At 46.5% G+C, this 72,089-nt stretch overlaps 1 protein-coding gene across 1 annotated transcript; it reads right to left on the bottom strand.

The window, feature by feature from the left end:
• Nucleotides 1-25,323: 25,323 nt before the first annotated feature.
• LOC144178860 (uncharacterized) lies at nucleotides 25,324-70,522 on the bottom strand. Its single transcript, XM_077706994.1, has 6 exons — nucleotides 70,121-70,522; nucleotides 38,117-38,485; nucleotides 36,037-36,375; nucleotides 31,905-31,925; nucleotides 29,913-30,004; nucleotides 25,324-27,604 (listed from the first exon to the last, which is right to left on the bottom strand). The coding sequence occupies exons 1-5, from the start codon at nucleotides 70,356-70,358 to the stop codon at nucleotides 29,916-29,918; spliced, it is 1,056 nt and encodes a 351-aa protein (XP_077563120.1). The 5' UTR covers nucleotides 70,359-70,522; the 3' UTR covers nucleotides 25,324-27,604; nucleotides 29,913-29,915.
• Between the last annotated feature and the right edge of the window lie 1,567 nt (nucleotides 70,523-72,089).

Raw genomic sequence — 72,089 nt, 5'->3', positions numbered from 1 at the left:
CGGTCGGCGTTACCTCTCTTCTCTTCGAAGTCTTTTCTAAGCGAAACAGCTGCAAAATCATGACATCATGATTGTTAAGGCGATCCTTTTTTGTATTCATTTCATTGTTTACCCGCTTCAATCCTCGTTTTTTTCCTTTCCGCGTGTCGCGGCACGAATCGTATTCGGTTTTGTGTACTCCGTAGCTTCCAGTAGCGACAAAACTTATTAGTACGGTAGTTCACCGCAGATTCTGTAAGGCTTGGTCAGCTTACGCGTCTTTGTTAGTGAGAAATAGAATTCTTTGTTCCTCCTTAGTACGCAGAAGGCATTCCAGCCCCAGGCTGCCCTCGGCCGCGGCGGTGATGAGTTATAAACAGAACAATTATACATGGTTTTATTGATGCCGTGAGGTCAGAGAGCTCTACAAAGATCGTTTTTTTTTTTTGGGGGGGGGGGGGGGGGGGAGGGACTCGCGTTTAATGGGTGTTTATGATCATAAAAGGGGCTACTTTGCGTTAAATTCTACCTTCAATTTTTACGAAACGGGTAATTGTGCGCTACCAACGTATATAAAGCCGAATTTGCGGCAGCCCATGGCATCCCGGACTACGGATGTAAATCACTGGGGATGATCCCTCCAAGAACATCGCAGACCATCCCCTCACTTCCTCACCCACTTGGGGCCAAGGAATGTTTATACCACTAGCATTAGAGAAGCCATTTATATGGAGCCTGTTGTTACAAAAGGAAATTGTGGTCTTGAGGTGAAATTTGTAGATGTCTACGTTCCATGGAACGCGCTGTGAGGTAGACAAAATGGTGGGGTACAAAAAATAGGAGCGCGCGGTGGGAAAGGAAAAGAGCAGCGCCTGAGGAGGGTACGAGAATGCATTTCAAAGCGAAGCGCCCGAGGAGGGTAGGGTGCCGTCACATGGGCAGTGGAAACCGGCTTGAGGAGTGAAGGTACCGACGGGATCAAACAGGAGGGTCCCGGATACGGCGAGCGAACGGAGCGAGCTTCCCAAGGAGCTATTCAGGAGCATGGTCGAGGTCGGATGAGCGCGGCCGCGAAGTTCAACAGCAAGTAAACGGGAGCCCCAAATGGGGCTCCGCATTTTTAGAAAGTTGTACGCATCCTCCTTGAAGTTGGAACCTTGCAACTGCTATGCTTCAGCGTAAATGAACACTTTTCCGAAATTAACGGAAATGAGCAGTCGTATACGCACTTAGCTATAAAAGCAGGAGAATACGCAATAGTGGGTCATACTTGGAAAGGGCGGACGCAAACTGTTCAAATGAAAGTTGGACGCGGGAGCAGATTGTTAAGACTTCGGAGTAAGGCCAGAGTGTTGTAATAATGAATAACGCCGATATTTAGCTGCGCTCACGCACGCACGAGATTCTTGTCAAGGGCTGGTGCTGCGAGGAAGAGGAGCAAAGAGGCGCGGAGAAGCAGCTGCTCATAAAAATGTTTATGAGCACTGAAGGGAGTTGCAAACATTGCAAAAATATCTTACCAGATGAATGTCTAGGATATATCTTACGTGTTCTGAACGTTTCCGGCCTATTAACGTGTTTTTGTCAGCGAGCAAATTGCGTTAAACCGTACTACTTTCCTTGCACCATCTTCCACGCCTATTTCACGATGTCGGCTACCACGATTGACTGTACACCGGGGTTACAGTGGTAAATCCGTGTTAACCCGGTGAAACCTGTTCAATAAAAAGCAAAAATTCGATCATAAACCATAACATAGACAAAAAACTCCCACCTCCCCTCGCGGGAACTGCTGTGTAGATGCGACGCATAGGGGGTTCACGTTGCAGCGTTGGACAGCGGAGGAACGGCGCTGGAACGATGGAGCGAAGCGGCGCAGGCACCGCGTTTTAATAATAGCGCGCATAACGGTGAGGGGACGCGCCGGCGCCAGTGCGTCTGCCGCGGATATGACGCAACACAATCCACTTTAATCCAATCCAATCCAATCCAATCCAATCCAATCCAATCCAAGCCAAGCCAAGCCAAGCCAAGCCAAGCCAAGCCAAGCCAATCCAATCCAATCCAATGCCCCTCGCGAGAGAGTGTTCGCTATCGGAGAGGAGAGGGGGTGAGCGGCGGAGAGCGCAGCTGGCGCGGCGAGGAGAATGGGGGAGGGTCGGACGCCGACGACAACGCCGACGACGCCGGATGCAGGGACAAGGCGAGTGAATGAGATGCAGTCGCATCTAAAAAAATTATCATCTCCTCCGCTCTGCGAAGAAAGCCGAGCAGCGAAAATGTGGCGGGCCTTACCTAAATTTACGCATCGATGTGGTCGTTCAACCAAGCATCGACGCGAGCGACGATATGCGCTGACCGAGGTGCAGTCCAAGGAACGCACGAAACAACAAAACAACGCGCTTGTTTGTAATTTGCGATTGCGCATACTTCCTGCTTAATTAGCCGAGTGAAACGGAAGGACCAGAGATTGATACCAGCGGACACTCATGGGGCTGTCCGTTCCCCGCTCATCAGCAGACAGGAATTCCACAATATTTAAAACCAAAGCATGAGCTACATTATTAAGAAAAGTAGCTAAAATATTGAATAATGTTAGAGTTGTGTTAGTGGATAATTTTCCCAGGCAATGTTTTGCGATCGTTTTGATAAAGCAAGAGTTAGAGCTGTGCTTTGTAACTATACTCCCCCTGTAGTTGAACTTGCGCTGACAGCATACGGGAATTATGCAATGTTTAAATGTTGCTCTAAACTAACTAATTATGAAAGTAACTGAACCACGGCGTAATCATAGTCATCTTTGTGGCCAACTTCAAAATAACGTTTTACCAGAATGGCTGGATTAGATTAGGAGCTACAAGGCATTCACCCGAAGCTGAGAGGCAGTTTTTTTTTTTTTGCGTCGACGCAATGCGTGGACAGACGGACATCGACCCACGTCGAAGGGCACCTATTCACAGCTGCGCTGTAAAGTCAATGTTCTAATATTTGAAACACCAGGAAGCCACGTTACAAACCAATATGTCATCTCTCCTGCAGTTGGTGAGACGGCCGCGAATGGTGTACGCTGTTCGACGGCAAAGCTTTCTATGTCTTACTGATGGCGTATGTCGCGTCGGAAACGCACTGAAGCAAAGCAAACTTTGTGACTATGATGGTGATAATCGTGGCTGGAGAGAAAGAAAAAAAAAACGCTTCCCGTGGTTGGAATCGAACCTGGGTGCCCGGCGTTATAAAGCCGACGTCTATCCGATTGCGCCCTTCCGGCATTTTGTTTTTGTCTTTACTGCATGAAAAACTGCACTTATTACAGCCCTCAAAAGCTATCAGTCATCCAAGAAGATGCACATCACTGCAGCTAAAATAAGCCGTCCGTCAAAACTCTGGCAAGCATACGCAACAGACGCCGCCATTCTGGTGGGTCACTTTGCGCCGCATAAATGCTCGGCACCAACGCAGCCTGCTCCAGAAAAATGGGCTTCGTTGGGCGAGGGGGTTCCGCCTGCCTACCCGTCATGCGGCACTTCCTGAAGCTATACAATCCCATCCAAACAAACATATCATAGGGCACTCCAGTAACATCTCGAAAAGGCAAGAACCGTATTGTATGAGGGGTAATGTCCATGTCCTTTTTAACAGTTCGTTACAAAACGTCCCAGAAAAACACCGCATCCCGACACAAAACAAAACAATGATCAATAGTTTGAGGTTGATTACATAAGGGGCAATTGTCAGACCAAGGAATAGACATTTCGTTTTCACGCAACGATGTTTTCACTGGGAGTGTTGATGCATGCAGCTTAAAGAAAAACGTTTTTGCATTTGGCGGAAGGCACATACGTGTGACACGCTTCAAAACACTGTCCTTATGGTGGTCATTGTAAGGCTGGCCATAAACTGGCACTGGGAACAGTCTCTCTAATAAAGTGTTCGTCAAAGCTTTCCTGGAAAGGGTAAACAGATATTGTAGGGGAAACCTGGCGGTAAGAAAGTGACAGGTGTCGACCACCTCCTTTAAAAAGCCCCATGACGGCTTCTTACTAACCTTACCCGTGGGGACAAGCAAAAAAGATAAAAGAAAACTTATTCGCCGTTGAAAAACGTTTAGCAGAAGTGGATGATGCGTCACTTTATAGAAGGAAAACCGAGACACAAGCTGGTGTACAAACAAATGCGTCAGCCCAGCACCTCTAGACACTAATGGAAGAAACAAATTGTCCCTAAGCATAGGTTTCCATTGAAACCTCCACACAAAAGTAGTAAAAACTCTATGTAGAGCTTGTAGAACTCTATGTAGAACGCGTACAATGAAATACTTGCAGCTGGCATACAAGCTTTGCGACAAGGAAGACATTACAAACCTACGCATGCGGAAACACAAAGAGTTCACGCCCCATACATGACTGCGAGGCTCGCTTTACTTTTTGGAGTGGCAATGACCAATGCGGCTCGGTGTGTCGTATTTGGTGCAAAGGCACCCATAGGTATTGAAGTGCATCCTTACGTCAAGCAATGCCAGCAAATAAGGAGGGTTTCGTACCCCATTCACCAAACAAAAATTCTGTTGTTTTTTTTTCCTTATTCACAGCCACTCCAGACGCTTCAGAAACTGCCTGGTCAGATTAAGCGCTTCCTGAACGTTTTTTTTATCAACACAAAAATTGGCGATGTCATCCGCGTAAGCAATTACCTTAACCTCGCAGGATAATAAGGAAAAACCCCGTACCCTTTGACTCTTCTGAATACTAAGGCACAGAGGTTCGAGGTATATAAGTCAACTAGCAAGGGTGGAAGGGGGTAGCCCTGTCTAACAGACGACTTAATCACAACTGGATTAGACAAAACGCGGTTGACCACCAGTTGTGGTCGAAGCAGTTTGGATTTAGAACGTGGTACATGGACGTGCAAAATTGCGCAGAAGAATTATGCACCCCTCCATCTGACAACGGCATTAGTTGTACGCGACGCTTTCTTACTGAGAAATGAAATGGTGAAGGGTGAAAGTCGAAGCTCAACAAGTCCATGTCCAAACCATCTGCAAGTAAAAGTGCAAATTCAGACGACAGCCAAGGAATCCTTCACGAGGAAGCTTCGCGTTCAACGATCGTCGTTAGATGGAGGGGTCCATGATTTTTTTCCGTTTTGCAACTGAATAGACATAAACCGAGGCTCTACGCTTCTTATTAAAATGGTAATACGAATTAAAAGAGACGAACTACGCAATGCAGCCACAGTTGAGGTTTCTAGAAGTTCACTGAAGTGCCCCTATAATGTCCGGCGCCACGAAGAACCAACAGCACACGACGCAGTGGTTCTGCATGCAGACTCCGGCCATGGGAGAACTTTTTTACGAGGCGAGCCCCGCCAGCACCACAGCGAAAGTGACCCTCCTGATTTACCGATGTATATCGAGCATCTTTTTCTTGTTTAGTTGCTTGTACCATGTCGTCTCGCCCCCCAAAAAGAACCATTGATTCTGCCAGGGCTGGCATTATTTTTTTCTGGAGCACCGGCTGTGCACATAGTTCACGACCCACCTCCCTCTGCGAAATGAGCACTTTCCATCGCCTTTTTCTGTGACCACGATTCAATATCCACGGTTAACACGAAGTTCGTACTGGACAGTGTATTCACAAAGTAAGCAGATGACTTCTTTGTGCTGTAAAGAACAGGTTCTTCCTGCGAAAGCTCCTCGTGCCCTTATTTATTTTACAGTTAGCATGCCCCTCCACTTTGCACAAGGTTTTTCGCAGAACACAATTTCGAAAAATTGCCAACCCCCATCGTCCTCTACATCTCCGGGAATGAGGTTTTGGTTAAAGCTAGTTTAGAGATGGCAACGGCGCAATCTGTTTGTTGGCGTTCAACAAGCTATGTTCAGGAAACGCTAATCCTGAACGTATCCAACCAGCCGTAACACCGTGAGCCACTCCAATTCTCTTTTTTAGGACTTAGTTTGTCAATGCCTCATTGACTTTCATATTGTCACGAAGCCACAGACAACGCAGTTATGTTGAAGGAAAAACGAGTTTACTGCGGCGAACTTGTGCTCCCCCATCAACTCGAAGAATACAAAGGCAGCGAAGCAGCAGTCAACAAAGTGACGTGCGCAGGCGCGTGTCGGTGAGTCAAATAGCGCGGAGGCTGCCCTGGCGGCGCGACTGTTTCTCGAAACCGCGAATTGCAACGAGAACACTGGAACTCAAAATTATTCTAGGCTAGTGATGTCAGGGCCAAATACAAGTATTCAAACGCAATGCTGTTCACAATTCAAACACATGGTTCGCGGTAATATTGCTCTTGTTAAGTGGTTATTTGAACCTCCAACATGATTTATCAAAGCGCTATATGCAGTCCCACTGCCCTTTCCCTAATCAAAATCTATGTATAAAAGAGCGCCAAGAAAATATATACAAACACACCAACAATGAAATTAGCTTATTTTTTTTGTTTTTGATGAACCGGTTCCTGTTACCGAGGGTTCAGTCTGGTATTTTTGCACGTTAAACTTAGTCTAACTTGTGCAAACATTGACAGAGGACGATAGCTAGAGTGCAAGACTGAACGGGTGCGACATGTTAGGAGTTTTTACAACCACTACTTTGACTCGTGCGAACGACTTTACCTGTGGAGTCATCGATAGTTAGAATAGAAATCTACACAGGCGTAAACATATAGAATACTTCCATTGATAATTGAATTTTTATGATGTATAAACGAAAGAGCAGCCCGGCTGCTATCTTTTGGACAAAAAGCAAAAGAGCAAGCAAAACCATTTTTGTAACCCATGGGTATCATCAAAACAAAAGTCCGCACAAAAAGCATTAAAATACGACTCCGTTTACCCGGCACACACGTTAAAAGCGTTTGTCAAATTCTCGACGTGACACATATTAGGTTTCTTAAGAAATATTTCTTGAATAATTAATGCATAAATTCATATATATGTATTATCAAAATAAAGAACAAGTAAATGTTCGTGCTTATAATAGCTGTGTAGCAACTCATCTTAGTCAATGGAAAGTTATGAAGTTATGAAATAGGATGACCATTTTTTTGCCATGAAATTGTCATTGCATTTGTCAAGCCGTTGGCACCACATGCTAGCAAGCGCTTAGCAAGCTGTTGCTAAGGCCTTTTCGGAGGGAGGCTAAAAAACACATTCTGAGGCCGATATATAGGAAAGAAAAAGAAAGAAAAGAAGAAAGAAAAACTACCTGCGTCGGCAACCGAAACAATTATCTGCGGGACGTGCTTTGAGCCTAAATGAATGGTTAGAGGTTGACGTTAACGTTAATACACAGAGGGCACGCCTTCGCTTGCAGGTGCGCTTTTTCTAGACCACCAAGCAGTTTTTTTTTCTCCTAACACCCGCAAAACTTGTTACTTATCGTCCCGCGTTCAATGCCCGATCTGTCGCTTGGCAGTAAAGATGGCTTGCTCGCTCTGCTATTTGGGGTGAAAGCCGTCATTGTCTGGATAACGGGGCTCCGCGTTACAGGAAGAAGCAAAACTGGTTGGCAGCGTTATCTATCTACTAATACACCGAATAGGGTTATGCTGACAATAAACCAGCAGCTCGTAATAATGCTGAAAGCCTGTCTTCGACAAAACACCTGCGATGCAGGCAAAAAATTCGAGCTAATCCGCCCTGTGAAGGTGATTGGAAAGCGAAGCATTAAACGACCCCCACAATGATTACCCATGTGGCGTCATTTAAATTCACACACGTTGCTCTTCAATGAATGAAATCAGAGACAAGTTAGATGCACTTAACCACACGCTTTATTAGTTCAAGAAGATATTCTTTGCTAAGGTTAAATCAATGCGTAATCCATAAATTGTGGTTGTTTGAGTTGTATTGGTGAAGCACTCGAGTGTAAACTCTTTACCTAATGTGTGAGACGATCTCACTTCTCCGTCTCTGCCGCCGCCGACGGAGGCGACAAACAAGATCGGCGGCAGAGACGGAGAAGTGAGATTTCATATGTTGGTGTGAGTTTCCTTGAATTTTTATTATCTCCTAGCGCAAGCCCAAGGCGCGCACACGCCGCTACAGATGCAGTGAGAAGAGCGCACAGTGACGCGAGAGGTCGCGTGACGCTATCAGACGGCTTTCCGCGAAAATGCAGGGGGTAAACCCGCAGATGTGCTCGGTAAGTGCACGGTCTGTCTCCCCCGTCTCCACGAGGGCTCGTAACTGAATTGGTAAAGGCAACGAGCTCTCGCTCCGTTTCTCTATTCTGTCCCGGTTCGATTTCCGGCGGTGCCAGTACCTTCTTATATTTTTTCGTGGGAGTTTCCTGTTGACAGCAATGATCCCAAAAGAACCCTGGGGGATAGAGGTCCAAAGCTTCGATTTAAAAAGTACGCAGCCTAAGAGACCCTGCACCACTCCTTTCATCTTTTTTCGCTATCTGAAATGCTTGCAGAACGTAGCCGAACGACACCTCTAGTTCTTAAATTACGGGGTAGCAAAGTACCTCAGCCAAAAATTACTGCTGTGTTCCCATCAGATAACTTAGAAAATTAGTCAATAGGTTTTTAAGCAAAGCTTGAATGTCCTCACTGATGCCGTTGTACGCCAACATGCCCTGTAGAAGAGCTAACTTTCTCTTATGATGATGATGATGATGATGATGATGATGAATGGTCATGGGTGAAGTGAATGATTGAATGAATTTATTTAGAAGGGAGAGGTCCAACGTCTCGTGGGGGGAAAGGGAGGAAGCGGAGGGCAAATAAACCAGCGGAGGGACGGGGTTGAATCACAACGCGTGTGCGCCCCGCACACGGACCACTTGATTTAGGTCACTTTCACTAGACCTGTACGTCCAGCAAATGTCCACAGGGTCATTGAAGTTTCGTTCACGTCGCTCGAAGGGGCTATCCGTTCTTCAAGGGATGTTGCGTGAGGTAGACACCTACGGCGTTTCTCGAAGAGTCCGGCACAGTCCTTAGAAGGTGGTGTATGGTGGGTCGGTCGGCATTGCACAGGGAGCAGGGAAGGGTAGGAGGGGGAACAGGTGTGGAGCCATCTGGTCTTTTTCTGCAGAAACTTGGGAACCAAGTCTATCGGTCACGGACCGATGGACCTGGACCTTTGGACCTTTAACGCAGGAGTGGCCGCTGTGCCGGATCGGGCCTTGTGTAGAAGGACCTGGAGGCCTCGCGGGATGTCCTCGGCCATCGGTGGTTCTGGGGTGAAGCGAAAGAGAAAAAAACCCTTCCCGTGGCCGGTGGCCGGAATAAAACCTTGGTTCCTCGCGTTATGAAGCCGACGTCTATCCGACTGCTCCATTTCGATATCGTCCAAGCGAACGCCAGGCAGCAGGTGCCAATTCACGCTGTACACCCCATACCCAAACGTTAGGCCGACGCAGTGCACACCCGAGAGCTGCTGCGAGTATTCTAGAAAAGTGGTGCGCACCTCCAGAGTAGCAAATACTCTCAGTGTGGGATGGACCAACCAAAGAATCCATCACGAGGAAGCTTCACGTTCAACCATCGCCGTCGTTGGACGTATTGGTGCATGATTTGTTTTCTCTTTCCCGGCCTTGTTGTTCTTCGATGGCTGGAATTACGTCACTAAAAAAGTGTATCGGCTATTGGCGGGCTTTGCTTCAGTTGCAGCAATGAACGCATTCGATAGCCACATTGAAAAGAAAGCCACAAAAGCAAAGCAGGAACAAAGGGCGTATCTTCTGCGACGGGCAAATCCCCCTTGTGGAGATAATTATAGCTTTCGCAATGCTTCTAGACGCGAAGAAAAGAGTGAAAGCGTTTATCGGAGGTGTTGCAGGTTCCCTTTAACGCAAGGAATTCATATGAGATGATATTCGTCAGTTTTGTTTACTACCCCGTGGTGTTGGTTTCGAATGCGAGGCATTCGTTTTGGGCATCACTGATTGTGTGAGTAGCTTACTAGACACAATCAGAACCACCTGTTGTGTCACAGCCTTCTGTGCTCATTTTGTTTTTTGTTTGCTCATTGCTGAATAAGCTTCCGACTGAGATGTTGAGATTACCCAGCAATACAAAAAAAGGAGGTCAGGAACAGACTCCTCCAACTGGAAGGTTGCTGGGCAATATGCGAGTAGCACCACACAAAAAAAAAAGAAACTTGGGAGTTTGAAAGGGCTGACAATCGATTCAACGCAAATATGCTCGACAACTTTATTCAACTTAAATGTTTCCTTTTCTCGAGTGGAACTTGCTCGGTGGGTTAGTATTGTATTCTAAATAAAAGTACAAGACTTCTTCTCCCAACCAAGCATGGACCTTTGTATTTCTAGAATTACGGAACCTCATCCTAGCGATTTTGGGATCGCTCCTTGAAAAAAAAGCTACGTAGTATAAAACTGCCCAATTCCTGAATCCCATAAGGACTTAAAAGGAGTTGCTCCTTTCTTGCCTGACTGGCACTTCACGGGCCTTTTGTCACTAGACAAGACAATAGGGCACGTTGTGGCGAGTGGGTAAATGAATAAAAAGCGTCTTTTAAAATATAAACGCTACAAGTGTTGCTGTTTTGCCATTTTACGCAATCGTGCCATCATCAACAACACATGCCAACTACAAACGTCTATTCGTACACTACTGGAAAGTACACACAAAAGAAAAACGTTGGGCTCCGTAATAGTTACTGCGAGTTTGACATTAAAGGCTGCGTCACACCAAGCCCCGCAGTGCTGCGGTGAAAGTTGAAGAGGGAAAACTTCGAAGAGGCGGTAAGTTTGGCTGGTCTCGCAGGACGCAAAGCAGTACCGTAAATTAAAAAAAAACCCCGCAAAACAAAAGAAAAAAGGCATCGTTTTAGATTGTGGTTTGAATTTAGTTCTAGAAGATATTGGGAGCAATGCTTTGCGCATTGTACATGTATCTATTGAATGAGCGTTTGTCCTCTAACTGCCTCCCTCGCCACCAAGAAATGCAGGCGTTTTCATCCGACCAAACGAAATATTAATACTGGTTCTCGTGTGGCCCACCCAGCAACCAAGCCTGTCCTGCGCTCTGAAGAACGATTCGCTATTACAAGCTTTAACAAACAACCCGTCACTCGGCTGACACGCAACAACGAAGGCCGATACATCAGAGAGCTCTCACAAATAATCGTGCCCTGCAGGGAATACAACCGCAGTGTCACTGATATTTCCGGATCCGATGAAGCGACCTCTGCGTTTAGAAACAAGGTGAGAAGAAAATAACAAGACAGAGAAGAGTGATTAATTACCCTTATTTAGAGTGTTCACCCTCATTAACACTTTTGATTAGGGAGTGTTTCCTCACAAACGATTCACGTGCTGGATTACAGTTACAGTTTCGTTACAGTTACACGATTCGTTACAGTTACACGCGGTGGTACAGGGTAAAAATACCCACATTTTCCCCCCTTGCCTCTTGTTAGTTGTTGCAAGACCCCGACATAGGTATTTAGGACAAGGGCAACTCGCAGCATTGCTGGTACTTCGTAGCTCGTGTTGAATGGTTTCCCTTCGTTAGTCATCGTTTTGCACAGGTATCACCAGTTCAAGTATAATATACCAGCGGGCCATGCTCAACACTTTGGAGTAATAGTATTGCCATCTAAAAAGTGTATAGATCTCCGTGTGTTCGTCCGCACCGAACGGCAAAACGATTTGCAAACGTTGAGCCATTGGTCGGTGAAATGCCAGCCAAGAAAAAATTAGCCTTTTAATACCGCACTAGCTAAAAAAGTAGATGAACATTTGAAGATATCATACACTCGGTACGAAAAGTACAATTAGCGACGAAAATCAGCACCTTCAGATTTACCTTACCAGCTACACGGTATCAAGTAATCCATTACACATGTAAAACGCTTCGCCATTTCACTTGCATACGGCTGATGCATTGTAAAACTTCCTGGCTTTGTTGTAGGGAAATAAAAAGACTTGTTCACCCGAAGTCTAGTACAACTGCCATGGTTTATGATGGCGTGTCGGCCCTTCACGCGGTTAAAGGGACTCATTTAGGCGCGTCGCGCAATAATGCACACCAGATTCATCGTAATGCATTTTCGTTTTTCGTGGGGTATCCACGGCAATGCAGTCACGTCAGAACCATTAATCTTTGAAATCCCAGCATTTCAGCAGACTCTAAACAGTGTGAAACGTCTGCAGCAACCTGATAGATTGGTGTATTGTACTAGTCATCCAAACAGCCATGCGATTTCTCCGGCTAGACACAAATAAAACAGTTCGGCATGGACGGCGCTTATAGCTCACGCGCAATTAGGTGATGGAAATAACCGCTCGTGCATGCATGCGCCGTGGTGCCATCACAAATACTGCCGCTGTAAGGGACCCTGCAATGGCGGAAAATGTTTATTATCCTACGGCAGGAACATGCAGCTTCCGCCCCAGAGGACGTTCTTCCTGGAAAGTTGCGGTGTTTTCTGGAAGTTCCAACGGTCTGAAAAGTAAAACTCACAAAAGCATGCGTATGGTTGCGTTGGCGCACGTTCGTGTCGTGCTTTTCGCAATAAAACGGACTGGACAGAGTTATTTATATTTGAGTATATACACTGCCCCGGCTTAGCCAGTGCGCCGTTCGAGCCGACAGCCCCGTATTACGTCTTTTTCTTTGCGTTTTGGTTTTGTTGCGTTCGGCGCCACTTGATGCGATGGTTATTTTAGTTTTCAGTGTGCTTTCATCCTGCCTCGTTTTCACACTTTATCTCAAGCGTAATTTTGGCATTTATTTTTGTGAAAACAATCGCGTACAGATTTTCAATACGACCACCCTTTATTATCGATTATGTGCGTATGGTCCGCCATTATTATGGTATTATGGTCAAGGTTTTTGCTTTTACTAAACATTGTTGACACGTATCCCCCCCCCCTGCCCCCCCCCCCCCCCGCCAAATGCTGCTAAACCTTCGTGGTCACATAAACTTCGGGTTTATGCTTTTTGTTATGTAGTTCTCTTAAGGGCTGTTGAAAATGCCTTCAGAAAAAAGTCAACGCCGAATGTTCGACACCGAAAACGTTATGGTACAAAGGCGACCCCAAAAACCCTTTGGGATTTGCAAAAGTACGCTTTGCATCCCAAAAGATCCAAAACTTCATCAAGAATACCCCTTCTGATGGCAGTGAGATGTCGAAGGAAACCCAGCTTTCATTGGTGCCCACCTAAAGCACAAATGGAAGGAAGAAGCACGTGAAAGAAGAAAATGGTACAACATAGTACAAGAATCGTGTTCTTCGGAGCAATATTGATTGGCCGTAGTGACGAGCCAGCAACGCACCAAGACCGAAGGGGCAGCGAAATATGGAATTGCGATAACCTTGCTGATGAAGAGTGCTAGAACCAGTAGACATGCAGCATTTTCGTTCAAATCGCGCTGTCTATTCCGGTAGAACATCGGAGACCAAGGTTGGACGGTGCCTTGGTAACGCAATTACAGTTAAGATGCGCCCGCATCCGACGAGACTGTGTTCTTGGACTCGCAGGTATGAAAAAAAATGACATAAATATAAGAAAAAAAAGGGAGCGCCACGAGACCATTAGGTCGGCCTTGTTCGAGAAAAGGGCATGTTCGAGCGGAAAAAGTAGGAAGGAAGCGGAATAAATGCACTGCTGAAAGAAAGGCCCAAGAGGAGTTTTTTTCCTTCTAGGAGCTGTACATTATTTGCCCGAAGACACACAGCCGAGGCAACCCCCATCACCCCATTTCATCGCTATGCTACTGGCCGCTTCTTGAGTTTGAGGGCGGGCTCCCAAAAATACAGCAGGATACTACGTCACGTGCCTCTCGCAGTCCGCTAAATGGAGTTACCAGTTAGTTGGCTGCCTGCTGGTACAAATCGGACACGCATTTGCCTCGTGCTGTCGAGCGCCGTACTTCGATCGTGTGCCTACCTGGTCTACCATTTATCGCAACGACTACCTTGCCATGTCGACTACGTCTCATTGTATATTTGTCTCCCGCCAAGAGGGAGGTTCAACGTAAACAAAGCAAGCTGCCGCGATGCTTTGAGCAGTGTTGTTCGGAGGATACTTCCCCCTGCTGGCTCGTTGCAGCGTGTTCGTTGTGGTACGGGCCGATCGGACGAGACCTCGCGGTAACGATCGCTGGCGTCGCAAGAGTGGACGTGTGCACAGAGCGAAGCTACTTAGCAACAACCGCTCCAAAAGTAGTTCTGACGCTGTTGTCTGAACGGAGAGCGGCACTTCCGGCCGCGTTAGGAGGTTAGGGGGTTACGGTGTGCTCACTTTGAGGTACGGCTGGCTCTTAGCTGGAAGTATTGTTTGTTAGGTGGCAGTTTGCTTGAGCGTGAGTGAAAGCTGAAAGGAGCAGTTGCAATTTCTTGAAAAAATTCGGCAACAGTCTTTTATTAGTAACATTGTTAATAAGCGTGTACCATTGAGCTGGAGGATAATGCGAGGTCATTGCACATCTTGCCTCATCGCCTTTATCATCTCGAAGCTTACGTAACCTAGCGCCTGTTTTATAGCCTTTTACTTCGTCTGCATGTGTCTCCTACCGAAAGAAATACGTCTAGAAGAGCAGTTATTCTCTCATTCTTTTTCGGACGCTTTGGTGATGATGTCGGCTACGGTGGCAGCATCTCAAGCCTTGAGACTGCCGTTCAACATATTGTGAGTTTATCTTATATGAATAGTGCCCGAAGAATTTACATCTGTAATAATTACATAAACAAGCCTAATACTCCAAGTGATGGCTGAAAAAGCATCACTTCGCAATGTAACACGGATATTCCCGTTGCGATAGTTCCCTAGAAATCGCGAGGATCACCTAAAATTATCTCGTTTTAAGTTTTATAAGCAAATAAGTGCTTTACACTTGTTTTTCCGAAGATAAAGATGTCCAATTGAGTTGCCCCGAGTGGACAAATTGACTTTATTTTGTTTTAGGAGAGCGAAAATGCAGCCAGTACTTTGCGCAGTAATGACATGAAAACAAGATAATATGCATATATTATTTGCTCCCCCATCGCTATGTACTCTGGGCACACATGTGGACGAAGTAGTGAGCCTGAGCTACAATACTGCTATGCCAAACGTCACGTTTATAAAAAAAATTCCCCGCATTTCCCCGAGGGGAAGAATGTGAAAGTGCGAATGCACGAGTTGAATTTGCGCGGTTCGGTAGTGTTCGCGAAAGAGAGATCACACACACACACACACACAACTACAAAGAAAGAAAGATGCATTTATTCACAGACACCTATTTGTGTTGTCGTTGTACTTGATTGCTAGAGCGGATCTCAGCTTTGAAATTTCGTGTCAGTACTCCTTTAAGCGGGTGCATTAGCCCTTCTCACGCCCGATTCCTGGCCAATCCCCCACGTGGGTATGTTCCATGTCAGCGGCCAGGCAGCGCGCGCCAATCTCCCCCCGTTGCCAAGGAAGACGAGGAGATTCCTGGCCAATCCCCCACGTGGGTATGTGCTATGTCAGCGGCCAGGCTGCGCGCGCCCATCTCCACGTGGGCGGACATCGCCGGTGGACGCAGGTTCAGGGTCGCTTAAGAAGTGCATTGCACTTAAAAAAGTTATTTGTCAAGAGATAAACCGACGTACATTCGCCAACGCATCACTGAGTCTCCACTGCGTTTCCCCCCATAATTTTCTGCTCGTATATTGGTTGTTTAAAAGTTTAATAAGACAGAAAGAACTTCCAGCACAAGCGACATGAGTTTTCCGTGCTTCTCTTGAACTTTTATTACCCATGTTGGTATGTTTTTTTTGTTCTGGAAGCTGTTAGCTCCGTGATTGAATAAATGGCCATTTCAACTTTGAAAAATAAGAAGGTCGATGATGTTACCTCGCGAACTTTAATGCAACACACAATACGCGCAGCTGATGTAATGGCACGTCAGACCGAAACTAAAATGTTACTTTCAATACCTCGGAGAAAGGTGTCAGCGGCTCTTCGTGCCCTCACATCGACTTCCTCTATTCTTTGGGCAACGTAATTGTTCTATTCTGCAATAATCTTTATATGGCCGGTATTCAATGGCGTGGAATGCATGCAGGCAACCATGCGAGTGCGCCGCCATATCTGTGGCCAACCGTCTGTTGCTAGGCGACGTTGTGCGCACGGCCCCCAGATCAGGCACCCCTCTTCTCCTCCATGCAACTGTGTGAGTGCGCCGTCACTAGTGACGTCGGGCTCCGCGGGATGGCGGTACTTGTCCGTGTCCGTGGCGCATCGGCCATGTCTGGGGCCGTTTCCAGTGTTGCCAAGCGAAGAAATTGACCGCTAAACTTTTCAACGAATACCATCTATAGCATGAAACACACACTTCCGGGGCCACTGTCGCCGTATCCTGATCGACGTCTCGTGAACCGCTTAATCCGGACAGGAGCGCAATGACCATGGTGCACCATTCTGCATAGTGCACCGATGATCATGGTCGTTGGGCCAGGGTGCACCATTCTAGAGTATGTCACATTCAGAGGTGGAGACTGTGATGGGTGTTATGCATCGTCGTGTACCGTTTAACGCCACATTAGCAAGTTGCTTACGCGTAAATTTCCAGCAAGGCACGATAGACACACCAGTTGTTCATGGCTATGTAAATATAACGGAAGTAGAACCAAGTGTACAGAAGTAATAGGGGAGCAAATATGCTGTTGATTGTGGACGAAGACTCGGTTCTGACAAACAGTTTCTCACCCTGCGACGCTATATCATACTGATCATCATTATCACTGTCACATCCCACACCGCTGTAATCATCATATTTATGTCCACGGCAAGATATAAGCTTCTCCCATTAGCTTCCAGCTGCTGTTATCCTGTGCTATTCAAATCTATTCTTTGCCAACAAATTTTCTTTTTTCATCGTTTTATTGAGTTACCGGTCTTCTCCTACTTCCAATACCGTCTCTCGGCAGCCACTCCGTTGCCCTGGCTGTCCACCAGTTGCCCGTTGTCCATGTTACGTGCCCAGCGCAACTACACTTTGTCCTAACTTGAGCTAGGACATCGTCCATCCGATTTTGCACTCTTATCCAAGACGCCCGTTTCTTCCCTCGAAGCGTTACTTCGGGCGTTATTCCTTCTATTGCTGGGTGGGCCGACCTAAGTTGTCACTAGAGCTCTTAGTGAGTCCCATCTTTATACTTCATGATCTTTTGAGTTCAGTCAGCATGGTTCGATAGGCCATAGACATGAAATCCTACGCACCAAACTTTAAAAAAAAAATGACGAAAGAGGCTGCGCAGCGTGCGAGATAACTCTATTTGGTGACACCTGGTCCGGCAAGGTGTCACCAAAAAGTGGCCTCATCAAGAAATGAGAAAGAAAAGTTTTACCGACTTTTCTTTTTACTTTTTTTTGTCAGCGTCTTAATTCCAAGTCTGCTCGCCAAGCGATTTTACATCATTTTTGTTTTTAACATTTAAAATGTAACGTAGGAACACGAAGAGTAATGCGGAAACACGAAAGCAAAATGGCGGAAAAACAAAAATGAACCATCAACCCCCCAAAGCGCTGTGCCACCTTTCTTCTCCACGCTTTCCCATAAGGCGTCGCGACTTCGTGTTTGCTGATTTTATTGCAGCGCCCTAATCGGCGTCCTCGCAGGCACCTCGGGGAAACGCGAAGCGAACTTTTTCGCGCACGTCGTCGACATTGCCGAGCTTTATAAAATGAAAGTGGAGAAAACCCCAGAAAATAAATGTGAAGAAATGGCGTCCGTGCAAAGTGACGCTGAGGGGAACGAAGATTGCAAATTTTTCTTACCGGTCGCCGCTGACGAAAAGTGCGTCCGTATTTTTTTCAGTCATCACCGGGTGCCTCGTCCTTTGCTCAACCTACGCGGATTCTAGCTGTTGCGCCATTACTGGATGTAGGTTTTTAAAAATAGAAAGCCTTTAAATGCTCATCAAACACGAATTGTGACCGTCGTGGTCGGCGTCAACACAAACGGTGCCCAAATGGCTCCCGCGGAAAAGATAAACTGAAAACACTTTCGGGTTCATGGGGAATTTGAGGCCGCGTTTGCAGCGGAGAAGCTCAGTGCGTTATTACGGCGCTACTTTGGTACCCTTCAAAAAGGTTGAGGGAGAGGGGGTTAACAGGAGTTAGCCACGTGTGTACCACGTGACAGATGAACGTTACGCCCCCTGAGTACAAGAGCCGGAAGCGGAGGGGAGCTCTCACTCTGAGGAAGCTTTAGCGCGAATGGCAGCGTGTTTGCATGTCGGAGTAATTCACGTTCAAGGTCAAGGAAACGGGAGCGAAGGCAGCGACGCGAACCCGTTGTGGCAGTAAACAAGTCTTCTATAATCGGCAGTTTCGCCCTTAGAGCAGGTAAAAAGACCTAACTGGACACTGAAGTGAATCTGCCAAACTTCCGTTTCTGTTTGCATTAGACTGGCTCAGATAAGCACACTTTTCATCGTTTATCCTGCAAATAAAGAAGTATTTATTTATCAAACCTGAACGAAGAAAAATTGGATCTGAAATTTGGGGCGGCCACAACTACAGCAGATGACGCGTATAAGTCCGGCGATGGGATTGGACGATGTGGAAGATCGGAGTTCAAACTACAGTAGAATATCGATAAACCGAAATCGCTTAAAGGGAATTGCCGCTTAAACTGAACAGTAGCCTGTAAGTTGGTAGGTTTTTTATTCAGATAACGTAAGAAAACTCACGGTAATCGAAACAAAAATTTCCGCGTCACCGTGTAAAGAGAACCAGAAATGGAACTTGTGAAACCCATTGACATGAGAACCAGCTTTTTACGGTTCCAGCTGTTTCGTTTTTGTTTTTTTTCTTCTTCCTCCATATTTTTTTGTCTCGTTGGCCTTGTAAGCCTCGTCTCGTTACTGGTCAGCCGTGTTAGCGCAACGTATACAACATAGCAGTTCTTATTCCAGCCGTTCGGTCTCGATTCAAGACGCCGATGTTACAGGGCTCAGCTCCTGCCGCCTCGTTCGTGCCATCGTGGTGCTATTCGTGATTCATTACCGCGCTGTCGTCTTTTAAATTCGGTGGCTGGTAAGCACTCGCGATGTTGAGGCCTCTAGCCTCCGTGAAGATGCAGTTGCAAGGACTCAAATAAAAATAATCTATGCATATTGCAGTGCACAGTGACTCATTGTTGCCGAATCAACTTTGTGAATGCTGTGCCTAAGCCTCTTGTAGTTTTATTGCTTTCACAAAAACTATCAGCTACATTCATCTTATGGTGCTTAGAGTTCTATGGAAAGGTATTAAGAGTGTGTACGCACATAAATTTGCACTTTCACGCATCAATCTCAGTAAACGGAGCTCCTGTTAAACGGAAGTAATTTTTTCGGTCCCTTGAAGTTTCATTTATCGAGAGTCTACTGTAGTTTCGATTTCGGTTCTATGCAACAACATGCTTGTCATCCGACGTTATATCTGTTTGGGCATTCTCGATATCTCAGGAATCGGCATTCCTCGCTTCTTCCACAGGCTGTGGAATGGGTCTGATATGCTTGCCAGCACTGCTTACATTTGTACGTTTTTCTAGCCGAGGCGAACTCAGTGGCTGAACGCCTCCCACGTCATCGGAGGCGCTCAACTGCGAGGCGCTTCGGCCCCACCTTTGGAGATACCCTGGCTCATCCCTCTGTCGTATAAGGCGTGTTACGACCGGGCCGACAGCCGGCTGATTCGTCACTGTGCCCGCAATCTGCGGGGTTCATTCAACACCACGCGAACGACAACCCGCCAGCGCGTCAGTGCCAGTCTGCACACAGCCAGCCAACTCACTCGTGGAGCAATGAAATTTGTAGCGGGGAATTGTGAATGCAGGATAGAAGACATTACCTAAATAAAAATAACTCAAGAACCAAAGTGCACATGGTGGTTCAAATCAGCTCACTTTGACGCACCACAGACATCGCTTCCGACTGCTCGGGCAAAGCTCCACAATTGCCGGGTAGAAAATATGAAGTATATATGTCGTATTGGCTGTTCATAACTCTTTTGTTTCAGAATTTCGAGGCAGCTTAAATGTGTATGCCTTCAATAACGTTCTGTAGTAAGCGTCTCCCAAGTCCCCATGATTATCTCATCCCTAGAGACTTCAAATATGTGGTCGTGCTGCTCACCGCTGTGCTAGTTCACTCTGCGCAAATTGTGCTTTCCGTATACCTTGGTTTTACGCTTTACAATAAATGTTTTTGTTGATTTGAATGTCTTATCAACTATTTTAATTTCGATGACTCTTCCCCGCCTTTAATTGGCCTCAGAATTTCTTCTAGCCTATTAACCACACGGGCATGTGCAGCGTATACAGCTCGAGGAAAGCAAAGCCAGTAAAGCGTCCCATGTGCACTTGTGTGGAGCTACTTTGACTTGATCGACTTTACTAAGCTTGATACAGTCTAGAAATTAACAAACAAAGCCACATTTTTTCCTGATACAAATCTTTTCGAGGCTTTGTTTTAACGGAGAGAGCGAATTGCGACGACTCCGCCAGCAACCGGCACCTGTGGCGGCTGGCCAACTGACTTTGTCGGAGGGGCGGCGAGCCGCCCCGCCAGCCAGTAGGCGCAGTCCCAGCCAAGCCTGCAAGAGTAAGCGGCAAACGAAACGTCATAAGAAATCGGCAAGGATGATACAGAAAGGAGGAACGCACTTTTGAATGGTTTTCAATGCACCCAGGGGCGTCGAAATCTGGCCTATAGGCTCCAGACTTTTTGAACGGAGCGCAACTTCGATGGTCACCGCGTTCGATGGTCACGATGTAGTTTCACAGGGAGGCATCGTTCTGCTGCGGGTGTCCTACCCTTAACCTGCTCTTTTTGTTTACATTCCCTATGAAGAAAAGAAGGAAATCGCTGTATGCACAGGCGACGTGCTTGATTACGGCATAGTTGATGTCCCGAGCGCTTTTTAAATGCAGAGCATTTCAGTAACTCACGATGTCACCCGCGTTGGCGTCCGTAGTCCGCGTCCGCATCGCTCCCCCTACACTATATAAAAAAATAATACTTGCCGGCGCCAGGTTTCGATCCTACGACTCTGCGGGCGGAACGCAAGGTGCACGGTACTCTACCAACTGAGCCACAAAGCCGACTTTTTTTTTTATTTATTACATGGGAAAATACGCTCAGACGTTGCAGTACAACGGATACAAGCCGACACAGAACGGAAGGTTACGAACGTGCCTTATATCCTTGACTCATTCAACCGTCGGCCAGAAGTGCGCCCTCTCCCCCGCGTCCTCCTCGCCTTCTCTCCGCTCGCAGCACCCTCTCTCGCCGCGTTCGGTTCGGGCGCACAACAGGTGGGGACGTGCGCAACACCTTCTCTCGCCGCGTTAGGTTCGCGCGCAAGAACAGGTGGGGCGCTCGCATCGCGCTCTCTCACCGCGGTCGGTTCGCGCTTAAACCACATATGTCGTTCGCGCGCGCTGCGGTCGCTAACATCTGTGGCGTGATCGTGACGTCAGCATCACGCGTTCGCGTGGTGGCGATTTCGGCGCTATAACTCTCTCACGAGGGGCATTTGATTGGATTCGATTGGATTGGCTTGGATTTGGATTGGATTGGATTAAAGTGGATTGTGTTGGATTGTGTTGCGTCATAGCCGCGCCACGTTGCGTCATAGCCGCTCCACGTTGCGTCATAGCCGCGGCAGGGGGTTCACGGCACGTTTCACCATCGACTTCATCGACAATGTCTACGCTGGAAGACAACAATTACAACAACAACAACCAATACGTAATCCATACGACTTGCAGGCGCGCCCCCCCGCAGAAATGCTCTGCATTTGATCGTGCCCCTCGCGAGGGGGATGTTTTTTTTTTTAGGACGGCTGAGCTAAAGTGCTAAGCAATGTTTCATTTTGTTGCACCTGGGTTGCTTGTTTGTTCTTTTAAGCGCGAATGCACTTCTTAAGCGACCCTGAACCTGCGTCCACCGGCGATGTCCGCGCTCGTGCGAACGCGCGGCCTGGCCGCTGACATGGCACATACCCACGTGGGGGATTGGCCAGGAATCTCCTCGTCTTCCTTGGCAACGGGGGGAGATAGGCGCGCGCTGCCTGGCCGCTGACATGGCACATACCCACGTGGGGGATTGGCCAAGAATCGGGCGTGAGAAGGGCTAATGCACCTGCTTAAAGGAGTACTGACGCGAAATTTCAAAGCTGAGATCCGCTCTAGCAATCAAGTACAACGACAACACAAATAGGTGTCTGTGAATAAATGCATCTTTCTTTCTTTGTAGTTGTGTGTGTGTGTGTGTGATCTCTCTTTAGCGAACATTACCGAACCGCGCAAATTCAACTCGTGCATTCGCACTTTCACATTCTTCCCCTCGGCGAAATGCGGGGAATTTTTTTCTTCTTTCTGGCTTTATAAATATATACCGTTTTATCAAATGAAGAAACGATCAAAAGCGTGCTTATTTATTTTCTGAACAGAGCGTTACACACCTTTTTCTGCCGTATAATTTAGCAAACCACGCATGACACACCTTCCTAAAGTTTAGAAGGCATTCATGAATGGGCTGGTAGCGATCGCGGCACGGCCTGTCCTTTCTGCAGATCTTTCCTCGCCTCATACCGCCTAACAGGATCAGCAGTCTCATGCGTGGGGCTAAAAGGGAAACATGAAGTTCGAGTGGCTCTTTCTCAATGTGCATTTCACGCCGGTTCCACTAATAAACGAGAACTTTACTCGCAACAAGCATGCCTTTACGAGGCTGAAATAGCGAGCCGTCCTTTTTCCCATCCATGGCCGCGTAGTGCGCACTGACCTTGCAGCCGAACGCAAATGTCTGAAAATATGCCTGCGCTCCGTGAGCGAGGCCTAGCAGCGCAAAAAAAAAAAATGAAGAAAAATAACCGACGTTCTACCATGTTCAAGAATCTTATTTGTGAGCAACCTTTACAATGAAGCCCTAAAATTCGATTTGGAGATCTCTTCTAAAAGTATTCTGCCTGTCTTTTGGATTTGTCTAGTCGTTTTTGCATACGCGCGCGCACTCTATTTACGTGACCCTTTTACATCTCGGGGAAACCAATTTGAATAAATCATGAGTTCGCTGAACACACTTTTGCTAGCGGCACACAGTTTTTCACTCGTGCCTGTCCGTCCAGTTTTTTATTACTATTTGCCTGTATGTGATACTGTCCTTCGAAGATTCGAACAATTGCGACGGGGACATGGGGACTTCGAAGAGGGCCTACGCGCGAAAAGAGCCAGCGGGACGAACCAGCCAGCGTCTTCTTTATAGTCATCCGCGTCTTCATGTTACCAAACGACACCTATTTCGTACGTGTTGGCAAGGCCCGGTAATGGTAACAGTATTTTCACGGTCCGTGAACTGCGACAGTACTATTACTAAAATCGATACAGAACCTTTTCAAGTGAAGCTGCACAAACAGCGGTCCGGAATGGCAGCAGGCAGGCTTATTTTACCGTTGGAAAAGGCTTAAGCGTGCTCTTTAATTAAGCTTCGTGTTCTATACGCCTAAAAATGTCAAAACAGGGCTTCCTGCCGACGAAGCGAGCGCATCAGGGAAACAAATATTATAAAATGGGAAGGAGGAATAAACATTTTTTTAGCAAGAGGGTATCGGGACGGAGATGTGGCCAGCCTCCCACGTCCAGGAGGCCCCGAACCTGCGCCTACTCCAGGGCGCATTGCACCAGGGCTTCTTAAACTTTCGATGCCTAGATGGTTAGACCAGACTCCCACTGCTCAAGGGATGGGTTGTTACTGGGGTTGTAGTTATGTGGGCAGGGGACTGCAAGATGATTCGCCGTAATGGGTGACTTGTAGTGCGGGCATTCTGCTGCGAGGAGGGATGGTGAGATCTTCGAGAAGATTATGTGATTGTAAAATGCTTCGGTTTGCCATCTTCAGCCCTGAAAAATTAACAGAAAAGCACATTAACAGTAGACGACTTCAGTTTGCAAAGCTTTGAAGAAAGCTCTCGGACTGCCGAGGTGTGTCGCGTGAGACACAAAAAACTGACCTTGTATCTATTTGCTTCAGTGCAAATGTCGTCAAAAGACGATAGGCGTCTGCCGCCTCTGCCAAGTAACCCTCCCGCCGCTCTCCACGGTAAGTTCTCACGCTCTTCTCCCCTCCGAGTCTCCACCCCATCGGGATGAATTGAACAGAGTATTGTTCAAAGAAATTCAATTTTCCCGCGAGCCGTGCGAATTCGCACGGCTTGTGAACCATGTGTTGGTACAGTCTCATCTTTTTTTTTTTTTTTTACTTTTGTCTCTCGATCTGCCTGTAACAACAGGGGTGGAAACTCTTTTCTTATAATAGCGAAGCTATTTTTGGTAAGAGGCTTTCTGTGGACGAAGTGGGGTAACGCGGGCGCAACGATGTGGAGAGAGCCTAGCCTTGCGAGGAGGAGAGCAAGCGCCAAGCACACATTAAATGGGTTATAAAAATGCTTGAACCCGACGCTTACATAGGCAAAGCTTCCCTAAACTACTAAACTTGGTGGCAATGTATATGCTAGTCGACATTGCCCCATTGACATGCTATTCTACATTTTCTAGAAGTCCCTGAATAGTAAATTTGTGGGCAGCGGTGTGTGCCGCATTATTCCCTGACGTGATGTCCAAATAATGTGGATGATCACCAGTCGAATATACTCAACGTTTTACGAAACGATGACTACCTACCGTAACAAAAACAAGCCAAGTGCAAATACAGTAAAAAAAAAACGCAAAGGCTGGCAGCGGCCCTGCGCAGTATGGTGGCGCTATCGAGGAGGACTAACGGTTAAAAAAAGAGATCCGCCGTTTACCATTAATGACTCGTAAGAAACCACTTATGTCCGCCACACTCGCCACTACCACTTCCAGAACCTTACAAAAAAACCTGGATGCAAGCAGGGCCATGACAGATTCCATCATCACCACAACTGACTCCCAGCAAGCATATCGCCTCTATCAAAAAGTAAGCATCACATCTCAAATACATCAGTGGTAGTCACCATTGTCTCCATCCTCATGATCTCCACCGCCGTTTTCCCCCTAACCAACATCATCCTCTGGGGTTGTTCCACAGCCGAGTGTCGGAATAAACAGTCGCTCCAACTCTCGCCTCTCAGCAGGGGCGGTTCATACATGTCAGCGACGCTTAGCACATATATAACCTAGGGAAGGCTAAAGTCAAAATACAAGTGCAGAAACCGAAATAACAGCGTTGATTTAATAAAATTTCGGGCGGTTTCGATTTTACGAAATAAATGAAATACCCGGATCAAAAAACGGCGTCGAAGAGAGGCGGGATAAGAGGACAGTAAAGAGACACCTTACCTTTATCACAAGTGCCAGAAGCAGCTTTTAACGCCGAATATGAGTGTTCAAGGAAGCGACACGCACATTCAATGTGAACAACCTAAACAAGTTTTATTCGGAGTGAGGCGCGAAAAAACACATCGTGTACAGTGATCTCGGCAACACCTTCGTTTATAAATGTCTCTCTGCACATATGTACAAGAATAAACAGAAGGGTGCCACACTTGCCCGTTCAGGAACACTAATAAGAAACAACAAGTTACTGTTCAAGATTGTTAAGGCTCTTCCGTACAGGCGCCACAGCAGTTAACCACAAAACAGAGAGGCATGTGTGCCTGTTTTCATGCCTGTTGGTTAACTAGTGCAAAGTCATTTGTCTCCGTTTACAATCCACGAAGTGTCACACTCAATACACAACAGTTAGATATTTAAAAATGTATAACACGTGATGATCTTCGCGCATGTCGGCAGCTGTACGGGAGCTGAGAATGCAATCAAGAACCACATCAGTGAAGATCGCAAATAATCGCCTCAACCGAAAAATATCAGGACGAACCTCTGATTAAACAGAATTCTTTGCACTTCTGTATGATGGTTAGGGTGTCTTGGGGTCCTCTTGGAACAAACAAATATAAATATTTTTCATAGTCGCCTTTTGTTTTCAGTCATTGTTCTAATGTAGACTCCCGGCAAAGTTCATACCGACGTCTGCAGTTGATGCTGTATGGTACCTTTGTTTAGAAAACAAGAAATTTTTTTTATTTATGTAGCAGTTGTGTTGAGTAAAATAATGTTCTCTTGAGCACTTAACTTCTACCGGTTCGTGCGACCACCATACTTTGAGTGTGATAGAAGTGCCATGATAATTGCGAGGCGTAATTTTTATCGTTTGGAAAGGTGTGTCATATGAGCAATCAAGCACATTCTAGTTTTGTACGTCACACCTTCCGTGCGAAAAACTGAGATCCGAGCCTTGCCTTTTGAGTTGTCCCCATCTGCACTTGTGCTGAATAAGTTCGCGATTATTTAAAAAAAAAGATAGCAAAGCAACTTCTTATTCGAACTGAGTAAGGTGGCATTTTTACTTCGTGCAATGTAGTTTGGCACAGCCTATAAACCAGATAGCATTGGGCATTTAATGTGACACGATAACCTCCTATAAAACAGCTGCTAATAAAACGCAGCTTATGTTTCGATTGCGCTAAAGCGCCGGGGACTGACGTACAGAATTTCTTATTGTGAGAATTAGGCGTTTGTAATTTAAGGCCACAGGAGAAGAAATTTTTAAAACCGTAAGAGTTGTTAGAGCTTCGGTTTGCTAAACCTGTCATGAGCCAGTATTTCTGCACGGAACATAAAGCTTCCAGTTGCCTTATCATTAGCTCTAACCAGAGGACCTCCTGGATACCAGACTTTGCCTCAGACCAGACCAGACTTTGCCTCAACTTTAAGCCCTGTCTTTTTTATTATTGCTATATGAGTAAAACCAGGATAAGCTTATGGTAACAAGAAAAACGTCAGATATTGCAATGGGCGTGGAACTGGCCTACGTCGTAACACACTCCTGTTACCAATTTAAACTGCAATACAAAGAACGACCACATTTGTTTCATCGACACATCTAAAGAACATATATTGTACGTTGTTTTTATTTTTGCGGTCTTCTAGCCTTGCTCGTTCTTTAAGGCCGTCAATATGCACAAGATAAATTATTTTTCTTACAACCGAAGTAATTGCAAGGTTGCTTCTCAAAATCACTTTAACAGCGCTTTCTGAATGACAGGCCGAAACCATAAACAAAGTATCTGCAATCGATGGATCTCAGTTAGTCCAAAAAAAGACCCAAGCAATAAATACACCCTAGGATAACCATATAATTATGAGCAAACATACTATATATAACAAATGGACAAAGCGTGCCAACATTGTCGATGCGTTTTGGCGAAATTACCATTTCTTTTGAGTACTCACTTTTTTTCTTTTTCTTTCCCGCACAAGTAAAAATAGGTTCGCTAGTGGCATTCTCTTGGACGATGTGGAGGGTATAGGAACGTCGTAGAAGTTACTGACAGTGTTGACACTATGACACTTTGCTGCCGCAGCTTATCGCCGAAATGTCCGTCCAGGATTACCGGAAGATTTTTTCACGTTCTTTTTTTTTTTTTTGCGGCTTGCTGTTCACTGTCACCACACCGTGGCAAAAGTGCGCACTTCCGTGACGTCCACGTTGTGTCTGGAGGCGAAAGCTATGTAACTAGCACTCGCGTTCTTTTTGTGTTCACAACACACATACACCGTCGCATTACGTCACGAGGAATGAGAAATGTCCCACGTTGCGTTGGCCGCTTTGCTGCGTCTTTAGCTCAATAGCTGAAAAAAAACAAGAACAGGTGTAAAGTCAGCAGCAGCAACAACAACAGCAAAAACAACAACAGTTGCGAAGCGTGCCGAGGAGCGCCATTTCTTGGGAGAGCTGTGGGGATATCGCAGACTGAGTTTTTGTCTCATGTTATTTTATTTGCTTACTTTGTTTTTTACATGTTTCATTCGCACGATTGATTACAGTAGAACCTCGCCCTTACGTTCCTCAGTGCTGCGTTTTCCTGCCTGCTCCGTTGTTTTTGTCTACTACCGGTGCAGCGCGCATAGAGTACGATGTATTAAAATCCTCACTGTTACATCGTGGCTCAGAGTACATTCCCGGATCATTCGTCGCAATCTGACACTCCAATGCCGCCCCGGCAACATGCACGGACCGCCATTTCGACGTTTGCTGAGCCTTGCCCAGGCTTGGCTACGGAAATGACTGCAGAAAGCCGCTCCCGGGCGCGATTTGTCACCACTATACTCGGTGACAACTTAAGAACGGCACTGATGATGATGATGATGATGATTTCTATTGGTTTCCCCTTTGTATCGGGGTGATGACATGTCATCTTACCAAAAAAGACTAATATACCTATGTTTTACACTTTTGGTTCAATACTAGCGCTGCTTAGGGCAGGCACAAAAAGCTTCTGAGGAAGTTGCCGCTGCGCCTTATCACCGTAGCCGGATGTTTCGCCGCGCGGCGCAAGTAGGGCGTTACTGGGAATATTTTGAACATGGCGTGAGCCGTTCCCGTGATTTTTTGCACCTAATATGCTTATAAACGACTCCAGTGACGACAAACAAACTGCGTGAGACGAGGCAGACGATATCACGCATTCATAGCAAACCCCTTTCAAAACGCGCGCGCACTGACGTCACAGGTCCGGCGCTTTGGCGGAGTGATACACTACATCAGGATGTGGCCTTCTTGAGCTGTAACCGAGTATAGATAGCCCTATGTTACTCTATGCTATCACTATCATCACTGCGCTTACAGCGGAAGTTTCACTTCGGAATGCCGGAAGTGCTTGTTTGCCATAAAGCACTACCGCAAGAATAGCGTGCGCGCTCGTCGTCATCGTGCGCTTCAAGCTTTGAGAACACCGTCGAACTTGCAACCGCGAATTTTGTCGTGCCTTGATGGCGTCACGATAACGGGAGGAGCTTTCCCTTTAGGAAGAACTTGACGCACGAAGCGCAGTACACAAGCAGTCAGCGCGGAAGGGAGTCGACATCGCTAGGAACCTTGCATTGCCACGCGTGGTGCTTTCCAGCGATCGCAAAAAGCGGCAATCCTACATTCTAGAGTTTTTTTAGGTTAGAAATCCCTAGTTGCAGAAATGCATGGTTGCAAGTCAAAGCTACGTTGTTCTCGTTCATTTTCGACATTTTCCAGTCACTGCTGCGTTTTCGTGCTAGTTACGTTTTGTTTTCCCGGTTCGATGAGAAAGTGTGAACGGGGTTGCACTGTACTAACAAGTAAATAAATCAGAACCAGTAGTATGTGTTCTGTTTTTTTTTTATATTTCCTAATAACAGAGAGAATGCAAACAATTGTTATTCCCTGCCACAAGGCACTTTCTTACCCAAGCTGTCAGGACATTTCTTCAGTGGCTGCGTTTATATTTATTCTGGACTATATAGGTGCTCGCATTCCTTGCCAATTCACGCCTGAATGTTGCATTGATAAAAAGTTACTGCCTGTAACCTATGAAATGCTTGCTTGCATAGGCCAATATAAACACTCTGGTGATATCAATCGCCCGTCGTCGCACCCGCAATGGTGGCATGCTTCCTTACACGAACATCTACCTCGCAGATCGAGCCGACATTAAACCTGTGCACCTTTATAGAATGATTTTAAAGAATGGAATTACGCTTACTCTACGAAAGCAGAATAACCACTGCGCACCTAATTAAAGGCGTTCGTTTAAATGCCACCAGGCGCAGTTTTATGTGGAAGCGCTTGCGCAAGGTCACATTGCGACACGAAACAGAGTGTTGTCACAATGGTAACATCGAACGTACATAGAACTAACCCCCAAACGTAAACGCACAATTAAAAATAAGCCTTTTACGCGCATACTCGCAATAAAGAGCAAATGCGAGTAAAAAACAATTATATGAGAAACATGCATAAAGTACTCAGCTCAGGGTTGCAATAAGAAACGGAAATTATTTAGATTCCTTTTTTTGTACACCAGTAAAGAAACACCCTTCCTGAATTGAATATTTCAGTTTTATACAAGTCCCCAAACAAACTCCGTGTATCATACGGAAAAAGTTGTTTCCTTGTTTCGCGACTCACCGGTCAATGCGGCACAAAGAGTATATAGATGCTTAAGGAAGCGCCGATGCAGGATAGCGATACAGTCGACATTGATGAAGCTTTGGCAGAACCTGTGCAAAATGAAACGAAACATAAAATTGAGCAAATTATGTGAGTAATAAATGGCTAAAATATTATCAGGTCATACCAATGAATCCGTTTTCTGCTGCTACAAAGGTACACACTTTCTTGGTAAATAACGTAGTGGAGTTCTACCACGGCAACTCTTAGGGCAGTGTCAAATTGTAAGAATAGCGGAGTGTGCATACTTATGTTTGAATGAAGCCTTTGTTCCAATAGAACATAAAAATATGACAATGATGCCTGGTATGCGCATATAAAAGGCGTATGCAAATTGTATGATGGTTCTGCAGCGTAGTTTATACAGCGATTAAGGCATTATTCATTCTTCGCATATATTTCAAGCTTGATATCCGCCGCGGTGGCTCAGTGGCTAAGGCAGTGCGCTACTAAGCTCAAGGGCACGGGTTCAGTTCCAGGTCACGGCGGCCGCATTTCTGATGGGGGCAAAAATCAAAAGCGCCCGTGTGTTCGAGATTTGGGCTCACGTTAAAGATACCCAGTAGTCAAAATTAATCCGGGGACATCTACTACGGCGTGCCTCATCGGCTGTGTCGCGTCGGCGTGCGCCAAACCCTACAATCAATCAATCAATCAATCAATCAATCAATCAATCAATCAATCAATCAATCAATCAATCAATCAATCAATCAATCAATCAATCAATCAATCAATCAATCAATCAATCAATCAATCAATCAATCAATCAATCAATCAATCAATCAATCAATTTCAGGCTTGGTGTTTAATCGACGCCGTAAGCCTTCTATAATAACCTACTGTGCGGCTGTTTTACTGTAGACCGCCTGATATAAAGAGTGAGATAAATAAAAAAAAATGTTTTCCTTCATTTGATTATGGCTAAGGGCATAGAAAAATTTGCCAATAATGCTGACTTGACAAGTAAAGAAACGATTATTAAGAAATGCCCTTATTACAAGCTTTCGGACACCTGATAAACTGGTTTCAACAAACAAGTGCTTAAATCCCAGCATTGAAAAACTGCATTTAAGGGTGTCACCGAAGTCTCTCTTCGTTTGAATTTCTGGTATGCGTTTCGAAACTGGACGGGGAAGCGAGGGGGGCTGAGACGTAGAGAATGGTTTAAAAAAGAGAATCACTACGTGGGCGTCCAAATTCTTTCGCGCATGAAGCTGGGAATCTGGGAATCCGTCTTTTCGCGGCGGTAAGCACTTCCCTATTCGGAAAAACTCAGTCCTCTTTTTTCGGAAAAAAATAGGAAAGCCTGTTCGCCTTGTATGTTAATTTATGTTTAGTCCAAGCGCGACTACTTTTTGTACCGAAGAAGGTAAAAAAATCTGCGGAAATTCAGAGAATTGTTCACTAATGTGTGGGATTGTCTAGAGTGTAGAGTGTCGTAAAAGAATGCTGCGCATTAAAAGGGCTTCGATCAGCGTTTGCAAAAATATCAAACTGCGGTGAATCCTCTAGGCAACCACACACTTCGTTTCCGTCTGCCCAGCGGCAACGAAAGCTAAATTCTTTCTGCTCCCTTGTTCCTTAGTGAAGTCAGCCGCAATGCGTGAATCCTCCGCAGTACTCACTGAAAGGCCCATTGGATAGAGGTCGTTTTCAACGCATCACGTTTCTCTCTACCACCTGCCCACCTCTATCGCAATACCGATGAAGCAGTAAAGGCAACGGCAGTTAGAAACTTCAACCGGAGAAGAGTTGTTCGTGCCTGGTCAATAAACGGAGCGAGCAAGCTCACGTTGGGCCCTCAAATTATTTATGGTCGCCGGGTGCGCTTGTGCGCTCAATGGTACAGTGCGACGGCGCTGCGCCGCGAGGAGCGGGCCAAATTTGTCTCCCGATCCTGCAGCTGGAGGGAATATACGAGCTCGTAAATGCGGCCTCTCGGCCACTCACCGTAGGCTCCCCAGGTAAGCTCTGCAAAGGGAAGAGAAGGAATGAAACGGAAGGTTAGGCGGTGAGGCACGAAGAATCGGATGTCCAACATGTTCGGCGACGCAACTCCGCAACGCGAAGATTGCCGTTTTTTTTTAATATACGGCAATGATTCATGCGGAGTTCTTCAGAACTAAGACAATAAGCAAATAAAGACGCATAAATGTGGGCGCTCTTCTTTTGCCAGAACCATGTCATTGGATCAATGCAAGATGTTGGGCGTAAAACATGCGGGGATACTGCGGCATGGCACATCCAGTGGATTAAGCAGTAAACTCTACCTGCTCGTCGAAATGATAAAAAAGGCGGAGGGGGATTGGAGCGTCTGCGCTTGTGTTGGAGACGTTTTGAATTCGAATTGAAATTCAAGCCGCTGCAGTTACGTTATTTTCTTTTTCCTGTCTCTGCTTTTTTGTTCTGCATTCATTATTAAACTTTAAATTGCTATGGGGATATTGATGTGACACAAATTTTAACGCAGTTGTTGCACTTGTTTTCATGAGCGCGTTCTTCTGAACAGTCCCTTCCTTTTCTGCCTTTGGTGGAAGTGGTTATTGCTGCAGTATCCGACTCTGGTCGGCATTAGCGCCGCAACAATAGGGCTACTAGTGGAGAAATCAGGCAGAACCACGCCAAGCAGGAAAAAAGGCAGCTTCTTTGCCTCGGCTTTATATATTCGGAATGAAGTTGAACTGCAATAAACAGAATTCACGCGCCACCTATGTACTTCAACGTATACCAATCCTGTGATAGGCGGCAAAGCGGGCAAATTGCCTTTGCACCCACCCATCTGCGTACATACAATACATCGCAGCAACGGAATACCGGGCCAACAGACGTAGCGCAGCTTCTCTACTTGTGGCTAGTAACACCGTTTCCGCGTCCACTTCAATTCGTGCCGACGACTCGCAGCAACGAGCGTTTCTCTGGCGTCCACCGTCGACGGCTAATTGGGTTAACACGCAGCCGTCGCGATCGACTAATTGCGTTGAGGGAATAACGCCGGGCCTTTGTTTACGCACCATAACCCCCGCAATAGCATAAATGCTATTGTGTAGCGAAACCAATTTAGGGAATGTTCGCGCTCTACATTGGATGTCGAGACAGCGGCTACTCCAAAAATTGAATTGGCTGTGCTTGCCCAGCAGCCTAACCGGGTTATTGTGCTTAGGTTTTGGCGAATAAGTTGCCCGGGCCATACTTGTTGGGGAGACACCGACCAGAAGTGCCCGCAGTAGACCTGACGAAACAATGTACAGATGAATGTAGCGCGTGAAGGATGTTGTAGTCACGATTGTATATAGTGACGTTGCAGTAGTTTTTTACAGCGACCCTTGTTATAAAACTACATAATCTGCATTCTTCCTCATCCACGAAAAGCCTATCATGCGTTGGGTTGCTTCATCAAACTGAGCCCTTGCAGGCACGCAAGGGAAAATATTTCTCACTGAACTCCACGGATACATGAAAGTGGACTTAACATCAGCCGGATTTCGATTTCACTCCCAAACTCGAGCGCTCGAAAACCGACTAAATCGCAGGTTACGTCATCCTAGTCGGCATATATGGCTGTTTTTTTTGTGTGTGTCTTGAAGACGTGGATGCGTAAAAAAAATGCATTACTGCACAACATATTTTCTCTAGCTCAAGCAACGAACAGTTACGAAATTGCAACAGGCAGATGTAAGTGTAAACTACATAATTTTTTATTTGCGTTTTGTTTGCTTGTTTGCTTGTTGCTTGTTTGTTTGTTTGAATATACTGCATGAGGCCAACAAAGCGGTCGCCACTAAGTTCCAAAGCACCACCAGTCGGGAAACAGAACCGACATCTATTCCTGGTTTAAAATAGATAAAAAGGAAATAAAACGATAACAAGAGTCTGGAACCTTCTTTTCTTTCGCTCTTTTTTTCCCGACTTCGGCCCTTTGGGGCATACATTTTCTCTCAAGATGAGTCGGCTGATTGCATTGTCCTCTACAATCTGGCGTCTGCCCTTCTGTTTTGTCAAGCATTGACTGCATCGAAAAGGATTTCCCGCAAGGTCCAAAGCAAAATTAATTTCAGGAACGAAGGGCGCGATAAGGGCGGGAGATAGGATGCGCAAGCCTGATGCGGTCAATAGCGAAAGTTTTCTTCTTTCCTAGGTGCAATTCGCTTTTAACACCGGCTCGAAAGGCGAGCCATTAAAGCGTCACCATCGTCGAGCGGCGTTCAATAAACGTTTAAGGCCCATCAGCAGAGATTCGTCCCGCTTGAACAAACTTGCGAGGCCTTACAAAGACCGGCGTAGAGATGGTTCGGTCTGCGGCTCCATAAAAAAAAAAAAAGAAAAACATTGCTCGTGGGAAAGTTCGATCTGTTCTTCCTGTAATCTTTGTGTAATATTAAGGAGATACAAGTTTGGTAACTTGCGGAGACACGTTTATATGTAAAAAAATCCTCCTTCAGTTTGTAATCCCTCAGCTTCTTGCCGCTGTTTATTGAAAGCACACGAACCCCATCTAAAAGTTATTGTTCTGTGCTTTGCGTAATAAGGATAAAAATGGTAGTATCTCCACTCCGTCGATGATGGCGAGGGTGCGGAGTACGGAGACTCGAAATGATATCCAAGTTGCGCCCCGAGTGACATACGATTTGCGCCCCGACCGTCATTATATTTGAGCCGTGAGTTGCACCTTGATTATTCCCTAAACTGCAACTCACGGCTCAAACCGAATTTCGCTTGATTTTCGCTTGATGATAGTGTGCCCACGGATGGACGCGGACGGACATTGGGAGGTCCTAAGGTACTCCGAACCGCTACAGGCGAGGGAGTAAGCCGTTTGACTCTCGGGTACTAACTCACGGGCGTAGCCCAATGGGTAAGACGACTTACACTAAATCTGTCTGGTATACCAGACACAGGATGGTGCCTGTGTGATTTTTTGCGATTGTAAATGCTATGTGCACGGACGCAGACGGACATTGTGCGGTCCTAAGGTACTCCGCACCTAAAAATGTCACAACATGGAACACCAATTTTTTATTGGATATTTTTATGTAGTTTGTGCAAGCTGCATTCGCACTTTACGCAAGGCGCAAGAGCACTTATAATTCTTTTTGAATAAAAGGGGTATCTTTGAAAACTTCCTCGCGTTTGTTTTTAATTGTTTTTATGAAGTAATCTTTTTAACGTAATTCATTGCACGTGGTTAAAACAGAAGCGTAAACCAATCATACAGCTGTAACACTCGCTTCGTGCAGAAGCTCCGCCGCAATGACTGGAACATTGGCCAGCTAGGTTTCATTCATCTTGTAATTTAATGTTTCAAAACGATGCAATGGGTCACTCGTCTTATCACGGACATTCATACGTATTATCATTAAGCTAGGTATGTATAAGTGCCTGTGATGCAAGCTTGGAGGCGACGTTTATTTCGTGTTTGGCGATTGCAATAGGCAAACCACTGGTGGCGTCCAGATCGCACTGAGTACATACTACCGAAAGACACGTATTGGCCTATTAAATATCATTCCCACGTTTTCCGCTCACTAGAAGTATTATTATAATAAAGACAATAGAAATTAGGAAACAACAGTAGTAAACACTCCGCAACGGCCACTGGCTTATTGCTTGTATACGGCAGGTGATCAGGACCACCTTAGCCGCACGGCGTAGAAAGCAGCTTAAAGGGGTAGAACTCCTGGAAGGCGCGTATGAAGGAAGCGCAAATAAATGGTAGCTGCATTACCCTTTTTCTGTTTTTTTCTCCTCGAATGTTCGTCCGGGCTAATTCCGCCCTACATTTCTAGTTTCCTTTCTCCTGGTGTCGACTTGTTTAACAGCGCCACACCAACCGGGTTAGCCTGAACACTTCAGTGACTCATGCATTCCTTCTTCCGATCCAATTTCGTAGGAAGACCGATGTACCAGAGCAAGACAGTCAGAATATGCATTTAAACCGGTACCTCCTCTCGCAAAACATGGCCACCCCTTTTAGACAGAAAGAAATGCAGCGTCATCGGCCATGTGTATTAAACCCTCGCAGAATTTCCACCACCTCTTTGTAGACCAAATGAAGAGGCCACTCACTGCCGGGAGAGCCACCCACCGTGTGCGAGGCTCATTCGGCGCGTGAGCTCGTAGTTGCTGTAGGGAATCTCGAGCACGCACTCGAAGACGTCGGCCAGCGAGGGCAGCTGGCTCTCAGCCATGTCCGCGTGCAGCACCACGTCGAACAGCCCGGCGGCAGAGGCCCTCGTGAAGGTCCGGACCCCGGCCTCTCCCACGGGCCTCCGCCTGCCCGCCTTGATGAGGAACAGCTTCAGCTCCGGCTTCGGATACAGGCCCTGGCCCGTGCACAGAAGGCTCACGGTGCGCGACTGCGACTGGGTCAGTGCGTCACCGTTCGGAGAGCTGCTGTAGTTGAAGGAAAACGACTTGGCCGGCACTGTAACGATGGAGAGGAACGTAAGTGAGACATAAGATTCCCCCAGTTTCATACAGTTGATATTTTTTAGAGGTGCAGGTGGAGCGTGTGTTTTTAAACAATCTAACCAGGCCATGTGTGCATTAGTTGGCATGCTTTCAATGAGCTAATCAAGATCTACTTCAATGACTATGGAAAGAAAGCAGCCCAGTAAAAAGCAAAGCCCCTTTGTTAAGAGAACGATGGTTAAAACTTAAAGCTTTCTCCCATGCAACGTGAGTCAAAGTCCAAAATCCAAACTGCTTCTCCCCTGTCGGAAGGCAGCCTCCCCTGTCGCGCGCTGCTCCATCGCATTTATCCGTCCTTATTTCCCTCCCCGAACTGCCCATCATGCGGCATTCCCGCCACCTTATCCCACACCATGTGGGCTTGTCCCAATGATCCTTTTCCCTCCATCACCTGCGACGAGCACTGGGAGAGGGCGCTGGGCAGCTCTGATCCGGAGGTTCAAGCCTCCCTTACGAATCGGGCTGCCATTGTCGCCGCCAGGCTAAAGCCAGCGGCCACCACGTCCCCGTAACAGAGCTTGACTAAATAAAGTTTACCTCCTCCTCCTCCTCCTCCTCCTCCTCCCCTGTCGGAATGTCGCGACTGAATAGACGTCGGCTTCATAATGCGAGGGACTGTGGTTCAATTGCGACCACGGACTAGATGTGTCTTCGCTTACATCATCATCGTTTTGTGAAACCCAATGTGTTAAGTCGACCTCCGTGCAAGTGGGCTTTTACGCGGTAAGCGACCATGTGTACTGGCGTGAGCTTATCTAAATGACCACACACAAAAAGGCAACCGAGAAACCCGAGAGGAAGTGTGATTTTGTGCGCCCCTCAAATGACGTGAGGGAGACGACGATGAAGGGGCGGACGTGGAAGGAGGAGAGGGAAATAGAAAGTGTGCGAGAAGACATTAGCATGATAATTACGAGAGGCCGATAATTCAGCCTTACACGCCAACTCTGCTCTGAACCGCATTGCTACGGCCTCGGTTCAGGAGGAGAAGGCTGCCGCGCGGCGACCCACCACGCTGACACCGAGCTTCAATTAGCCCCAGCTCTTGGGGCGTCACAGGCTCGGGGCTCGCGCAGCGGAGATTTCCTGGTCTGCCGGCAACTGCTGACTCAGCTGCAGAACTCCTCTCAACCCTCACACAATGGAGCGCCTATGTGCAGGCGGTAGACAGGTCACGGTACCGAAGAAAGAATCTGGAAGGACGCGACGTGCCACGGGGTGCTTGCAGGGCATCGCTTCGTTCGTTTGTTCGGAAAATGCTTATGAAGTGGAAGAAGAGGATCAAATGTAAGGGAAAGAAATTACGTGGGTGGTCTCCTCCCATACCGAAAACCAAGGGCTGCCGCCGCGGCTTTGGTTCTGCTGATCAGTTGGATTTTGAATTCAAGCTGGTCGCTGCACAGCAAGCACTGCCTTCTCTGTGGAGTAGAGGAAATATTGAGGCTGGAATATCTGTGGCAATGCCATACGAGGTGAGCCCTTGGAATGGGGGTCCGTGAAGGGGAGAAGTAGGGGTATGTTATGCGAAATCAGTTCTGCAGAGTTCTGCAGGAAGGCATTATTGTCAAAGGTACCAGCTTGAAGTCTTCGCTGAGTACGGGTTCTGAAATGTTTAGGGGCAGGTTCGGGCTCTGAGGTGGTGAAAGGAAGTTTTTCTACCGTCATTTTAATCACTGGACACGAAAACAGCTTACCATAGACAGTCATGTCCTGGTGCCGGGCGTCCTGGCCAGCCAGTGATGCCACAACGCAGGTGTACTTTCCGCTAAGCTCTTTGGTGGGCCTCAGTATACGGATGGCCCGGTACTGCGAATAGTCGTCCCTGGAGTTCACCGAGTACGTTTCGTCCAGACGTCCCTGAAGCACACCGAACGCCTCGCGCACATTCATTTCCGGTATCCACTGGTACACCGGCTCGAGTTCGTCGTTGAAGAACCACTTGACCACCAGCTTGAGATCGTTCTCGTTGTACACGTACTCGCAGTCCAGCACCACGGGGGTGTCCGTCCCGTTGCGTACCCAACGGGGTACACTCAGCCGACGGATCATCACGCCCTGGCTGCCTGCAAACCAAAGACAAGAGATGAGAGGGGAATCACTAACACTGTCGTATTCTTCGACACAATGCTGTGACACCTAGAAGAAGAGCGCCCGGTTTATTTTCGGGCAACCTCACTTTGCCTACCATTCTCGTAGTCATCTATGCCCATGCGTTAATTCCGACAAGTTAGATTGCACACAGAATAATGGCACGAGTATAGACGTTGTAATAATGATGATTCAGACCGCTCAGAAAAGCCTACTCATACAAGGCTTATCGCTGGATAGTGAGGTAACTATATGCAGTTTTACCCGCCCCCTTTCACATACAAAAAATATTGCTCTGACCAAAAAAAAGTGTTAAAGACAGGAAGGTATATACAGTGGGTCAGCACAAAATAAGTCTCAATTATCGTTTTTCTTAAAATTTAGCTCCTTTTTGCGTCGTATCAGGTTCAGGTTTCTATACTGGAATGAAAAATGAAAAAGTTTATTTTGTTTTCACACCACCATGCAATGAACTATGGTTGTTTGACACGAAACAATGGTAGCGAAACGTCTGCTTAGTGCCTGGCGATTTTTGCGGAATTATTTGTTTCTAGTTACTTTCGCACTGATTGCCAGTAATACGCCTCTCTTCTTCGAAGAAACCCTCAATTCCCCCAACACGTCAGCGCCACTATGGTCAGCCGCATCTTCGTGAGAAATTGTTTGCACCACTTGCCAGCGCTTGCTAAATAAAACTTCGAATGGGAGTGGTCCTCGTAGTTATGTTAAGCACACGTACTATTATGAGCAATATGAAAGGGAACACAGGAGCGCGTGGAAAACACCCTCAGACCCAGCTATTAGTGAAACGCAGCGGCCGCCGTCGGAAACAAAGTGGAAAGAGGGACGCTGTTCTAACAACTGTTCCCATTCCCGCCGTGCGTCTTATCGGCTGTCGGACGGTACCATATTATCGGCGAAATGACGTAAACTGCTGCTTTGTAGGAATGCCAGAGTGGTGGGAGTGCCAACAGTTAATGGAAGAGCGCCCTCCTTTCCCTCTTGGTTTTTCACAGCGCCATCCGATTATCGCTCCGAGTCTGTTTCGAGGCTGTTTGCCACGCGTTCCTGTGTTCCCTTTCATATTGCTCATAATAGTACATGCTGTCTAAATAACGTGTGAGGCAATATTGAGACTAGATGTGTCTTTAGAGCCGATATTCATACAGGGAATCACCCCAGAGCCCCACAAAAGAACGGCACGTTCAATGGTGACTGAAGTACGACGCGGCTTGGCGACCCGGTTAGACTGTTAGACTGCCCACCCACTCGCCCACACACACCTACTCGGAGCCAGGTCGGAATCACGTTCAACCAACAATGTTGATGACCGCGTCAGTGATGTTGAAAGCGAACCTATTTCGTGCGTGAAACTATCAGCATTGGCTACTGGACTGCACTTACCAACGCAGATTACCCGAAATGAAAAAAAAAAATTGCTCATTGGTGTCAGAGATGATCACTTTTCAGGACAAACAACTTAAAACTGGTTATTGTATATCAAAAGTGAACTTTCAAAAGAATATCACATGGCTTCTTATATTTCACGAATCCAACCATAATTTCTGTTAACCTTCAAATAAACACAGATTACACGAACGCGTACAACGTTTTTATGTACTCAGTCGAGGAAAAAAATGGTTTTGTGAGCCGTGAAAAAAAAAAAAACGGAGAGGACCTTCTGACAAATATTTATTAAAAATAATCCCCGACCTCTTTCGCGAAACCGTGTCTCCTATAGAGCAAACACATTTCACTTCAATATCACAAAAAAACATGCTCATTAAAAGTTTGCAAAAGAACTAATCACACTTTTCGATAATCCCAGGGTAGCACCAGTTGTATGCGACATTTCGCCCGCTCTACCCTGGGAGCTCTTAACCACCTCTTTTCACATTTCAAAGCTGCCTACGTAACTCGCTCTACTAGCAAAAATGCAAGCGAAAAGAATGCCTAACGTGCTGCCACAGCTGCACCCCGAATAAGCATTCTAAAAAACGTTTTAAGGAACGCCAAGGCGCTAAGGCTGCCAAGCGCGTTGGGGAAGCAGCTTGGAGGATATGCAAAGTGCGCGCCTCAACGATGTCGTGTTCACTATGCGCCGGAAAACTTGGCTGCAAGTACGGAAAGTTTGACGGCGCTGTCGACAACCGGAAATATTGACACGCATTAGGGCTAATTCGGTTACGCAGAGAATTTCTTCCATGCGCGCCCTCCATCGTTCGAACTTTTCGACGACGCTGCAGTAACTTGAGGTAAGGAATTCGGCACACACGGGCGCCCTCACGAAGAGAGTGCACACAAAAAGTTCTCCCTTCCGACGATTTAGCACGCGTGCTACTTCAAGGTTTAAACGGACACGTAAAAACGTCATCTAGTGAAGGTGTGTGTTATTTTTTGTACGTGGTCAGGTGTACTTCTGAGGAAACTTTTTCATTTAACTTTACATAGCGCACACGCTCAGAAGTTCAACGGTGCTATCTCAAGCGAAATTCTTGCGACGGCAATTTTCTTGTAAGCGGCAGTGGGCCTACACAGAAGTTGCGTACAGTTTTTTTTTCGTTGCGTACAGAGTTTTCGTTTTGCTTTGCGGAGCCCGTGGGGTTGTATTGTGTAAATTATTGAAGATTCGACTGGTTTTTTTTTGTGATTTGAAGAGAACCATCTCACGATCGAGTCGATGCAAAGTCGCTGCACCCAGCGCAGAAAATAAAAATTGACCCAATTTTCAACGGCGGAGATGTTTAGCAAATCGTTCGCGTTTTGTGCCCGAAGTTAAAGATGCCAAGAAAATGCCCAGCAGCACACGTGAGCGCGTCCACTTGAGCGCGTACCTCGCGGTGACCGCCCGGCAAAAATGCCGAGCGCTCATGTGTGCTTGCCACGCGGTGACCGCCCAGCGTCCCCGGAGCACGTTTGCCAAGCCCACTGAGGGAGAAAGATGAAGTAAAGGTTGTTGCGGCAGCGAAGAAGTAAATCGGCTGCAATCGTGGACTTAAACCGTCGTGATGGTCATGAACGCTAGGTACAGATTCGCTACATTCAAGTCATACGCGTTAGTTCGAGCTGCCTACATTTTTTTTTTCAGTTTTTTCACGCAGGTTTGTGCGATTCACGTTGAACGAAACATTCCAACAAATGAGGAACTCATATGCATTGTAATGAAAGACAAGGGTAAATATGCGCCATCGATTTCTCGAACATTTCCTCCTAAAACGGTCTCCCCCCCCCCATATTTGCGAGCCTGGAAGGCACCGCTGCCAGCGGGACACTTTTTCCCGCACAAAAGCAAAAACAAAACTTCACACAAACACAAAAACAAGTCTTTCCAAATGTTGCTCAGTGGCTGCAAGACATATTGTCACGTTGCCACAGGTAACGCAGTTGGCTTGAAGGAAAAACAAGTTTATTGGAGCGAACTTGTGCTCCCCTAACAACTAAATGCACACGTGGTGAAGCAGCAGTCTACAAAGTGACGTGCGCAGGCGAGTGTCTGGGAATCGAATACCGCGCCGTCTGCTCTGTGGGAATTTAACTCTCGGCGCCAGTGTTTCTCGAACCGTCGAATCGCATCCAGAACGCTGTAGATCAAAAAACGTTTATTCTAGGCTTGTGACGTTAGCTTGAAACACTTTCCCTATCAAAGGGGATAACACGTGCGGCATAAAGAATGAACACGCGCTTCACTTGTTCCACGGATAACAGAGATAACACGGGCCGGCGCAGCCGGCAGCCAAAAACAAAACATACATAAAGAAACAAAATGCATGGTTCGCGGCATTACCCCCCTCTAAGAGTGCATCGACCCGATGCATCGGACCGCGAAAAAAAACAAACAAACCCAATGTATGGTTCGCGGCAATATACACATGCAGTAGCATAACGACATTTGCCGAGATCTATCGTTACTTTCATCGGATTGAATGAGTCTGTAGATACGACTCCTAAGAGCTTATTTCCACGTGCTTCAAAGTTACACCGAGGCATCCTTGAGCTTTTCCCGTTCACTTCTGGCGTTTGCTGAGGCATATAAGGCTTTCGTCTTAATAAGCCGCTCCCCTCAAGCAGGCCGCACCGGGCGGGAGCAAGAATTGCTCCGTGGCGCCGTGTAAAGAGTTTCGCCATCCTTGTCGTCCCTCGAAGCACTATTTGCTCAACAAACGTGCCCAGGTTGTATCTCAAGTGGGCAGAGGAAACACAAGAGAATAAGCGACGTGACACAGGAGCGCGAATATGCAGTCTGAGAACGAAAGATCGCAAAGAAAGGGGGCGGCGCAAGGTCAACGGTCACACGGTCAGTGAAGACTAGGGTTGACACGCGGCCGATAAGTTGCTAAGCGGCGGCCATATGGGCGACTCTTCACGAGAGCAGAAGAGTTCAAAATTATATGAAGCTCCTTGCCGAGAAACGAACCGAGCTAACAAGATGTGAAGGCACCACTGATCATCTAAACCAAGAACACGTCGGCGCTCTAATTACCCTTAGGATGGCCAACAGCCAACACTGAACGCTCATGCGATGACATCGTTCTTCCGAGCTTGTGCTCTTTTTTGGCGAATTTTAAGGACACGCGCGTTAAAAGCGTTTTGATGCAACAGTATTTGAGGCTTAAAGTGTCGTATGTTAACCTGCTTGATGCGGCTTTGGTATAGTGCGATATAAAAGTTTTCAACAGGAAGGAAATTGTTATCAGCAAAAATAAGATATCGACAGAGCTCAACTGAAGTACGCCATTCAAACACAGACTAGATTGCACCGCACCATAATCATACTTTTTCGTTGCATATAGTTTTCCTCACCTTATTTCTGGCAGATTGAAATTTAATTTGTACCCTGGCATTTTTACGGAGGCGTTCAAATGACTGGAAAACAACATAGCGGGAAATAACTCTATGCCTGTATATTTTGCTAAAATTCTATCGCAAAAAAGAAGTTACGGGCCATTCTTATCAATGAAGGGGGATGACTAACGAAGCTAAATAAAATACACATCACAGACATGGTTAGAGATTGCACACGTGTTTATTTTTCTCATATTTCGTTACGGTGGTGACTATAGCATTGTGTTATCTAATACAACTTGCTAGTAGTGGAGATTTATCGTATCAGACAACGGTGGAGCTGTCCGTTTTCCCTCCGTAGAAGCGCAAATATTGACAGAAGAACAGACAGAAATTCCGCAACCTTTACAACGTCCCTGAGAACTACCTAATTACGAAAAGTAAATGAAGCTCTCATATCTCCTTTTCGTACACTTGAATACCATATATTTTTCTGTGGGATATTTTTGATAAAAGCAAAGCTTACTGACATTTTCTGTAACCATATTCTTCTCGTCACTGTCGATATATTGGCAGTAACTGGGAATTCTGTAACGTTTACAACGTAACTGTTAACTGAGCAACTACGACGAGCAAATCAAACGGGCTAATTTCTTGTCCCCTACACCGTCCACCGAAAACAAGCATTCGAACCATTCCTTCGCGTACTTCAGGTTTTACACGTCTACGAAAAAATAGATATTTAAAACGCAAGGATTGACCCAACAATAAGAAAAGAGTAGGAATGACGCCAAAGCCTCGGGTAAAAAATATTGAATCTTCGCTGCAGAGGGTAGACAATAAAATGAGGAACATGTCAACAACGAATAAAAAAGCGAAACAATTCAAATTCTCGAACTGTACCTCGATGCTTGCGGGCTCCGCCCTCCCTGCCCAGTGCTGCGTTTGTCTGCCATGCCTTCATCTTTCCGACGTCGCGTGTCACCTGTCGTGCGATTCGTTGAACCCGCTGTAGTTCTTCTCGTTCGAAGCCCACGTCGCCGACGAGGACGTCAATGACAAGGGCAAAAAACTGGAAAACTCCCTTCCCCAACCCCGAAAGCTCCCCTTTCGGCATTCGCTTTCACAAGCGATTTGAGCTTCCCACACAAAAATCGTTCCGACCAACTTGATCTACGCCCGCGGAAAAGCGTATAGGAGATTTATGGAGACCGCCTCTTCGTTCCCGTGGGTGTCCTGACGTGTTGATCGCCTCGCCCCAAGGTTCCTGCCGCATTCGGATATCCTGGGACAAAGGCCGATGTAGTCCGCTCATGTAATTGATTCCAACACCTTTTTTCCTGCATTTTTTTCGTCCTCTCGCCGCCTGCTTTCAGCCATGTTTCTTTAATTTTTTCGTCGTTGTATTCGTTGGCATTGTGTACGTAAATAAATAAAAAAATAAATCAACCACCTTCTTTATTTGTTTGCTCCCTCCGTTCATTTTGTTCTCAGAGGAAAACAAAAGCAAGACTGACGGCGATAGCGACTCCCTGTCATTAGAGTGCACGCCGCTGGCCTTATTGATCTCCGCCGCTCGCGAACGTGTGGGGCTGGTATTGGGAAAACAAGGTCAAGAGTCCGACAATTCCACGGTTTGTATGGAGAGCGTCTCTATAACACAACGCCTGCTTGTTTCTTGACGATCCTGCTTTCTTCAACACTCTCATTGTCGACGTAATTCCATTGACGCACGCAGGTGTTTTTTGTTGCAATTTTTTAGATGTGAAACCCCCTGAAATGTCCCAAAAACGCAATGCGGAACATTGCACATACTTGATTTACCCACGTCTCTCTTATTCTCGTCACTTGGCACGCCAAATGTTTTTATGTGCGTGTGTGAGTGCTGTATCACCTATACTACTTTGTGTGACTTCTAACACCGTATAAAAAGGCGCGAAAAAAAAGAGAATACAACTATCCCCAGAGGTGTCACGCAACCTCGGAGTGCCAGATCTTCGGCGCTCTTGTTCTGTGACCATCCGTATTCTGTGTATAAACGGCGAACACCCGTTTAATTGAACAGACGTGCTTGTTCACAGGTGTCTGCCGCTTTGTTACAGGCAAGGAGTTCAATATGCTGACAGCTTTAAGACAGGTCACGCTGTTCCCAAGACTTGCCATGCTTTGGCAACGCCTTTTCTTTCTTAGATGATGCGTAGCGTTTTATAAATTGTTTGCTTTAGTATTTTACTTGTCTAGGGGCGTATCATTTTACAAATACTCATGCCGTAATGGTGTTCATTTCCAAGCTAATATCCAGAACTGAAGCTGAAATGGGACAGCGGAATTACTTAAACTGACATGAGCACGCTGGGTGAGGACCATCACATTTAGTGACAAACCATCCAGCTGATTGATAAAGCCTACACATACTTTTCGATCCTAAGGAAGAATCTACTTCACAAAGCAAAGGTAAGAAAAAGCTTGGAACGAAAATGAAAACGTTGAAGCAACGAGCCCAAGCAGGAAAAAAGAAGGGCGCCCTACATAGAGCACGAGAACCGGTTGCAATAGCCATTGAGGTCAAAGATGCACATATTTCAAGATACGCCGATGTACTTTGACACTGACACCTCCCTGAACACCTGCGCGCCCTCTTATCCAAGAGACGTCTGCCAAATATTCAAGTTCACAGTGAGCCGGGTGCGCGGTAACGAAAGCGCCGTGCATAGACATCGGTGCTGATTGCCACCATCTCTCAGCGAGATGTGGCATCATGCCCATTGTCCGTCACCATGAAGTGGACAGCTGGCTAACTGGACGATCACCTGGTGAAGGTTATTTCACTTGAGGAAGCCCTTCGTCGTCAAAGGGTGGCTTCAACTGACGTCGTCTGGCGAACGACGTCCCCCCGGTTGAGAATTGCGCCTGCCCACCTGTTAAGGCCTCGCAAGCTGACGCTAGAGAAAAAACCGCAACGTGTGCGCTTCACCTTCTCTCTAGGGAAGGACCCAGCATGCAAAGGGAAAAAAGGGGAAAGGGAGTGCGACAAATAAGAAGGCAGCACACATACGAGGACCAAGCGAATAAAAGGCATTTCTAGGTGGTAAGGCAAGTAAACACCGGTTTAAAAAACAAGAAAATGGCGTTCGGTAACAAAAGCCTCTTTCTTATCGGCCACGGCATTGTGGGCGGTGGCTCCGAAGGATTCGCCTTGCCCTGATCCATTGTGGCTGTAATGGATGGAAGGAACGCGGAGTCTGTTCTGCGTCTGCGCCAACAAGCCTTCGCGGACTCCACCGCTGCCACTTATAACGAAAAAAAAAATGAGAAGGTACAAAACGGTGAACTAGGCCAGCGAGCGTACAGGATGGCCAACGGGAGCCTAGGATACACTTTTGAAATTAAGTACGCTATATGTTTTTTTACAATAAGTTCGCGTGTGGACGAAATATTCCCGCTAGATTTGTTTTCGGGGCGCTGGTTCTCCATATTTTTATACTGATGCGTCACAGGAGGGTATATTTTCTCGGGCTCCATACCTGATGAGCTTTACGTCAAGCGGGCAGCAGGCCGCTGCGCTCGCCACGGTTGACGATAGGCATGCTTGCCGTCATGCACGTCGTGCGGAGCTTCTACAGAAAGCAGGAGTAAGCGTATCGCTCGTAGTCAAAGTTGCGGTCCGCGAGGGGAAAAATAAGTAATGTGGTTCACTTGTTCCAATCGGGCAAAGCAAGAAAAAAACAATAAAAAGCTAGCTGTTTAATAAGGGACAATAAGGAAGCGGTGTGCCCGTATATCGAGACACTGAGATACTTGTGGTGATTGGATTACTCGAACACGAGCTTAACGCACACGGTTCCCATTACCAAATTAACTCGAATGGTCCTTAAAAGGACTCTAAAGACAACCATATAGTTGCTTCCGTGTGAACCTCTGGCCTTCCCATAGCCATTTTAAAGTTGATTCGGTGCCGAAATATGTCTTTATGGCTGAGAAATCGCTAATGAAACACCGCATTTCTCTTCTCATATTACCACGCAGCGCTGTTTGTGCCACGCTAAACCGAAAGAAAGCAAGGCAGCGTTTATGTACAGAAGTCAAAACTGTTAACAAAAACGCGCCAACGCCTGACTTTCGATACGTGCAGCGCAGCCTGCTGATAGCCACCGGCGTGGCCACTTTATTAAAACGTGCTCAAGAACTGAAAACCTTCCCGTTCCACCGAGGTATAACGGGTAAAATAAATACATTGAAAATGGATGTATGGATTTAAAATTAAAAAAAAATGTAAAAAGGTAATTAAACAAGATAATTACGCAGAAAATGACTTACTAAAGAACCATGATAAATACAAAATATCTAAAGGCTATTGACGCGTTATTTGCCGCTGACTTTGTTTCTGCGTGTGAGTGAAATTGTGACAAAATATTTGAGGGGTTAATATTGTTGAATATTAGCGTTAATTAGTATTGTCATTTTTTCTAAAATTTTTAATGTTTTTGTATGTTTTAAGCTGACGGCGCTGCGGCGGCTTGGCATGCGAAAGCTACTGCCGATGCTTCCGTGTTTTGGTGGGCAAGGTACGACGCCGAAAGTCCCTCACCACGACCGCCGCCAAAGCCTATATTGAACGTTATCTTACGCTGATAACCATTGCAGTCTTGTCATAGCCTTTGGTATGGTTTCAATATAAAAAAGGGGGAATGTAGGAAACATACCAAAGGCGAAAACGAGACTGCGCTGCTTATCCACCACCGAATGCTCCTCTTTCCTTTTTAAAATCGATCCAAGAGTTTTTGTACGCAAATACCTCTGATAAAACTCGGTTCATCATCGCAGGTGATTTCAACCTTCCCGGGATACGATGGGATAAACTTGAAATAAACTCGGCACACTTCAAACACTGCGAAATTTTGTTTGACATAGCATTTACTTATGACCTTACGCAGTGTGTTCAAGGTGTAACTAGGGTAGGGCCTGCTTCAGAATCCACCCTTGATCTTGTATTTTTAGATAGCCGGCTGTCCGAATACGATGCCTCAATTAAACAAGTTATTTCCGATCATAAGCTGGTTTTGGTTTCTATAAAAAATTGTTGTCAACCAAACATGGTAAGAGACCAACTATAACTTGCGAAAATTTTTCCAGTGCTGACGATGTTACTATTCTTGATTATTTAGAATTGTCACTGTACTCCTTCCAAGAGGCGTCCGATGTTAATGTGTTATGGAACCAATTCAAAGATACTATAAACCATTGCTTGCATCACTTTGTTCCTGAACGAGTAAAACCGATTAGGAAACACAATCCCTGGATTAATAGAGATATTATTCAGTTAAAACGTAAAATAAAACGCATGTGGAAAAACAAGGCGAGCAATAGGTCTGATCTTAGGGATCTTTCACGTGCCCTCAAGCATAAATTGCCAGCCGCTAAGGAAAAATATTACTCAGAAACTCTGACCCAGTTTATGATTAACTGCCCACAACGATTTTGGCGTCACCTTTCCCCGTCGCAAAGAACGGTCCAATATATTTCAGTCTATGGACATATTACAACTGGCGAATTGGAAATAACTCGAAGATTTAAAGAATACTTCCACTCTGTGTTTACTCGTTCCGAAAAATCCTCCGTACACGCTTCTCCCACACCCAGCTCTTACGAACCGCCTGACATGCCGGACATTGTCTTATCAGAACAAGGAATATTTTCGCTGTTATTGGACCTCGATGTAAAGAAGTCACCTGGACCAGATGGTATTCCGAACGAATTTTTGAAGCGGTATGCAGAGTGGGTGGCTGAGTACTCAGTGATAATTTTGACAGTGTCATTAAATCAAAGCCAACTGCCTGATGAGTGGCTAACTGCAAGAGTTACACCTGTATACAAAAGTGGGAACAAATATGATATTGAAAACTACAGACCTATTTCAAATACCTGCACCTGTTGTAAAATATTGGAACAAATACTATCTAGAAGTCTTTTTACCTACCTCGAAAGTTCTACGTTAATTTTTCCTAACCAGCATGGCTTCAGACGCAAACTGTCAACAGTAACGCAGCTTTTCCAGACAATTCATGATTTCGCTAGCGCATTAAACGATTCAGGTCATATAGACGCAGTTTGTTTGGATTTATCGAAGGCATTTGATCTCGTACCGCACGCTAAACTTGTAATTAAACTTACTCACTTTGGAGTTAATAAGAACCTTGTTAACTGGATTAAATCATATTTCACGAACAGATCGCAATATGTCGAGATTAAGGGAGTGAAATCAACTCATTTAGAGGTCAAGTCCGGGGTACCACAGCGGAGTGTCCTCGGCCCGGTTTTATTTTTGTGCTATGTTAATGATCTTGAAGATAGTATTGACAAAAAGCTCACAGTTAGTCTGTTTGCGGGCGATTGCTTAATTTATTCTAAAATATCCAGTCACAGTGATCAAGTAACTTTGAATTCAGCATTGAAAACAATCCATGAATGGTGCATGAAATGGGATATGAAAATTAATTATGACAAAATAGTATTCGCCAGAATAACAAATAAAACTAAAAATGTCCTCTCCTTCAATTACGAGCTCCTTGGAAAGAATTTAAAACGTTTCACTCATTTCAAGTATCTGGGATTCACAATCTCTGAAGATTTAAATTGGAAAACGCATATAAATAAATTATGTTGTGCAGCTTAACAGAAATTGTGGTTCTTGAGAAGGAACCTCAAACTAGCAAACTAGCAACTACGAAAGCCAAATTGTCTGCCTACACAACCACTGTCCGTCCACTATTAGAATACGCCTGCATCGTATGGGACCCTTCGAAGAAATACCAAAGTGCAAAAATTGAAAAAATTCAAAGGAGGGCCGCAAGGTTTATTCTATCCAACTACAAGTCAACAGATTCGGTTACTGCCATGCTAAATAAACTAAACCTGCCACCTCTCGCAACACGGCGCCGACTAGCGAGATTAAAGTTTCTTTACTTAATGCACCGTAACTACTTTAACTTTAACACAGAGCAATATTTGAAACCTCGACTGTCTCGTACACTTAGAAGTAGTCACCCTAACCAATTAATGCCTATAATGACTCGTTTAAATACATCTAAACACTCTTTCCTCCCCAATACAATTGAAGACTCGAACAATCTGCCGCCAGAAATTACTAATTCAGACTCTTAGCGCACTTTGAAAAATTATTGTTACACTACACAGAAGCCGATAGTGCTGTCTCTTGATGATTTGGCCCTATAGTGGGGTCCGCGCCCATACGGAAGATATGTGTCGTATCCAGTTTGGCTTAATTGCGCTTGTGTCAGAGTTGCTTATTGTTGTGTACCCTTGTACTTTGTACCTTTGCATTTTGAACCTGTGCACAATGCAGCTTAATACTATACTTGTGCCGCAGACTTCCGCATACTGTGTCGCACACATTCTGCGTTGCACTCGTGTCTGAGGCGGCAGTTACTGCCTCCATGTTCTCTGTTGTACATCCACCCTGTACCGGCCTCTGGGCTAATAGTACAAATAAATAAATAAATAAAAATAAATAAATAAATAAATAAATAAATAAATAAATAAATAAATAAATAAATAAATAAATAAATAAATAAATAAATAAATAAATAAATAAATAAATAAATAAATAAAAAAAAACAACGGCGTCAGATAATGTTTAATGTAAGCATTGGCGGCGGTGGGGGTCAGGGTCTTTTGGTGCCGAATCTCTCCCCCTAAACAAGGTAGCATTGGCAGTAGCTTTCGCATGACAAGCCGCCGCAGCGCCGTCACCTAATCTCGCTGGACACGCCGGTGCTATCAGCAGGCTGCGCTGCACGTACCGAAAGCCTGTGTACGCCTATGTTTCGAGGCATAGCTCAATTTCCAGAGATATATGTTTATCAGGGTACTGTGTGCTGATGTAATAGCTGCGCAAATTTTGGGAAGGAAGTAACAAAACAGAATTACTAGAAGCAAAGCCTTGTGGAAACGTTTCACGCTGCTCGACAAAATTTGATTTTATAACAAGCTTTCTCGAACCCATTATTGAAGCAAGTGTTAAGCTGTTCGCCCTAGCTGTGGCTTAACCATGCATATAAATATAAGCAAGTGATAGCTTTTCCTGTAGGAAGCGCATTTTCCAACGATAATGGCGCTTAACGTAGCGAACAAAAAGATGGTCAAGCCCTAAGAAATCGTTCTTTTTTCTTATTCATCCCTGATGCAGCCTTGGTAGAGGAGTGGATGCACATAATACAAAGTTAGGCAACAGAAAAAATAATTCACTAATGCTTGTTTGAAATACCGTCACCGAGATTTAAGAAACCCTCATGCATAATGAGTATTTTCAATCTGTGCAACAGCGCGAAAAAAGACGTGGCCAAGGCCCTGAATGACGCCATAACAACTTGTCCAGCTCACCACTCTGTTACAGTCTTTTCAATGTTCTGAGAAAAGATCACGCGCGGATGTAGTTTATGCATTTTGCAATAGCGCCGATCTTTTGCTCGTCACCCACAGTGTGGAAACGGGCCATAAATTTTACAATGACTTGAATAGCTTATGCACCTATTTTGCGCCTCTTATTCTCTTCAAATGAACGCCGCAGACCGAATTATGATAAATGCAGCGCTCCTTGTTTGGCAGCTATTCGCCCTCTTGTCTTTCGTACTCATTTTTATGCATCACAAGGGGTGCACTTTTGGTGAGGACGCACTGGAGAAAAAACTGTCAGATGAGCTGCCGTCTGTTCCAGGCACTTCTGTTGGCTTTTATACCCTACAACAACATGGACCGGGTTGTCGAACACATGGCGTCAAGGTTTTCAACAGTCGTTGCCGTAATCCTTGTTATCGCCATCTTTACCTTCGTCATTACGCAACTCGAACTTTTTCTGACCACATAATGGAGAATAGGGTGGAGAGAAGAAGGAAGAATAGCTTCGCACAACTGAGAAAAGTTGTCCCAGCGCTGGCGTATCATCCAGCCGAGCTGTTTAATGGTAGGGAGAGTATAATGCCGCCTGAAGCTTTTTGTTGAAAGGGGACTTATCGCTGTCGGCGTGATGGTTGACGCCAGGCAAGCTACATAAATTTGGAAGCCCCACAGCGAGTATGGGACGCTTGGTTAGAGAAGTAACGCTGTTACCGATGTCGAGATGAAATCGGTTCCCGAACATGGACATTTTACTTGGCACCTTATGAAAAAGCTACATGGTGCGCTGGCATATGAAATAAACCATTTTGGAATAGTATAGTTCGAGGTAAGAGTCGAACCCCAAAAGTCACCTTCGACACACCTACACCACGAGGTTAGGAGGTGCGCATCAGGTTTGGCCATGTGTACGGCGTGCGCATGCATGGCAACCGAGCGGATGCTTATTTGATTAACTTCCACAACTGTTTATTAGCTCTTCTTTTTTCCTTTCCTTGTGAAACATTGGCTTTGCGGAAATCTGTTGCGAAATTACCAAGGTGATGTAAGCGCAGGTGATTTGGCAAAATATCAAACAATCTAGACCGCACCACCGGAAATAATTGACTTATTTCGTTCCCCACAAATATGCAAATTGTCCTTCATACTTTTAGTGCATTTCAGCACTGACCAAAAATGCTGCACTTCCCAAAACTACCTTTAGTCTTGGTAGTGTTTAATAAGCAGTTAATTTATTGAGTAGATGAGCAGGAATAAATCTGGAGTAATGACAAAAAAGGATGCCAGAAGCGCCCTCTTCAGCTTACGTAATGCAACTACCTTGGACAAGTTGTGAGTGCTGATACAAACTACGAGAAAGAAATCTGGCGCGGAGTAGGAATTAGCTGGGGAGCACTGGGCAATCACTTCGATGTAATGAAAAGTAAGCTACTTCTGTCACTGAAAAGAATAGTATACAGCCATACGAGCTGCCGGTGATGACGTGTTGGCGCCTTACAAAACGACTAACAAAAAAAACTTCGGCCGGATCAATGAGGCATAGAACGAAGGATGTCAGGTGAAACGGTCAGGGACAATAAATGACCCTCTTGGATCAGGGAACAAACTGGAGTAGAAGGTGTCATAGTTCAAATTAAGAAAACGAAATGGACATGGGCTGGTTGTGTAGTGAGACGAAATGGCAACAGGTGGACCACAAGGATAACAGAACAGAGTGGCTACCGAGAGACGCGCCTAGAACAAAGGGGAGACCATTAACTAGATGGAGGGACGAAATAAGAAAATTTGTTGGCAAGATATGGAATCGGACAGCGCAGGACAGGTGCAGGTGGAGGCCAATGGGAGAGGCCTTCATCCTGCAGTGGCCCTGATAACGACGATGACGACAACGACGATGACGATGATGATGATGATGAATGTATTTCGGCATTGCACGCCTATATGTGTGTTTACAATGTTACCGGGTTGAGGTTAAAGTTAAATCGACCCAACAAAAAGTGTGGAATGCGTCAGGAGTTTGGTGCACTGGTTTTTCAGTACACGTGTTAAACAATATACGCGATCATCCAAGCATGCACATTGCGATGTCGACTACCTGTAATTATATTCTCTTCTAAAGGCCTGTAACTTAGACACACATTTTAAACTACACTCACGCATCTACGATGACATCACGTACATCCCCTGCGGATTTGAACTGTGTGACAAATACACTTCAACAAGCATTACACAGTCTACCCGCAAGGCCTGTAAATGGGAGAAAATAGGCGTTCAGTAATTTTCTCTTTCCTCGTGAATAAAAAATGGCGTGTACTTTTTTTCTTTTTGTATTTCTAGGCAATTCTAGGCTTCCCCGTGCCCGCTGGTTACCACAGCGCTGGAGTTCCGATTGGTATAGGGGCCTTTCCGTGAGTTCAAGGTATACATGAATTGCTTCCGTGACACAATCTACAAAAGCGTTCGCATGCTTTTTGCACTATTCACGTGGTTCTGAATTATATGAATCTGCTGCGGGCACAGCCGGTGCGTTTTCAGGGTGCGGAAATGACTAGTTCCGTGTGCCCTAACTTCAGTTCTTTTGCGTTTCTGGCGAACCTCTCCATGCATAGCTTCAGCTTCGCCCGTTATCCCCGACGTTTTCACCTTACTCCTTGACATCACCTTCCTACTGTCTTCGGGGCTTCACTTCGGTGTCTGAGGTTATACCCGGGCACAGGAAGGCAATCTGAGTATATAGGTAGCGTTTTGTGTGCATCTTCTTCCATATATTGCTATTTCTTCTTCAGTGTGTCTCATATCATAAAAATAAGAACATACGTTTAATCCCACTGCAAAAGCAATAGGGTATTTGTTCTTGCCATTTCGCCGAATTTTCTAAAGAGCCCTGCTTCGAAGATCAAGAAGTCGATACAATGGCGTCAAAAACCCACCATTGTTGCGTGCTTAGAAGCCTCAATAGCTCTCAGTGCAGTTCGTCCACAATCGCCGTGTCTTGGCAACCAGTGCGGAGACGTCGAAGGGGACGGGTGGTCACACCACGTATAGGAACACGGCCGAAAACTTCCAATAACGTGCCTAGACAGCCACCCGCGGCCTGAGCCCTTCATTACTTTGGCCCCTACAGGCGTTGTACCCGTCGACGAGGCCATACATCAACGGCGGAACGTCGCTGCGGCGCTTTCTCGAACTCGGTCCTTCGCCGTTCGCCCCGACGTGACCGACCAATACCTCGCGCTAAAGACGCTTGCTTTTTCATAACGCCGTGCGTTCGGGCCGACTTGGGGGTGCAAAGTTTGCCGCCGTCGCCGGCTTCTAAACAGCCTCTCCCCGGTATTCCGTGGTTTCAGGCGGCGCAAACATGTTTACACTTATAGGTCATATAGAGGTTGTTGCGAGGGTTTTGTCGGATAGGGAAACTATGCCCTGATATCCATGACCAATTGTTCTACCTGGCATTTACGACGACCATCATTATTCCATAGCTCGAACATTCAGCGGCCTCAGCCAAAGGCGACGTGCAGAAATAAGAAAGCATGACCAACAAGAATGGAGTTAGCCTGCATACGTAGGGAGCGACAAGAAACAGTAAAAAGTCGGTGCCCAATGCTCAAAAATAATAAGTACCACATAGAGAAACCGCGATTCGTTTAAATAGCGGTGGCTGCGCCTCCACGGGAGTTAAATAAACAACGCAGACTAAGAAAAAAATCAGGGAATTATTCCAGATAATTCGACAAGTTGTACACGTGTTATGCGGTGCCCCCTAGCTTTGTAGTAGATTAAAAAAAAAGATGTGACTACGAAGTTGTCTGAGATTCAAGGTTGATAGGTTTTATTTGCGGCACCTAATTTGGGCCAAAGGGATCTTGGTTGTTCTATTTGACGTTTCTGTGTCAGAGTTTTCTCTCTGCGCCTATCGTAATACCCACTACCGGCTCAACACCTGTTTCTTTTCTTGCGCATTTGCTTATTGGGGAGGTCGGGCGCATACGTACACATACTACTTATTTGGTTTTGTTCTGAATTCACCCGTAACGGGCATCAGCTTTTAGCTCTGTGTCCCGCGTCCGCAACTGAATCGCAACATATTAGTCGTGTCCATATCGATCACGCTACTTAAGAATTAATCATATACTGTGCCCTTGAAAACGCCCTCCACAAAGTGGCGTTGCGGTATGAACAAGTTTCACGATCTGACCATACTCTAACTCGCCTCCGCGTCTACAGTTGGAACTGTGAACATTAGCTTACTAAACTCTTTGTACGTACGACCACAGTGCTCGTTTTGTGTATTGTGACATTCCCCTTTTCCCCACCCTTGCTTTCCCCCCCAGAGCCTTGTAGCCTCTCGTTGTAATAAAGTGTTTCACTCTCTCTCTCACGCTCAAGAGAGAGAGAGAGAGATCACTTTATTGAGCCTTAACCGGGTTCACGGGAGCGGTGTGGCCGTCGGTTTGAGGCCGGCGGCGACGTTGTCAGCGCGGGTGACCAGAAGTATCTGGATCTCTGGGTCCGAGCTGCCCAGCGCTCCCTCCCACTGCTCGTCACTAACTATGGAGGGAAAGGGATCTTGAGGGCAGGCCCACATAGAGTGGACCAGTGTGGCTGGGTCCCCACAGAGTGGACAGTTTGGCGAGGGGAATTGCGAGGGGTGAATGCGATGCAGTAGTGCTCGGCAGGCCAAAGAGTTTGTCTGCAGGAGTCGCCATAAGCGCTCCTGGTGGTTGGTTAGCTCAGGGTGGGCAGGAGGGTACCGACGGCGAGAGAGGCGGTAATGCGTGGTTGACCTCCGCCGTGTTTCGCAACTGCGCCTTAAGTTATATCACGTGTCCTTCCTCGCTACCCCATGCTCGTCTCTCGCGCCGTATATTGTTCGCTATCCTGTGATCATACGCTCTTGTTGAGGCTTCAGAGCACGCCGGAAGATTTCTTGTGGCTTGAATCGGCAGTGTTGGCGCGCTAAAGCAGCCCGTAACCAAACCTCCTGCTCACGTCATGCAGAGACACTCGCTAACTGGAGTAGCGCCACAGCCACATTCGGCCCAAATGTCTTCCGCGCGTCGTTGGCGGTTAGTGTCACCCGTTTCCTTCAAGCGCAGCTATCGCAGATGGCATTAGATTTACGTTCTATTGAATATGGCGCCCGCAGTAGCGACGAGATATTCGTAGTTTAATTCTTCCGGGCAGACCGCAGTCTTTCTGCCGTCTGCTTGCTAGGAAACTTCTGAGGGATTCGTTTGGGTGCAAATAAGCAAAGACTGCTACACAAGGAAAACCGCTTATTCTTTTTCTCTTCTTGGATTTTTTATTTATTTTACGTTCTGTTAAATTTCTCAAATGCCCCTATCATTTCCCTCCCTGCTTAGTTTCTTCTTCTCGGTTCCTTTTACATTAGGCAGGAACACTGGCGAAAGTTGGTCCAAGCTAGACAACGGCTCCTCAGTAACGTGTTTTTGGAGCTTCGATTGAATTTGTTCTTTTTACTTGCAGATTTTTTTAAAGCTAAAGGACGATGGCAACAGCGTTAAATAAAGCAAAAGAACGGCGTCGCAGTAACTGTTATGACGCTAGGCGCTGACCGCTGAAAATTTCAGGCGCAGGGAAAATTATTTCACAGTTGGGAGAGTTGTGCACAGTGATTAGGGAAAACTGCGTTTTGCATCGAGGCATGCAATTCGAATTTAGGGAGGGGCTTTGGGGAAGGGCTTGTTAGAATTTAGCTGGCGCTTTCCAGCGTTCCTTCTCACTGCGATGGGAACATTGTCGTCGTCCATAAAAAAATTGTTCCTGCGTGTTTCTTTTGTTCCTTTTAAATTGTTCCTTTTAAAGAAGGGCGATGACCCCGCGCCGGCGCCGGTGCCCGCAGAGGCCGCAGACGCGGCCGCGGAGACGCCAGCGCCATCTCTCGCCCCTGCCGCGGATCCTCCCGCGGCGAAGTGCGAGGAGGTGGCGCCGCTCGTCGGCACCCCAGCAAAGAAAGAACTGAAACTAAAGCGTGGCAAACTGGTCGCATGGCGACGCAGTGAAACATCCCCCTCGCGAGGGGCACGATCAAATGCAGAGCATTTCGGGGGCGCACGACGTTAAGTAGTTTGCGTTACGTTAATGTTGTTGCATGTGGCAACTGCCGACGAGAGAGCGCTCGTCAGCAGTAATTTGAATGAGTCAACGATATAATACGCGTTCGTAGCCTCCCATTCTGTGCCGGCTTTGTGGCGCAGTGGGTAGAGCACCATGTACATTGCGTTCCGCCCGCAGGGTCGAGGGATCGAAACCAGGCGCCGGATAGTATTTTCTTTTATATAGTGTAGGGGGAGGGGTGCGGACAACGACGGTGCGGACTACGACGGGACAACGCGGGTGACATCGTGAGTTACGGAAATGCTCTGCATTTAAAATTACTGAGAGTGGAAAAAAGAATTATGCTGCACATGCTAAGCCTACAAAAGAATAACCGGTCGTGTGCCTTCCCTGTACACCTCACGTCAACGCTGAGTGATAGGGCATCGTAGTAAATACCGCGGGCGTTTAACCGGTGAAGTACCGAGTTGCCAATGTTAGGTTGATTTTCATTCATTCATTCATTCATTCATTCATTCATTCATTCCCAACCAAAATACATTGTCTGGCACAAGGACAGAGACTAAAGGCTAAATCACCTGACGAGGAACCTGCCCTTCTCCAGTTCAACAGACGTACGGTCACCTTCACACAAAACAGAAACGAGGTAGAGAAGTTTACGAAGTAATGCAATGCAACCTTTTTAGGGAAAGTACATGAAGACGAACTGCATGAACAATACATACGATCAAGATCAGAAGATAATATAGAGCAAACCTTTTTTGCGCAGGAGCTTCAAAGAGGTACACCAACAGTACACGCCATCAGTCACGCTACACCGTATAACCGTACAAATGGTGGCTCTAATCTCGTGAGCTGGTTACATTTGGCGGGAAAACTCCTCGATATCTACGAAGAGAGGCCCAAGCACAATTCTTGGAATAATGCAAGGCGCATTAATCGCAAGGTATAGTGAAAAGGAAACTCATCTAACTCCTCAGCAAAGCAGTGCTCCACACTAATAGCAACAAAAAGCCATTCCCGGAGCTGCAGTTTCAAAGATTTTTCTTTATGGCTTTTTCAGTCTAGAAGCAGTGTTTGGCACGCTGCCCATTACTGAAAGAAACACGGCGGTAAATATTTCGGTTTTTCCTCGCTCAGAGAACTAATTAACATAACTTAAAGCGCAGTGAATGATGTTGAGATCTCCTCCTGCGACAAAGTCCTCAAGAAAGGACGAAAGGAAATTATGCTCGACGGATCCTCATTAATGCACCGGGCAGTCCGTCGTTAAAAAAGGGAAGTGGCAGAAGTAATTAAAAACAGCTGTGGGCTTTTACGGTCCCCGGAAACGTCAAAATGTTGCTTGGGCAGAATATTCCCCGTTCCCATCTGTGTGATTGGGAGAACTGCGGGTTCAAGTGACGGACACACTGTGTATTGAGCGATGAAACAAATAAATGGATAAAGTAGGCCCAGCCTTCACAGCAGAAACCTACAACTAACAAAAATTACACGGGATCAAAGCAGTTTAAACCATTTAAATTCAGAATAAACATGTGGCTGTCTACCATTCATCTTCCTCCGCTTCCTGTATGCACTGAAGCCCCGGCAAACCAATGGATTGCTGTAAATAAAATTACGGTACTTCCCCGCTGTGCTCGCAGCTTTTCTCTTAAGAACATGAGTAAGCAATTTCAATTACGATACCCAGCAACTGCCGTTAAACTAGGCAACTTGGCTGTCCTCGGGGAATTTATGCAGAAATCAGTGCAGTATGAACCATCGTCTTTCTGGTCCACTCATTCAAATGTCGAGAGAGAATGCAGAAGATTATTTTTCTGAGTGGCACAAAAAGCCGGCATCGAAGGGCCGCTATAATATCACCTTGGGTTCTTGTTAAGTCCCTTCTCCGAGCTGCCTGGAGTGACCGTGAGTGGCGGAGAATCTTATCAGCGGCTCGCCAGGCTCCGGAGCTAGCCTGTCCCCTCCCGCTGCCAGAGTGGCAGCCGTGCACTCAAGCTGCGGTACATGAGTGGCCACGCCACCGTTACTGACAACACTAGGGCGTAAAAAAACTAAGCAAACATAAAAAGTGCTTGCAGTTGCAGTGACTCGTCCAAAATGCCCACTCTGGACGTCAAGAGTTGCTCCTTCTCTTTCCCTTCAGCAATCACTCATTTTCTCCGCTGCACCGGGTGCCCTTTTCTAGAGTTCCTGCGTCATCAAGCGTCTCCCCGTAATACCCGCTCTAAGTCGCCGTTCCCAATGCTTAAAACAAACCCAAAGGCTGATTCTCTGACGCATGATGAGCTTATGACAGATATGAACTCGTACACATGATTGTATGTTTCATATTAGATGGCTTGCTTTGATCCGTGGAGTAAATTTCTGGCAGCTCGAACAGCGAGCCTCTCGTAATGCCTTGCTGTCGACCTATATTTCCTCCCCCTTGCCCCACATTTTTTGCCATTGTTGCTATCGGCTTGTTGCTTTTGTTTTTCACGCCGCGTATGTTTGCACTTTATAGCAGTTCATCATCTTCAGGTGGTTCTGTTAATTCTATGTGTCGGGTGCAACGAAAAGGAAAATATACGCGTAATAACACCATACGACCACATCTAAGCAACTGGCACCACCGTGTTGTTTGAAGCTACACGGTGTTTTACAACGTGCTTCACGGTATTATGATGTATGTACCCGCCGCGGTGGCTCAGTGGCTAAGGCGTTGCGCTGCTGAGCACGAGGTCGCGGGTTCAATTCCCGGCCGCGGCGGCCGCTTTTCTGATGGAGGCGAAAAGCAAAAACGCCCGTGTGTACGAGATTTCGGCGCACGTTAAAGATCCCCAAGTGTTCAAAATTAATCCGGAGCCCTCCGCTACTGCGCGCCTCATCGCCTGCGTTGCGTCGGTGCGTTAAACTCTACAGTCAATTATGATGTATGTACTGTTATGTTGTCCACATTACTCATTTCTTCCCATCCACATTTTTCCTCGCTCTATCAGCACAGTTTATTTGGTTATCACGCAAAGGCGTGCACAGCAAGAAGTAAGTTTGCCACTAGAGGAGCTAGCTGGTTTTATCAGTTCTTAATAACGCTCCTTCCTATTTTTCTGCTTGTATCTTCATTCAAGACGTTTCTATTTTTATTTTGACGCCTGGATATACAATGCATGGAAGGTGTGCATTTCATTTAACCACCTTTATTCATTTCATACGCAGAAGCGCAGGCACTGATAGACCACCCGAATAGTAGTGTTGCGTTTGTGGTTCCCAGAAAATACGCCGGATTTATCAAAACTTTCCGGGGAAGCAAGTTTCTCTTTCCACACGCGTCACGTACGAAAAATCTACTGGGCACGAAGAGCAGCAGCTTTTTCGGAATACCTGTAGCCAGCGGGTTCGTCTCCCAGCGTTTTCTTTTCGAATTTCGCGGCAGCTTTTTTTAATTTTTGTGTACGAAAACGAGCTTATTTTAGAGATCCAAGCAGTGTTCACATTTGAGTCTCACTAATCAATGCGAAGTTATTATCAGTACTAGAGCCACATAAAACAAAAAAAAAAAGAAATACAAGTGCAAACTTTGTTTTTCCAACTTAGGATAAAAAAGATTGACATTTTTTACAACCACGCGAAGGCGCCTTTTCACTAATTGGAAAGCGAGGGATTAGGTCTGCTTACGAATTAACGAACGACACACGCCCTCCGTCTTATGTTTCCAAACATGCATAAGTAACCGGCAGCGGCTACCCCTCGTCCACCGAGAGACCAAGCGCACAGTCAACCATGGACATTTCAAGCGGTCACGAATACCCAGGAGGGCATTAAAAATGCAAAGTCAAGCAAACCTTGTTTCTTTTTCCAGGGAGGGCTTATCTGCCTAAGCCTTTCTCGCGAGCCAGGGTCTTTGCTCGTGACCCACACGACTGGTGATCATTAAGATACGGTACGCCAAGTCCCTCTCAAAAATCATTTTTTTCCTGACTCAGTCACACCGAGAGAGTCATTACGGATGCTTTGATGTCACCAGAAAGTTTATGCTCAAATTCTTTTTTTTCATTTTGTATATTTTTTCTGAATTCGTTGCGGCTTAGAGATTTCCTACACTACAAGCAGTAAAATTGTCCGTTTTCCCGCCACGAAGCGCACTTTGGGGCACTCGGCCCCACAATATGTTGTTATAGCAAACATTATACCATCCGTGTCCGCTTTTAATCTGACGTATTCTTAGCGAGATCTGCCAAAGTCCAGAGGGAGCGCATCAGCACTTCACAGTTGTTATACATCCACAGCGGTAGGTTCGGTTCAAAAAACGAATGGAAAGATTAGGAACAAAAAATAAAGACATCAATAATTAATAAGCGTGATGGTGTAAGAGTAATTGAAACAAGAAGTGAAGACAAACGACAAAAGTAAAGAAAAAATGGCAGAATCTCCATTCCGTGAATGATGGCGAGGGTGCGGAGTACGGGGACTAGAAATGACATCCAAGTTTTATCCCGAGTGACATTCGATTTGCGCCCCGACCATCATTCGATTTGAGCCGTAAGTTGCACCTTGATTATTCCCTAAATGAAACTGGAGCTCACGGCTTAAGCCGAATTTCGCTTGATTTTTGCTTGATGGGGGTGTGCGCATGGATGGACGCGGATGGACATTGGGAGGTCCTAAGGTACTCCGCACCGTTACAGGCGAGGGAGTAAGCCGTTTGACTCTCCACTCCTGCCTAACTCCACTAAGTACTAACTCCACTTCCGGCCGCAGTCGTGAACGGTTGCGTAATCGTGAGCTCCGGCGGAGCGGCAATAGCGGCCCTTTCTGGCCACGGAAACAGGGTTGAAGGAAACGAAGATAAGGAGTACCAGATTATTAGATGCAGAGCATCTCTTAGTCGACTCTCCATCGTCCGGCATCCGAACCTCTCGTCCTCTCCACAACAGCTGTGATAACGCCGCTCTCTTTCCCCTCCTCCTCTCCACACCACCTGTGCGCTAGCGCGCGCTGCTCCTCCTCTCCACTCCTTGTACTCTGCAAATAAACCCCGTCCGCGCTCCGCTCAGTTGCTTCTTCGGTACTGCGCCGTCCGGTGTCTGGAAATGGACGCCAACTATTCCGTCAGCGAACTGGCTGGCACACCTTCAACTAGCGCCAGCCAGCACACTGTCAGAACCGCGAGCACCTCCGAAGACAAGGCTGCACAGAGGAGAGCTCGCGACGCCGAACGTAAACGGCAGCGTCGAGCAGCGGATTCCTCCCTTCGAGAACGAGAAGCCGCTTTGAAACGCCAGCGGCGAGTAGCTGATCCAGATGGGCTTCGGCAACGTGACAACGCTTCGAAACGCCTGCGTCGAACAGCGGATTCCTCGCTTCGAGAACGAGAAGCCGCAAAACATTCCCCACTACTCGATAAATAAAGAAGACATTTAATACGCTACTACACGTGTCTTTACTCTAACAACCAATTAACACGCTACTACTTCATGGCTTTGCATCCCCTCAGTGTTCCCACGTGGAAAGATGGAGTAATTTTCTTCCTACACTGCCCACCGGACGAATCGTTTTGAATACGCTTTTTAAAGACGATAGTCTTTCTTGGGCTACTTAAACCCAGAAATTTTGGTCTGTCTGTAGGTCTTTCTGTCTGTCTGTCCGTCTCTCTGTCTGTAACTCGATTCAGCCACTCGATTCAGTAAAATGCTTACTGCGCAATAGTCTAAGAGCAAAGAAAGGTTCCACTAGCTAGGTTTGCTAGCTTGGAACGCACGTGGAGCACGGCAACGCGGTTCTATAAACCTTGAAGTCGGCCGCCTCGATTCACGCGCGTCTCCGCCGTACTGCAGCGCTGGCATCGAGGAACCCCGCCTGTAGCAGGTGAACGCCGCAATTTCAAATCACCTTGAGAAAACCTTTAGTGTGTTTACCTTGGGATGAGCGCGACGGAACAGAAACAGCATGAGAGCTGAGCGGGAACGCAAAGAGGGGCATTTCCTTGGCAAATGTGTACAAAGTCTATCGTTTTTTGACGACATTTGCAACGAAAGGAGCAGATACGCGGCCAATGTTTCCTTCAGGGACCCTTCGCCCGCTTCGCGGCAAGCCTCAGAGCTCGATCCAAGAGTTGCTTCGAGATTGACACGGGTTTGCCATTCTTGTTGCTGTTGTAACAGTGCCGGCAATTGTTGTTGTTGTTGTTGCGCCTTTAGGTATGGCACATACCCAATCAGGGGATCGGCCAATCAACAGAGGATGGTTAAAATGAATGGAATTCTTTTCTAATCACGCGACTTTTAGGGAAGATAATTTAGACCGGTTTGAAAAATATTTGAGGAAAAAGGAAAAAATAAAAATAATAATAAAAAAAAACCCTGAAAAATCAAAGCGAGGGCGACCAATCGCAATCATAAAGAGAATCGTTTTGAATTTTCAATGTAGCGCAGGAGAGCAGAGCATACATCCCGGCGGCAGAACCCCGTTTCGGATGCCCCGAACGACAGAATAGCCGGCACTGTTAGGGATATCCCCAAACTGTTAAGCGGCACCTCCAGGGACTGACGTCTGACTCGGGAAAAACGTCGGCATGTCAAAAGGAAGTGATCGACAGACTCGTCTTCGTTGCAATAGCTGCACAGAGCTGTTGGCACCAGACGAGACCTGTGCAAATACCTGTTTAACTTGGGTACTCGACAACGTAAGGCTGTAATAATCACCTCTAAGTTGCGCGAAGGGCACCATTCAGGTTTCCATGAAAATTTAAGATGATTGAAATCCCTTAATGATAATAAAACCGATTCTTGCTGTACTTGGAGTTTCAGCATCCTACGGTACCTAGCTGCTGTTATTAAAGGTGTCGGCTCTACGACGTCTACTACAGGCCCAGAAAGTGCTACCCTTGCTAGAGAGTCGGCAGTCTCGTTGTATGTGATCCCTGCATGACCAGGAACCCAAATAAGGTGAATTTCAGTGAAGTGAGGTGGCAGGAGTGACCTAAACGTCCGCAGAAGGGGAGTGTCTTTAGGGGAAGAAAGGGCTAGGCATACAGAAAAAGAATCGGAAATTATCATTGGAGATGTAATTGACACATCCAGCTTTCGTAGCGCCAGGACAATTGCCAGGAATTCCGCAAAGAATATGGGGATAAAATCACGCAGACGAACCGAAAAGGTCCAGTTAAGGGAAAGGGAAAATATTCCGATACCGGATTTTTCTTCTCGTTGAGAGGCATCTGTATAAATTATAGCACCTGGCTGCATAGAGGCCAAATAATCTTCGAGAAGGCGATTGAGTAGCCGGGCTGGTAAAAGTTTAGCATTTTTGGGGAAAATGTTTCGGAAATTGATAGAAAGAGGTGAACTCCTGTCAGTATATGGAATAATCTGATTTATTGCTACACCCAATGGAGAAAGGAAGCTCTGTATCAAAGTGCTTTGTGGACATAAGGACCTGGGCCATTGGTGCACCATAAACGCACTTGGTTCTGCAATAAAAATAAACTGCTCCCTGTTCACCTCAGAGCTATAAGCTCTCAGAAAAGTTTCAACCGTCAGAATCCGGAACCTATTAAGCAGAGGAGGAACGCGCGCTTCCAAGTAAACTACTGCATTTGCTGCATTCTTAGGCAACCCTAAACAGCAGCGAAGAGCCTGGCGCTCCAGAATAACCAGACGATGAAGCTTATACGCGGCGCACCCAGAGAATAACACGCACCCAAACTCTAAAATGGGGCGAACGTACATTCTATATATCATAAGAAGGGTCTCTCTGCGCATGCCCTTCTTCCTATGACTGAGACTTCTCAACATCCCAACAGCACGTGCACCTTTGGCCTCAATGAGGGCTATATGTGGGGTCCAGTCAAGTTCACTGGTGTAAATAATCCCGAGGTACTTTAAAGAAGGAACCTGAGGAAATATGCACTGTCGGTAACTGAGAGTAATGTTAACAGGACCTGAGATTGGAAAAACTAATAAGGAACATTTGTTCACATTGATAGAGAGACAAATACTGTCCAACCACGAGGCAATAATATTCAGATAAAACTGCAATAATTTGTGAAGAGATTGAATGTCAGGTGCTGATGCAAAAAACGCAATATCGTCGGCATATACATATGTAGAAACACCAGAAACCACCGGAATAGCGCTTACAAGGATGTTAAAAAGAACAGGGGAAAGGACCGCCCCTTGTGGTACGCCCCTAGACTGTGGCCGCTGTGAGGAGGTAGCATTAAATTTTACACAACTGAACTGCCTGTCTCTCAGAAATTCACAAATCCAAGCTATGATATACCTTGGGAAGTTTAAGACTTGTAACCGGGACAACAACACAGGGTATTCGACGCTATCAAAAGCTTTTGCTACATCTAGGGTTACTAGGGCCGAAAACTGGTTAGTGCGACGGGCAAGTTTAATCCGGCTTTCAAGGTCCATATGCGCACTCCAAATCGAACACCCAGGGCGGAAACCAATTTGTCTTGGGCTAAAGATTCTAGAACTGGACACCAATTGCATTATGCGCTGCTGCAAAATCCGCTCGATTAATTTAACCACATTAGATGTCAACGCAATAGGCCTGACGTTTTCAATCGAGAGGCCCTGACCAGCATTCTTAAGTACCGGAAGTATTTTGGCGAGACGCCAGACATCGGGGATCCATGCATGTCGAATAGAATAATTGATCATGTTAAGTAAATGATTTGGAGCCTCGTCAAATAATAACTTCAGCATTTCAGTTGTAATGCCATCTGGGCCAGGAGCTGCAGCAGTCAATTACGCTTGAATCTTCGTCGTCTTTTAGAGTCTGTAGTCATCAGATGGCGGTGGTATTGGCGCATCCTGGGCGGCTGTCGTTCCCGGTGGTTCCATGGTGTACGCTAAGCGAAGCCGTCGCCCGGCGGCAAAAAAGTGGCCGGGAAACGGCCTTGAAACATGATATCTTGTCTAGTGTCGCCTTGATATGCTCCTGGTGCAGTTGCAAAAACGATGGCCTGTAGCACTAGAAGCACAGATGTGAAGAGAGCTCTTGATGGGCGATGAAAAGCAGAGCATCGGGAAATGCGTCCATTCCCATTGGGCACACCAGGCCCCTCTCATTGATTGTGACGCGTACCATAGCGCGTTCGCGTGACTACTCTGTGGCCATTGGACTCACCCGCCGCTATGGTGTCTGAAGCATCAAGATCGTCGGGAGCGGCAACGTCGGCAGTAAGAAAGGGGGCCGGCTGCATCAGTGCACCGCAGAAACCCAGAAGAAAAACTTGAAAGCGGTACAACCAGAGCAAAACTTCAATGAGCTGACTTCACAATGGCGCTTTAGCATTCGCAACTCACCAGAAGTGCTCTGGTGTCCGCCTAATTGTCGGTGGTTCGCTTCATTAGGAAAATTTGTCTCTAATCATCATAACCCAAGCAGCACGAATCAGAAACACATTTTTGATGCTGTGCAAAAATGCTGTTTGCGCCAGGATGATTTATTTGCTGCATGCTGTTTTATTTACTCTTATCTCCTCGCTAGATATATGAGGCCAGACCTACAGGGTATATCGGAGACAAACTAGAAAATTCTTAAGCAATAGTTAGTGGAGGATTCTATGAACAAAGGCCGGTTCCTGAATTTCCTTCGAATATCCATTTTCCTTCCTTCGAACTGCTCGCCAAGACAACAAGCCATACGCAATGGCAAAAAAGAACACAGGCAAATGTTCGCGGGGTTTCTGCGTCTATAGTCTACAGCAAAGAAAGACCCCGGCCTGTATAAGATTTCTGGTCCTGAAGCTCGGCGGGAAAGAAACCTGCTAGAAACATGCACAAAATGGTCTAGTTGGAGCTACGAACAAGGTAAAAAAAAACAGGAAGTGTCTTGCTTGAAATCCAATTCCGAGTAAAAAACGGACGACGGGATGGAAGGATGAAAAGAAACTGAAAAAAAAAAACTTGGGAGCAGTGAAAAAGAATCGAGAATTCGCGACTTCCCAGAAGGCTTTCTTTCCATTCGAATGTACCGTGTCTTGTCGCGCCTGGGCTCCACCCCGGAGGGGCCTCGTGAGGAGCGCGAAATGAAAGGCAACAGAACTGAGACAGACTCCGCCCAGATCGCACACGCAAGGGGAACAGAACAGGATTTAAGGAAGCCTCCTCCGCCCACCTAAGGAAGAGGAGGGAACTTGGGGTCGGCTCAGCGGACGTGTGTGCGGAGGTTTATCCGAGCAGGCGGGAGAGTAAAGACAACTCGATTCGAGGCAGGTGCGAATACCGCAAGAACAAGCACGCCGCGCTATAATGGATAAGGCGGCCCCGGGACCGCGGGCGCCTTTCCTCGACGAAGGGATGTACTATTTATTTGTCTGCTTCCCCGTGGCTTCCTATTTATTTTATCTGTTTGGAAGTGACCAAGGGCAGCCTAACCTTGGCTTTGCAGATTATTATCTCTAAGGACCTGCCCTCGGCACGAATAAGGCTATATAAAGGAAATAAGGCTTGGAATGAAAAATATGTGTAAAAATCGAGCAAGAGTATGCCCAAGCAAACGAAGGATGGACAAAACCCTCCATTGTTTCTATAACCTGCCATCAGACGACAGAACTGCACGTTCTAAGCAGCGTTCACCAGCTTCAAATATCTTGCAGAGCTATACGCGCGCCAACAAAAAGTTGAACCTGGGTCCCCTTTCGACGTACTATTTTATTACAGCATAGCTTTTCCGGGTTCTTATCAAGGACTCTTGGTATACGTGTAACGTCCGCATCCGCGCAGCTGTTTCCAGCTATTTCCAGTGTCTTTGATGGAGGCGAAAAGGAAAAAAATGCTTGTGTGTACGAGATTTAGGCGCACGTTAAAGATCCCCAGGTGGTCAAAATTAATCCGGAGCCCTCCACTACAGCGCGCCTCATCGCCTGCGTTGCATCGGCGCGTTAATCCCCCCCCCCCCCTCCGCCTCAATAATTTTCCCGCGTCTTGCCTTATCTTCACCTGAACCAGTTCCTTGGCAAAAGTGTCTTCAATATAAATTTCAACTATTCATCCTTCCCTTACACTAACGTTTATGTGTTACCTTATAGCAGACTTCGTGGGACGCAGCCATTAGTGTTGAACGCACAGAATTGGCATCTACCATTTCATTCAACCGCATTCTAACGAACCAATTTATACATTCGCGAGTCGCGTGATCTCGATGGCTTGTTCCTCAGAAACTGTGTCATCACAAAACATGCCGTGAGCGAACATTCCGAGAAAAACCGAAACTAGCTATAGCCAGGGAGCAAGGAATACTCCTTTCTCTGTGGCCATAGCCATCTAACACTCGCAAAGTTACAAAGGACATCGGACGATGACCGAGACCCGAGAACCACCATAACGAAGTCCCAGGCGCCTTGTCGGGTAGTTGTGCGAGGCACAGGCTCTCCGTAAGAGAAAAAAGTGTTACGCTCTATTCGCAGACACCAAGAATGGGCGCCAGTTCATGCCTCACCTTCGGGTAACGAGCACGCTTACGGACCAAACAGCGCAATAACAGTATGGTGCGTCGAAATCTCAGAGCGTAATTGCTCAAGCACTAATTATTACAGTATTAACAACAGTTTTGCACCAAAAAATGGGGCACCGCGTAATATTTCATACTTGCAAGTAAGATTCAGTGTTTTATTTTGATGCATTGACTTGGAATTGCAGTTTTACCTTAAAGAAACAAAATTTCAAGGGGGCATTACTGCCCCTTTTCTCTTCGTCGAATTTCGACAAAATATAGCAGAAAAAAGGGCCCAGCGAGCACTCGTGGTGCAAGTCTAGAGAAAAAGCAGAGCTGGCAGCCCCTCCCCTTTTCTCGGGTAGCCGACTGTTGCACATCACGTGGATTTCCGATCTTGCCACTGAAAGGTTTCCACGACTGGCAGACCCGGACATCTCCCCCAAACTGGATCGTGTTAGCAGGTCCCAGAACCCGGTTCGCGAACTCGGCCTCTGTACTTCCCACTTCAAGCGCGAATGCACGTGAATTGGCGAGGAAGACAGCATGCAAGAGATCACGCCACGAACGCTGGGCAGAGTGTTCTCGAAGGTCGAGTTGGCGGACTCAAGTCGCTCCTCCCGAGGAGCACGCTCACGTGCGCTCGGTATTTTTTCTTGGTATGTCTTTTTGGGAGCAGCACCGGACCAAGTTCAAGCTTAAACAGCTGTGTGATTTAAAAGCGAGAATAATAACACCGCAGAAGCGTATGCGACACTTGCGGCTGTGAGTGCGTGACTTCAATCAAAAGCAAGCATTTGAGAACGCCGGTACAAACGTAATCATAGCCTGTGTACAGCCGGCGAGTGCCTCCAACCGCCGCGCGAGCCGAAGAAGCGATCAATGCGGAGAGCGCTCACCTCGCAGTGAAAAGAGAACGAGGAAGAGTAGTGTTTCAGGGTGACAGTTCATCGTGACGGTGGTAGAGGACAGCAATTGTTGCAGATGCTTTCCTGCAGCTCGTGGAGACCGCTCGCCAGTGTTACCGGAGCGAAAAGCGCCAACTGCACACACCGTCCACCGACGGGTCACAGCACCAGCACTGCTTCGGCACACGTGTAAGCGGGACGGCAGTACCTTCGTTACGGCGCGGTTCATTCGAGGATAAGTCAAGGAAGATGTAGGCGCCGGCCTGTTGCACAGTGTAGCACACCTCGCCGCCTTCGGTGGCTGCAGCCCAACGCTGTTTCTTCTCACGCTGGTCCGACCGGGCCGCGGAAGAGACAGGAGCGTTAACTCGTCGTCGCATCTTCGACCGCGGTCTGGGATACGTTTCCGCTCGCCAGTCGATCGGGCCTTCTTTTGACTCCGCGCGGGTCCACGTGGTCTGGCGGGCCTCCTGTGACGTCAGAAAGCGATCCGACAGCGCTAGTGCCACCTCGCGGGTCTCTAACGGCGGCAATCGCGCGGGTCTCGCGAGGTTCAGACGCCGGAGGCCGGGCCCGTGTACGGACCGTGTGCCTCTCAGGATATGGGCTCTCGGCTGCAGTGGGAGCACGCTATTCCGCTGTGCCGCCGCGCGTTCTTCCTGTGGCTAGGGCAGTGAGTTCGTGCTTGAGAACGGTCGCCCAGGATATCCGAGATGCGTGTGTGTGTATGCGGATGTTTGTTTTCGTGTGTGCGTGCGCACGTGCGTGTGCGTGTGCATGTGCGCGCGTTGGTGCATGCATACATGCATGCATGAATGAATGTTTTAATGTATGTATGAATGAATGAATGAATGAATGAATGAATGAATGAATGAATGAATGAATGAATGTGCCCAGGTGTCCCAGATGCATGCAGGAGCGAGCGGATATGAGTATACTGTTATCTTTTCAACCAGCTTACGAGCGAGGTGGTGGCTTCGATTCTCAGAGACTTCTCTTGCGCCCTTGTTTTAGAGCGAGAGCTATTATACGCTACATCTTTCAAGGTCATTCATCGCGTAGCATTTGGCCTTCAACCCCTGGCTCGCACACTGCACCTTTCCTTCTTGTCACTTTGCTCGCTCCGAGCCTGGCGGCTGCACCACTACGTGACTAGACGAGTGGAACAGTTGGTTCGCTTCTCCTTGGTTCCTCACTCTCACCGTAGATGGCGCGCCGGCCAGGCTGTCTGTGCGTGCCCTTCAGGGCACGCGAAATAATAAATCCAGTTATGCAATAGACATAGCTACATGGTAGGCTGCGAAATCTCAAGCAAAGGCAAACTTTCCCGAAGCACTCTGTGCATGATCTTTGCTTTCGCTTATGATAACTGGGTTTAAAAGTGTTAAACCTGAGCCATTTTTTCTCTCTCCAGTTTCACGTCGTCCTGTTCTTTTCTTTTTCCTCCACTGCCAAGTTACCTGGTTAAAATTCAGACTTATTTCCGCTTTGCTTGTCAAATTCAAGCCTTAGGCTTACGCTAATTGGGCTTTGGGTTTACATACTAGGCGAATTTGGGTTCACACTTTGTGCCTCACTCCCCCTGGCGATGCAGCGGCAGTGAAAAATCTGAACATACGCCGGCCTCACGTTAGGCCTAAGGTTAAGGTTCGATGGCAAGAGGATACGTGATTTTAGCATGCGCCAAGCCTAGCAGAGTGGAGCTCTCCCTTCGGCCACTCGACCCACAGTACTGTTCCTGTAGTACTGATATTACATAATTATATCGATTTCGAACCTATGGATTCTCTACTTCGCACTAAACAAATCCCTCTTACCTAATTTCTCCTAGCTTATTCTGTCTTCGGTACTGTTATTTGAGAAAAGATGGGATCACCCTACCGATATTAATTTGCATGCTTTGTTCAACTTGCATGACCCTGGTAAGGTATCTTTTTATAGTTTATAAAGCATTGTTGTT

This window comes from Haemaphysalis longicornis, unplaced genomic scaffold (assembly GCF_048455015.1).
Source record: "Haemaphysalis longicornis isolate Haplotype H1 unplaced genomic scaffold, Haemaphysalis longicornis Haplotype H1 scaffold_4, whole genome shotgun sequence".
In the NCBI taxonomy this organism is placed as follows: Eukaryota; Metazoa; Arthropoda; class Arachnida; order Ixodida; family Ixodidae; genus Haemaphysalis; species Haemaphysalis longicornis.
The sequence above is the reverse complement of the archived record's forward strand: the minus strand, read 5'-3'. Positions and strand labels throughout refer to the sequence as shown.

Excerpts from the sequence above, each read along its gene's own strand:
- LOC144178860 (XM_077706994.1), bottom strand. The coding sequence starts at position 70,358 with ATGAACCGCGCCGTAACGAAGGTACTGCCGTCCCGCTTACACGTGTGC. Across the intron at positions 36,376-38,116 it reads CCAGGACATGACTGTCTATG|TGCCGGCCAAGTCGTTTTCC; the intron begins GTAAGCTGTTTT and ends CCATCGTTACAG. Across the intron at positions 31,926-36,036 it reads CCGAATGAGCCTCGCACACG|AGCTTACCTGGGGAGCCTAC; the intron begins GTGGGTGGCTCT and ends TTCCCTTTGCAG.